The sequence below is a fragment of the Phyllostomus discolor genome, chromosome 2, assembly GCF_004126475.2.
Source record: "Phyllostomus discolor isolate MPI-MPIP mPhyDis1 chromosome 2, mPhyDis1.pri.v3, whole genome shotgun sequence".
In the NCBI taxonomy this organism is placed as follows: domain Eukaryota; kingdom Metazoa; phylum Chordata; class Mammalia; order Chiroptera; family Phyllostomidae; genus Phyllostomus; species Phyllostomus discolor.
Window position 1 is genome coordinate 106521982 of NC_040904.2, and position 71511 is coordinate 106593492.

The 71511-nt window shown below is 45.2% G+C and overlaps 2 protein-coding genes across 21 annotated transcripts in view; both read right to left on the reverse strand.

Annotated features, from left to right (window-relative positions):
* Window positions 1-18270: 18270 nt before the first annotated feature.
* Window positions 18271-40277, reverse strand: MELTF (melanotransferrin). Of its 2 annotated transcripts, none has more exons than XM_036018287.1 (16): window positions 39938-40277; window positions 38472-38626; window positions 37181-37280; window positions 34752-34934; window positions 32555-32711; window positions 31261-31328; window positions 28340-28527; window positions 27520-27700; window positions 26635-26786; window positions 24891-24987; window positions 23787-23981; window positions 22714-22870; window positions 22555-22622; window positions 20637-20824; window positions 19050-19248; window positions 18271-18569 (listed from the first exon to the last, which is right to left on the reverse strand). In XM_036018287.1, exons 1-16 carry the CDS (start codon window positions 39984-39986, stop codon window positions 18403-18405), a joined length of 2304 nt encoding a protein of 767 aa, XP_035874180.1. In that variant the 5' UTR covers window positions 39987-40277; the 3' UTR covers window positions 18271-18402. The 2 variants fall into 2 exon arrangements, with proteins under 2 accessions (XP_035874180.1, XP_035874181.1); XM_036018288.1 differs by lacking the exon at window positions 39938-40277 and adding an exon at window positions 39430-39487.
* A 9700-nt stretch (window positions 40278-49977) lies between these two features.
* DLG1 (discs large MAGUK scaffold protein 1) overlaps window positions 49978-71511 on the reverse strand; it is a 293473-nt gene continuing 271939 nt past the window's right edge. For 17 of the 19 annotated variants that reach the window (XM_028505115.2, XM_028505114.2, XM_028505113.2 and 14 more), the window contains 3 exons: window positions 65558-65667; window positions 53367-53458; window positions 50198-52263 (listed from right to left, as the gene is read on the reverse strand). In XM_028505115.2, the coding sequence (XP_028360916.1) occupies window positions 52157-52263; window positions 53367-53458; window positions 65558-65667 (309 nt within the window). In that variant the 3' untranslated portion in view covers window positions 50198-52156. Of the gene's footprint in view, window positions 52264-53366; window positions 53459-65557; window positions 65668-71511 lie in introns of all 19 variants that reach the window. The other 2 variants (XM_028505122.2, XM_028505117.2) reach the window with 1 other exon arrangement.

The following is a 71511-nucleotide window of genomic DNA, read 5'->3' on the forward strand; positions in this document are numbered from 1 at the left end:
TCCCAGGGTTGCTGTCTTTTACTGAAAGAAATAAGTTCAACCGTCCCCCAGGGCCTTTGTAGCTGGAGCCAGTAGCCCTTGTCAGCGTGCGTGTCCCTCCTCCCTGACCATCCCCACTCTCCGCTGGGGGACCAGAGACCCTCGGCCAGGAGGGCTGACGGCAGAGCAGATGTGCGGGCAGAAACCCCTCTCAGCTCTCAGGACCCCCTGCAAGGTGAGGAAGGGACTTCATGCCCAGACAGAGGTGCCTCTGAGCAGCCAGCAGGCTGACAACTTTGAGATTAGCTCAGTCCCCAGTCTTTCTCTGCCGTTGGCAGGGCCAGCACTTCTGTTATCAGTGACGAGGCCAAGCTCCCACAAACGCTGACCCAGACCTCCTCCAGAGTCAGGGTCCCACCTGACCAGGGCCCTGAGATGATTACGGAGATCTGGAGCACAGGAGATAAGGGCAATCACACCTGGACTTTGGTTGGGGTGTCCTGGAGGCTGTGGGCAGGGAGCCCAGCCAGTCATGTGGCGGGATGGCTTCTGAGTGTGGCCTGGGGTAGACATGCCGCCACCACGCTCTGCGGCTGGCTGTGCCTGTGCTCATGTCCTAGCAAGCCCTTTGCTTCTCATAGCCTCACTTACGTGTCCAGTAGAAAGGGGGTTATACTAGCAGCACCCCTGTGGGTGTGTTGAGAGGGAGAGAAGAGGTAATGACAGATATTAGTAATTGGTAGTACAAATTGCAACATCCTTGTAAAATGCCACTGCCCATTTACTTCCAGCTCATGATGGGTGATGCTAGTATTTCAGGAACCAGCAGCTGATGTCCTAGGATGTCTGGAGCTGAGAGGCAGGAAAGGGAGAGAGAGAGGGTGAGGGCATTAGGGCTGGGGCTTGAGCACACCCCAGTGACCCCCAAGTCTGGTGTGCAGAGCACCAGCACTGGGGAACAGGCTGCCTCTCCCTCCTGGATGCGCCAGAGCCATGGGACCAGACCAAACTCCCCTGAACCAGTCCGTGTGTGGGTCAGACCATCTGCACTTGCTCCTTTGCTCTTTGCAGAGGGAAGGTAAGTGGAGGGTCAGAGCACCTCTTGGGGCTGGGGGAGTGCTGCCCGGGTGGTCTGATCTTCTCTGGGTTGGCCTCTCACACAAACAGCACGTGTCTTGATAGTTTAGCATTGGTGGGGGTGGGGCCGAGACATTGTGAGGCCCTCTGTGCTCACCACTGACCAGCAGAACAAGAGCAAACTGTTATGGGTTGAATTGTGTCCCTGCCCCAAACTCATATGTTGAAGTCCTAACCCTCTGTACCTCCTCAGAACCTTGTTTGGACAGAGGGTTGTTGCAGATGTAATTTGTTAAGATGAGCTCATTAGGGTGGACCCTAATCCAATTAACTAGTGTCCTTATAAAAAAGGGGAATTTGGACGCAGAGACTCGTGCATACCTGGAGAATGCTGTATGAAGATGCAGGCCAGGGTGCAGGGTGATTTACAGGCCCAGGAACAAACTCTGCTGACATCTTGATCTTGGACTTCTAGTCTGTGAAGTCCCACTGGGAAACAATACATTTCTGTTATTTATACCACCCAGGCTGTGGTGCTTTGTTATGGCAGCTCTAGCAAACTGACACTCATACCCTGGGAAAGGGGTCAGCCTTGCTACCAGGAATAGACGTTGGCCAAACCCTATGCCAACAGTAACCTTTTAAAAAATCAGGTCCACTGTCTGAAAGCTGCCAGAAGGGACCAAGCCACTGAGCACTCCTGGAACTCTGCTGGGAGCAGTCCAGCTTCCAGAATGCAAAACTAACATCTTATCTCATTCATGCATGCATTCATTCAGCAAACAGTTTGTTGGGTCCCAGCAGTTTTTCAGATGAAGTTTGGCTCTGGTAATGCAGTGGGGCAGAGGGGGGCCCTAGTTTCTGCCTTTAGAGAGCTGTTGGGAAAGGTAGACCTTCCCCAAAAGAGACCCATAATCAAGTGGGACAAAGAGGAGCCTGGTGACAGCATGGCAAGGGGACCTCTGGTCTTTTCTTCTATGTCAGCCTTCTCCACGCAGCTGCCAGGCTTTGGGGCATGAGGACCTGGGTTCCTGGAACAGCCTGTCACAGGTGGGGAGGGTCTTACCCCACCCCCAGGGAGGAAACACATTACTTCTGAGGAATGTGGTGTAGCTGACTGTCAAAGGTCAACTTCTGTTGGGGCCAGTGACACTGCAGAACACAACCATTATGAGGTTCTGCAGTATGTACTACAAGCATTTTCATAAGCAGCACTCTAAAAGACCTGGTGGAGCAATACAGCCGTGATAACAAGGATGACCCTTGGTTACAGCTCCCAGGGTCCCAGCCAGGCGCTGCGGGAATTGTGAGGCCAAACCCAGGCTCCAAGCAGAGTTGGCTGTGAGCAGGGGTGAGGCGTGGGACTTCCCCCATCCGGGCCACACTCCCTGAGTGTGGGTTGGCTCTGAGGACTTCGAGCTGGGAGCCTGCAGGGCTGCACGGAACCCATACAGGCTCATCACCCTGCAGACCAGTAGGCAGCTTGCAGAAGCCAGGGTTCGCCACACTCTCTTCTTATTCCAAAAATCATTTTATTTTATTTCCCCTCTCCAAAACCTTAAAAAGGCTATCCACAAGCTACTGAGAAAGATTCTAATTTGTCAGTGTGGCCTTATCATGTAGCCACTCTGGGGTCAAACTGCCTGTGTTCAAACTGGCTGTGTTCAAATCCTGGCTTATTAGTTCAGTGGCCTTGGGCAAATTACTTATCATCTCCAAGCCTCAAGTTCTTAACCTTTAAAATGTGGCTATAGTACCAATACCTTCTTCTGAGGGTTGTTTTGAGAGGTAAATGATGTAATTTATAGACAGTGTCTTGTATAGTGCCCCCCAGACTAAGCACACACTTTAAGCATGATGATTGGCAGGAAGATGTGGGCTGGGGCTATTGGATTTGAATTTGGAGCCATCATTTACGGGTTGTGTAACCTCAGGCTTCCAGTGGCTTCCACTCTGTGTAGTAGATGCTGTGGTCTACTACCCAGTGCCCCCATCAGGACTGAGACTCTCATTCCCCCGTTGCTGGGAGTGTTGGTAGCTGATGGGTTCAAGCTGGGTCTCTTTCTGGGCCTCGCCCTCAGCTGCAGTGAGCCACCTTGCTCAAGAGAAGCCTGCCCCCAACCTGCATACACTAGAGGGTTGAGGCAGGGGTACAAAGACCAGGCCCTCAGGTCTCATGGCAGGATAACCCTGGGGAGACATCAGAGTTCTCTGTAGGATCATCTGGAGCCTCCCTGGCTACAGCATTGCTTTTCAACTCCTTTCTCTGCCCATTCTGACAGGGCACAGGTGGCAAACACAAGGCCATGGGCCGAATCCGGCCCTCTACCTTGTTTCTACCTGGCAGAAGCGCTGAGCTCTTCCTTAGCCGTTAAGTAGTTACATTTATACAGCCCTAAAATTACATTTGGCCTTTTGAAGGCAACCGTGAGGCTGATGTGACCCCCAGTGAAAATGAATTTGACACCCCCATGATAGGGGAACTCAAGAGGTAAAGATTTTAGCCTTAGTTATAGTTGATAGGCTTAAGTGATTAATGCTTGTGGAAAGATGTTATTCTAGGAACTGGAATGTATGAGTGACTACAGGAGGGCAAGCAATTCAACCTTGTGCCCCAAGGGTTCTGCAAACTATTGTGTTCAAGGGAGGGAACACAGATAAAGAATTGTTGTCAATAAGTAAAGAAGTACTAGGAAAATTGCCACTGGACTGCAACTCTTATCCCTTTAACACCTTTTCCCCCATATTCCTTAGCTACCCTTTCTTCTCCTTATAAAAAGGTCAGCTTGATATGTGATGTTAGGATAGTTTTTAGGGTACATAACCCACCATCTTCTCAGATCACCAGCCTCTCAATAAAATGCTCATAAAGATTCAATCCGTGTGTCTATTTATCAGTTTTGGCAGTGACAGGCAGCATGAATGCTGACTTTTCTGGTTTCAATTCCAGGAGTCCTTATCCTCCTGTAGGTATTGTTTCTGAGCACACTCACCAATAAACTTGCACAGAAATCTCCATCTCAGCATGTTTTTCAGGGAGTCCAACGTATGATAGTGGAACCAGGAAAAATCCAAGTAATAGACTCTAAACTGGAATCTTGGCACTAGCTCACCTGGGGACTAGCTGTCAATGAGGACCTCAGGCACATAGTTGTGGTGTAATTGTTACCATTTTCCCAGGGGTGAACTGGGTTGGGATTCTGGTGGAAGGGATTTCACTGGCGTGTGCTGGTCCCTACACATTGTGTTGTATACTCGCTGTGCTAGTTTGAGCCTAGAGCTAAGTCCCCATCAGTAGAAAGTCCTTGGTTTCCTGAAAGATGAGGGGGTGGGACCAACCAATTGGCCAAGCTGATTCCCTGAGGCTTCTTCCAGCTCTAGTTTCCTAGGTGATCCTAGGTGAACTAGTGATGGGGTCTGGGTGGGATGGGGGTGCTCTGGAGCCACGAGAGGTGGTGGGTGGAGGGGCCTGAAGGAGATTTTCTGTGTGCCCATCTTGCCTGAAGCAGATCTTTGATCCTGGGCTCAGGTGCCTGCATGCGGCCCTTCACTTCCTCCCCGCAGCCCTCCCCTGGGCGGCTGGTTCTGATGCCAGTATAACCATATGCCAGCTCAAACTGGTCCTATTCTGTGTACCAAGATCTGCAACCAAAGTTTAAACCTTGGACACACTACTCACAATTAACACTGGTGAACCCTTAACTGCTACCCCTTAAAACCCTGCCCAAAATCCTGGATCAGGAAGACGGTTTTGAGCATTGCGTTCTGTCTCCTTGCCAGACAATTGCAAATAAAGCTCCTTTTCTCAAAAGCTGGTGCCATAGTATTGGCTTCTGTGTGCAGTAGGCAGTGAACCTCTGTTCAGTAACAACTGGGCTCCTGTAGCTGACCCAGCTGAGCCTGGATTTTTGTCCACTTTCCTCAGGATAACCATGGCCTCACAGACTTCCCTTTCTTCCTCCCATGTCTTCTTGCACTCTGGCAGGATGTTGTGGGCTCAGGATCACAGGCAGTTGCAGAAGCTGGAGAGGACAGACCCCCTTGTGTTTGAGCTCCTGGATTGGCCTGGGTGGGTGGGGCCTCACTCCACCCCCTCAAGATGACTGTGTGGGCTCTTGGCTCACCTGTAGCTCACACCTCCCAAACAGCCTATGACACAGACACTCAGGGAAGAGATGGAACCTTTGAAGGGTTAAGTGGCTTCTTCAAGGTCCCACACCTCATGGTAAAGCCAAATGCACACCCAGGACTGAGTAGCCCCAAGCCTGGCTCCTTCCCCCAGCCCTGCTCCACCTCCTTGTGGGGGCCCACTCAGAATGTCCTGACAGGAGACAAGGGACGTGAGAAGTTGGGACTGTGATCAGAACAGTGGAAGGTTTTTTGTTTTTTAAGATTTTATTTATTTATTTTTAGAGAGGAGAAGGGAGGAAGAAGGAGAGGGAGAGAAACACCAATGTGTGGGCACCTTTCGAGCACCCCCTACTGGGAACCTGCCCCGCAACCCAGGCCTGTGCCCTGGCTGGGAATCAAACCAGTGACCCTTCGGTTCGCAGGCCAGCACTCAATCCACTGAGCCACACCAGCCAGGGCAAGGTTTTGTTTTTTGTTTGCTTGTTTACTTATTCATTTCAAAGTGAAAATGATTAATAATTTAGATTATTTAAAAATTCAAAATATGGAATTTAAAGAACAAAGTAAAAGTTACCTTAACTTCCAACTGGAGATAGTTACTGTTAACAGTTTGGTGAACAGATTTCCAGACAGCTCTGTGTGAGCGTGTGTGTGTGAGTGTGATTTTATGCTGATGGAATCATATACTGTCTCATAACCTGCTCTTTTTACTCAGCAATATGGCATGGAAATCTTTCCATACCAGTAAATACAGCTCTTAATGGCTGCGGACTAGCCGTTGTGTTTCATTGCAAATGATAGTGTGCACAACTTTTATTTATCAAACCCAACACTGCTGGGCATTTAGATTGTTTCCAGTATGTTACTATCATAAAAACTCTAGCGTGAACATTATTACGCCTCTGCCTTGCCCACGTGTCCACCTACCATCTTAGGGCATGGTTTAGCGGGCTGCTCTCAAAGAAAAAGCTCCACAGCCGTGGTCTTACTCTGCTCCCTCATTTCGGGCACAGATTCTTGTTTCCAGGGGCTCCTCCCTAAGGGGTCAGTGGCCTCCATCCCAGGTGCTCTCACAGCAGGTGGCAGAGATGCACACTCAGGGATGTGGCCTTTTTTCCTTGGGAAGTTCTGGGCAAGAGGCAGGAATAAACCCTTGTCCCCAAACTGTGACATCTCCAAGTCTGAAGACACAGCCCGTGCACATGAATCAGTCCTGGCAGGGCTTGTGGATGGCCTGCACTCTGTGAGGGCCTTGGATTTGCCTTCCAGGAGGCCAGTGGGCCAGCAGGGGCTAAAGCAGCTTGGGCCAAAGGCTGCCAGTGGGCCAGAGGGAATCCTTGCCAGGACATTAGCCTGGGTTTGGGGCTCCACTGACTCGTGCTTCCAGTCAGTTTTATTCAGGAAGCCAGGTCTGTAGTAGAGTCTGGGTATGTGGAAGGAGGCCAGGCTCACAGCTGGCCTGGGAGAAGCCAGAGTCAGATAACTATGGGGTGACAGACAATTCTCATGCACTTGGGTGGGCGGGGGGGGGCAGGTAGTTGAGGGGTTATTGGGATAGCCACCCCATTACCAGACTTTTGTCTATATGTTAGCCAGGTAAGGTCTATTTTTTAAAAAAACAAAGTGAGGGTAACTTTCATCATCATTTACAACTACCTCTCCTGCCCCAACACACACACACACACACACACACACACACACGTAGCTTTTTGCAAAGGGAAGAGACATAGGGGAGCTTGACTAATTTCACCATTTTCAAAGGCAAGGTTTCCTCTCCACCTCTATAGTGTGTCTGGAAGGAACAGGTTGGTTTGTTGGGGTACGCTGATTCCATCAAGGGCTAGGCTTGGGGTCTGGAGGAGGCCTTCCAAAGGGGACAGGAGGGGAAGGAGGGAGAGCACAGGAGTGTCCCAGAGTCTTGGTGGTGGTGTCAGAACAAGGATCCCAAGATCTGGTGGTTCTTACTAAATGCTATTCTTGACGAATGTTAAAGTGTAGCACAGTACTTTGCAGACACAGCTGTAAACAGGATGATTTGACAGGACTCCACCAGATAAGTGTAGCTAACTGTGAAGCAGAAATCAACGTGTAATTAACCAAATAGTGTGTATTAGCAAGCCTCCCTTCAGGGAGACAGGGCCTTGGATGTGAATGTGCTGTCTCCTTTACTTGTTGTAAGTAAATAAAAACTACCTAATGACAGCCACATCTTGTTCATGAATAGAAAACTCCAATCAGCAAACCCCTTCTGTTCTGTAACAGGAGGATCCTATCTACTGAGGCTCCCAGGTCGTTTCTGTGGAGTTGACCATTCTGAACTGATTCCCACCAGCCTGATCACAAATTTGGCTGCCGTGGTCACCCCTTAGTTCCTCCATCTAGATGCCTTTTGCAAAGTGACTTTGGAGCATTCTTCCTCTCGCTGAGGTAGTAGGGGTCCAACTGACCATCCCTCTGACTACAAGGGCTGTGGGTGGGGCATAGGGCCACAGGGCTTCCAGGGACAAGTGTGAACCCTTTGGGGATGTCAAAGGCTTATGACAACTGGACTGAATTATTGCTGACACCTCTAATTCTGCAGTTTAGGATTTCTCTTCGGCTGAACTTTGATAAGACACGGACTCCAGGATGTCACCTCTTCCCAACTTCCTGCCCACCACTGAAATCCCCCTTTGTGGCCAACCCTGGAACTTGCAGCTGGTTCTTGATTCTGGCCCTCCACAGAAGGAGACCTGTTGGTTCATCCCCACCCATGAAGGAACAGAGGCCATGACTTTCCTGGAGCCACACAGACTGTTATAAAGACAGGACAAGTCCCAAAGGCCCATCTCGTCCTCTTTGCACTGTTACCACTTACATCAGTTAGGAATGCATTCAGCTGAAATGACAGAAAGCTGGATTAGCCATCAGGGAATCAGATTAGGCCAGGCCAGGCCTGGGCACTGCCACTCAGCCCTGCTCACCATGTCCTTCTCCTTGAGCTGGCGCCTCACACAGGAAGACGCTGCTCTGTTTTCCAGCTATTGTGTCTGCATCCTGGGCAGGAGAACGAGGAAGTGCTATGCTAGCCCAGTTTGTCCTTTTAAAATGCCTTCCTGAAATCCAAACTCTCTACTTCCACTTATGTTTCATTGGCCAGAACTGGGTTGCCCAGTGACCCATAGTAAGTATTTTTAGCGGGGCTCATTGCCATCCTGAATGAAACTGAGGTCGGCTAGAAAAGACCAAGGTGAGGAGGATATTGGATGGTCTCAGGCAGAGTCTGCCATGAAGTTGACTGGACTGGGATTTTGGCTAAGAATGGCCTACTTGGTGAGTCGCCAGGCCCTTCTCTTCATCCCCCTATGTCCCAAGGGTTGGCCACAGGAGAGACCATGTAGTGGATTTTCTGCTGAGTTGGAGGTTTCTGAAGATATCAGAAGCTGGGAGGAGGAAGAGGGGAGTCTGACCGCAGGTCTTCCTCGTGCTAATCTTTGAGTCCTGCCCTCTAACTAAAAGCACTGCTCAGAGGTGCAGGCTGGGGTGCAGGGCCAGTGGGATGAGGGAGCCACTTGCTAGGCAAGGGAGTGGAGTCAGAATGTGGCTCCAAACCCTCAGCTACCTGCCAGGATGCCCGGGCTGGGTTCTTTGGTATCATCTCGCACATCCCGCCCCTCCCCATGGACAGCATGGCACCATGGTCACAGTCCCTTCCCTTCTTGAGCTGGACTGGGCCCAGCTTCCTCCACCAAGACCTTGTAACCACTTGCCTTTCCCGCCCAAGCCATCCACCTCGCTGGGGCAGGCACCTGCCATACTTTCATGGGGTGTGAGCTAACACTTTCTTTAAGTGCCCTTCCCAGTGAGGCAGTCTAATCAGTAGCACCAACATCACCTGAGAATTTGCCAGACATGCATGTTCTCAGGCCTAATATTGGCTCCTGAAGTCAGAGAGCCCAGTTCTGTTTTAACAAGCCCTCCACGTGATTCTGATTCACCCTCAAGTTTGAGAGCCACTGACTGTGGACTGACTTGAAGGCTGTGAGACAACTTCTGAGCTGTTTGGGCCAACCCAAAGGCAGCTGGGAAAAGCAGAAATTTAAAAGAGTCCACATGGCACTGGCTGGTGACTCAGTTGGATAGAGCGTTGTCCTGTGAACTGAAAGTTTCAATTCCTAGTCAGAACACAACTTCGGGTTGCAGGTCCCTGCTCAGAGCACATACCTAGGTTTGGGTTCTGTCCCTGCTCAGCGTGCATATAGAAGGCAACAGATGGATGCTTTTCTTTCCCATCAGTGTTTCTCTTCTTCTCCCTCTCTACCCCTTCCCCGCTCTCTGAAAATCAATGAGCATGTCTTCAGGTGAGAATGGGTGAATGAATGAATGGATAGATGGTCCACCTGGTCCCTCTGCATTTCAGCACAGACCAGACCAGGCAATAACCCTGTGAAGACTGGTATTTCTAAGTCTAAGAATAACTGTTTACAGCTAGAAACTACTGAGAAATCTTCCAAATTTTCATTTCATAAATTTGGGAACTGAGAGTGAGACAGGAGAAAAAGTATTTGCCCAAACTGGATAGCAAAAGTGGAACTAGAATTCAAGTTTCCTGACTCCTATGTGTGTGATCTAATTTTTTTCCAAATGGAAATATTTTTTTAAAAATGGTAGCACTTACATACATGACTCTTTACATGACTCTTTTATAAGAATGTAGTTCTAAGGAATCTATCCCCATGTAAAGAAAGCCCTAGGGGGGATTCTGAGGGTGGGGTGATGCCTTGTCTGTGATGTGCAATGTAGACCAAGAGGGCCTGCCTGTCCTTATTGGGGTGTCACTCACTTCTCACTGTCCCTTCTTCTACCACACCAGCACAGAGGCCTCTCCAAATGCCATAAAGTTCAGGGCAGTGAACCTTGAACTCACTTCCTGTGTCTTGAGAGCCCTGAGAACAGGATAGCACAAAGCAGGTCACCCACCCCAACTACTTGTGGGGCCCAGGACACAAGTACCAGTGGAGGTCCACCTACCATGTGGCTATATATTTAAAAGGTACAAATCAAGTTAACAAACAAGTAAGTGTTTTGTCTTCCTACTTTAACAAATGAAGCCTTATAAAGTCTTGGCAGACTGGGATACGAGATGTAAAAAGAACAGGCTCCCATCTCTTTTCTTCCCTTCCCTTCCCGTCCATGCTGCATCCCATATTTGAGGGGCTTGTGCATGTCACCTGGATGCCTCAGCCTGTTCATCAGGCTCCATCCATACCTCCTGCAAAGAGTCACCTTTGACCACTGTTAGGGGGCAAGCCCTGGAGGAGAGTCCTGTCCAAACCCTAGAAGCTGGCTCAGAAATGCTTAAGATAAGAATTTCAGGAGCTTCCAGTCAAGATGGTGGCAAAGGCAGACATGGCTTACCTCTTCGCACGACCACATGAAAATTACAACAAAAATATAGAAAAACTATCACTCAGAAATGTCAGAAAGCAAGTTGAATGGGAGTTTGACAACTATGGAATTAAAGAAACCACAGCCATCCAGACTGGTAGGAGGGGTGGAGATGCAGGATGGGCTGGTCTCTAACCCATGTGTGGTGGATAAAGATTCGGGAGGGATATCATGGGAGCAAGCAGGCCCAACCCCACACCAGGGCCTCCAGCCCAGGGTCCAAATGCTGGGAAGATAAGTCCTCACAACTTGTGGCTGCAAAAACCAGAGGGGATTGAGTCGGTGGAAGAAACTTCTGGAATCCCAAACAGTTCCTCCTAAAGAACTCACACATGGATTCACCTACTCAGACTCACTACCTTTGAGCCCCAGCACTGGGCTGGCAGCTTGAAGGGCACCAGTGGCATATTGCAAGAGGCTGAAGGGTCTGGCATTGGGACCAGCAGAGGCCATTGTCCCTTTTCTGAGCCCATGTCCCACAGAGCCACAGAGCTGGCATGCTGGTGCCATAGTTGAGACTCCATCAGCCTGGGTAACACTGTTTGACCTGTCTTGAAGAGCCACAGAGAATCCGCCCCACTCAACTTATGGGCCCACCCAAGGTGCTTTTCCATATGAATAACTAGTCTTGGCTTCTGCTTCACAGCTTCCTAAATCCTCTCAAACAAGTAACAGCTGGCCTCAGGGATCCCCAGGCTGGGCATTAGCAGCAGCCAGATTAGTTTCACAGTTTGGGAATCTCCAAGGCCAGCACAAGTAGCAGCCATATCAGATTGCTTTATAGCCCAGGCAGGGTGGCCCTGGGCAAAACACAGGTGGGGGCTGACCTTGTCCTGCACTACCCAGGAAACCCCAGAGCCTGTGCACCCAGTGGACAGCTACAGACCATATTGGAACATCACCACCAGGCCCCTACACAGCTGATCCTCCACTGAGGGAAGAAGTTAGTGGTCAGTGGTCACAGAGAGTCCTTATAGCTGACTGGCCTGGGAATATACCTCTCACCAATTTGCCAACAGCAATCAAGTCTCAACTACATGAGGAGAGTGTACTCAGCCCACAAGAAGGGTGTATCTCAAATGTCCAGCTTGGGTGAAAGGGGATGCTGTGCCTCCCAGGATACCTACTACATTAGGGCACATTACCAAGACAGGAAGTCATAGTGGCTCACCTATTACATAGAAATAAACATGGGGAAGCTGCCAAAATGAGGAGACAAAGAAACATGGCCCAAATGAAAGAACAGATTAAAACTCTAGAAAAAGAGCTAAACAACATGGAGATAAGCAATCTATCAGATTCACAGTTCAAAACACTGTTTATAAGAATGCTCAAGGAATTTAGTGAGGACCTCAGCAGCATAAAAAAGATCCAGTCAGAAACAAATGATTCACAAATTGAAATAAATAACAATTTACAGGGAAACAGCAGTAGAGTGAATGAAGGCCAGAATCAAATCAATGATTTGGAACATAAGGAAGCAAAAACAACCAATCAGAACAATAAGAAAAAAAAAGAACTCCAAAAAATGAGGATAGTGTAAGTAGCTTAAGGGACAACTTCAAGCCTTCCAATATTCACATTGTAGGGGTGCCAGAAGGAGAAGAGAAAAGTAATTGAAAGTCTGTTTGAAAAAATAATGAAAAGAAATTTCCCTAATGTGGTGAAGAAAACAGACATGCAAGTCCAGGAAGCACAGATAGTCCCAAACAAGAAGGATATGAGGAGGCCCACTTCAAGACACATCATAATTAAAATACCAAAGGTTAAAAATAAAGAGAAAATCTTAAAAACAGCAAGAGTAAAGCAGTTAGTTACCTACAGGGAAGTTTTCATAAGACCGTCAGCTGATTTCTCAAAAGAAACTTTGCAAACTAGAAGGCACTGGCAAGAAATATTCAAAATCATGAAAAGCAGGAACCTACAGCCAAGATTGCTTTACCCAGCAAAGATATCATTTAAAACCAGAAGTAAAGAGCTTTCCAAACAAGAAAACATTAAAGGAGTTAATCATCACTAGACATATATTATGATATAAAATGTCAAAGGGACTTAACTTATTTGACCTTGAAAAATAAGATCAAAACTATTAACAATAAAATGGCAATAACCACATATGTATCAACGACTGAACCAAAAAGAAACAAACTAAACAAACAAAAACAGATATTTGCCAGTGATACATTGGGGAAGGGTTTAATCTCCAAAATATATAAAGAACTTACATGACTCTACTCCAGAAAGACAAACAACCCAATTTAAAAATGGGCTAATGACCTGAATAGACACTCCTCCAAAGGAGGACATACAGGTGGCCCAGAGACATATGAAAAGGTGTTCAACATCACTAGCCATCAGAGAGATGCAAATTAAAACCACAATGAGATACCACTTCTCACTGGTCAGGTTGGCCATCATAACCAAGTCAATAAACAACAAGTACTGGCAAGGATGTGGAGGAAAGGGAACTCTAGCTCACTGTAGGTGGGAATGCAGAGTGGTGCAGCCAGTGTGGAAAAGAGTATGGAATTTCATGAAAAAATTAAAAAATGGAACTGCCTTTTGACCCAGCAGTCCCACAGCTGGGAATATATCCTAAGAATCCTGAAATACCCGTTCAAAAGAACCTATGCATGCCAGTGTTTATAGCAGTGCTATTTACAATAGCCAAGTGCTGGAAATATACTAAGTGCCCATCAGTAAATGAGTAGATTGAAAAACTGTGGTATATTTACACAATGGAATACTACACAGCAGAAAGAAAGAAAGAACTCCTACCTTTTGCAACAGCATGGATAGAAATGAAGAATATTATGTTAGGTGCAATTAGTCAGTTGATGAAAGACAAATACTGTATGATCTTACCTATAAGAGGAATCTAATGAACAAAATGAACTCATGAGCAGAATAGAACCAGAGGATTAGAAACATGGAACAGACTGACAGTGATCAGAGGGGAGGGGAGAGGGGATAATGGTGAGAGGAAGGGGAAGGGATTAGTCAAAGAACATGTATGAATGACCCATGGACATGGACAATGGTGCAAGGATTGACTGTGGAAACGGAGGAGGGCAAAGGGGGAAAAATGGGACAACTGTAATGTAATAAACAATAAAATTTAAAAACAAAAAAAATTTACAGGGAGCCAATGGAGTGGATGTAGGTGAGAATCAATGATTTGGAACATAAGGAAGAAAAAAACATGTAGTCAGAATAGCAAAAAGAAAAAAAATTAAAAAAAGCAAACATAGGCTAAGAAGGCTATGGGACAACTTCAAACATACCAACATTTGCATCATAGGGGTGCTGGAGGAAGAAGAGAAAGGGCAAGATATTGAAAACTTATTGGAAAAAAAAACGGAAGAAAACTTCCCTAATTTGGTGTAGGAAATAGAAGTCCAGGAAGCACAGAGAATCTCAAACAAGATGGACACAAAGAGACCCACTCCAAGACACATCATAATTAGAATGACAAATATTAAAGATAAAGAGAGAATCTTAAAAGTAGCAAGAGAAAAGCACATAATTCCCTACAAGGGAATTCCCATAAGACTGTTAGGTGATTTCTCAAAGAAGCTTTACAGGCTAGAAGGGACTGGTAAGAAGTATTCAAAGTGATGGGAAAAGCAGGGACCTACAACCTAGATTACTCTATCCAGCAAAGTTATCATTTAGGATGGAAGGGCAGGTAAAGTGCTTCCCAGACAAGGTAAAGCTGAAGAAGTTCATCATCTCCAAGCCATTATCATATGAAATGTTAAAAGGACTTATTTAAGAAAAAGAATATCACAATTATGAAAATTAAAATGGCAACAAGTCACAACTATCAACAATTCAATCTAAGAAACAGACTAAACAAACAAACAAACTGAACAGGAACAGAATCATAGATATGGAGATCACCTGGAGGGTTATCATTTGGGAGAGGGAAAGGGGAGAAGGGGGGAAAAGGTGTAGAGATTAAGGACTACAAATAGGTAGGTACAGAATAGACAGGCTGACGTGAAGTACAGTATAGGAAATGGAGAAGCCAAGTAACTTATATGTATCACCCATGGACATGAACTAAGGGGTGGATTGCTGGAGGGAATAGGAGTGCTGGTGGAGCAAAGGGGGAAAATTGGGACAACTGTAATAGCATAATCAATAAAATGTATTTAAAAAAAGAATTTCAGGAGCATGGTGTGTAAGGTGGGGAATGGGATCTGGCTAAACTCATCCCTTTACCCATGACTCCTCCTGCTGTGCGGGGCAGGTCAGAGGAGGGCTAATTCTTGAAACATGATCCCTGGACCAACAGCACAAGCACCACCTGGGAGCTGATCAGAGCTGCAGACTGTCAGCCATGCTCCAGGCCTACGCGCATTCTAACAAGGTCTGGGGGATTTGTGTGCACACTGAGGTCTGGAAAGCATTGCCCTAAAGCACAAAACCCAGGCCCAGGATCACTCTTGCCCAGGTCTGGGGGATGGTAACAGTGAGTGTCAATAAGTATTTGCTCAATGAATGCCAAATATCATCTGAAATATGCATGGTAACCATCAGTTGGGGTGGTTACAATGCTTTCATTTCCTTTTTCTCTGGGGCCTCAGTGGCCAAGTTTCCACAAGACACTGGCCTGAGCTGATTGGTCACATGGGAGGCACCAGACCCACAATGGGCCAATCAGTTGATCTCTCAGAAATTTGAAACGTCAGCCCAAAAACAAGCTCCCAGAGTAATAAATAGCAAGTCATAGAGACCACCTTTCTTGCACCTGTGATGTATCAAGCATGGCATTTTATGTGTAGTATAATCTGAGCCTCAACTGAGGACATGCTCACTGATTTTAGAGGAAGGGGAAGGGGAAGGGAGGGAGAGAAAAATCGATGTGAGAGAGATACATCGAATGGTGCCTCTCCCACATGACCCAACCAAGGACCAAACTCAGCCTAGGCATGTGCCCTGACCAGGGATCAGACCCGTGAGGTTGGTTTATGGAATGACGCTCCAACCAACTGAGTCACAACGGCCAGAGCATACTCTGCTTATTTTTTAGATGAGGCTATCCCAAAGCTTCAAGGCAGGGACAGGCTGCACCCGGAGAGCTGAGTGATCAGCTGAACTGAGCCATGTGGTGTGGTGCAGTGTAGAGATATTGTCACCAACTTCTGCCACCAGGTCTCCAGTCTGCCCAGCTTCACCACAATTGGGCCAAACCCCCAGGAAATGGCCTCTGTGCAGTGGGGAGCAAGACCCAGCTCTGTAGGAGGTCCGCAGCAAGGGAGGAAGGCTGCCCTGGGGACAGAGTGAAGGTCAGGAGATATGGGAGAGGGGAGCATAGAGAACCACCATTCCTCAGGCAAGAGTAGGTAGGGCGTGGCTGTCAAACTTCAGGACAGGCCAGAAAGCTCCCACTGTGAGGACTGTTGGAGATCTCACCCCCTTTCCTCCACTCCAGTGAGTCAGCGGCTAACTTGCCAAAGAAAAGTGTGGGCACCTTATTTTGGAGACACAGGGCAGGGGCAGTGGAAGAGTTTGCATCTTCCTCTGAGGAGTGGACACTCAAGAGGCTGAGGGGGTCAAGGCAGTGGGATGAGCCAGGATGACCGAGGCCCTGTGGGGGCCAGAGAACCAGTCCATATTGGAGAGGGGAGGCGGGGCCTCACTGACTGGAGGCCCTGACTGGTCGCTGACTTGTGCTCTCAGGGGACAGGGTTCTGAGTGGAAACTGCCATCTGAGTGACCTGGGGCAGGTCGGCCTCTGACCACCTATGAAGACAAAAGCAATCAGCAGCAGAAAGTTTCTGTCAGAATCCAAGCCTCAGCAGGTGCAGGGTTGTTTGGTTTTATTGAAATAAAAAACAAACCAACCAGCATGTTTCATAAGCACTAACAGTGGTGGCCACCCACCGTCACCTGACAATCAAATGCCACACAGCACTCACACAGGTCACACCTTGGGTCACACCTCGGGTGGCTCACAATGCAGGTGTCGCACCGGGCGGCACACTAACCCAGGGTAGCCACATTTAAATACACTTCTCACTGCACATATCTCTCTAAAACAAATCACACAATCATCAGGTCTGAGAAGAATCATTCGCTCCCCTCAGTGAGGGGGCACAAAGCTGGGGAGCAGAGGCTGCTCCTTCCGACCCCTCGCAGTGGGTGAGGGCAGCCCAGCGCAGTGGAGAGACCCGCCGGGAGGGTGTGACTACGGCCAGAATGTGGTCAGGGGCCTCCTCTGCTGCTGAGAGCTGGAAGGGATCTGTCCCAACGCCCACAGGTGGGGGTGCAGTGTCCCCGAGGCCCCTGCAGACTGAGATGTAAATAGCTCCAGGCCCACGCAGCACCTAGTTTGCTGACGAGGGTGGCTTGCTCCTGTTTCTTCTCTCTACTTTTTTCCAGGAGCAAAATTCAGAGTAAGATCTGGCAGTTCTGGAAACTTGTTCTGGTTCCTGAGACAACCATGGCAAAATGGAGTAGAGGACCCTCTACAAGCACTTCCCGCTGACCCTCACAGCAGGTGGGAAGAGGGACCCTTCCTCTGGAGGGACCTTCAGGTCCACTTGGCACAGGTCTGCGTGAGGAGATGCCCTGGGCACACTGTGAGGACACGGAGCTCCCCTCAGTCCCTGACCCGGGCCTATGGCTCCTCCTTCCATCCCCAGCTCTTTAGAGGTCCTCGTACTGCCCCCATGGTTTTGGCTCCCTCCCGCCCCAGAGCCTACAGCCTTGGGTGACCCTTGAGGCTGAGCCCTTCAGTCTGGAGGCACCTGCTGCTGCCAGATGTACAGGAGTGGCTGCGGAGTGGTGGGCGTCACACTGTGGGTGGGGGAAAGGGGTAGGTAACATGGAGCTTAAGAGGAGGAAATGCAGGAGTGGGGACTCCTACTGACTGGGCTTAACCCGGGACATAGCCTAGGGCAGCTGAATTCACTGAATGGCAGGGCCACAGCATGTCTAGTTCTGAGGCCTGTTCTCCCTACAACAGACAGGTGTTTAGGCAGAATTTTAGACTTCCTAACCCTGCGTCAAGCCCTACACCCCTTAAAAATTCTTATGAGCAAGCATTCCCTTTGTCTAAGGAGCCCTTGAATGTTCCATCCCAATGGTCCTGCCCCGCCTCCCTGTCCTCACCAGCCCAGCACAGTCAGGCATCCGGCGGGCTGGGCCACACCAAGCCACGGAAGACGAGAACGTGGGGCTGTGTGTGCCCAGCAGCTCGGCCTCTCTGGAGGGCCCGGCTGTAGCCTCATCTGGTGGATGCCTTGGTGGATAGACACAGTGTCCTCAGGAGGGAGGCTGGAACAGAGAGCCTTGAGGACAGACAGAGTGGGGGCTGATGGGAGCTGAAGTGGCCATTCTCTAGAGGGGAAGTGGGAAGCAGCAGGGGAGGGGCCCTCTGGGCGGCTCCAGCAGAGAGGGGCACGTGGGAAGTCCAGGCTCAGCCTGTTTCCTTGGTAACTGGCCTTTTCCAAACCCAAGCCTGATGAGGCCCCATGTGGTGGGAGCCTGCAGATCTGCAGGGAAGGAGTGCCAGCCTGTGGGTGGGCTGTGACTGGGAGGCTGGCCAACGCCCCCAGGTAGCAAAGCGACAAGTGGTGCCTGGGAGGCAGAGGCTGGATTCCAGCAAGACAGACCCGCTCACCTCCAGCTCCGGGCTGGGGGGCGTTTCTTTACCGGTCATCTTTGTTCCACTTTGAAGCAATCAGAGAAGCTTCAGTGTCGGGATCACAGCTCTGAGGAGCTCCATGGTGTCTCACATTTCCTCTCCCGTCACATGATTTTCTGCGTTAACTGGATTTACTGAGGAGAACAGCCGTATTTATAGACATTTCCGAGTAGGTTTCCATTCCAAGGCAGAGTGAGGCTTGCCCAGAGCTGTTTCACAGGGGGCGCTGGAGGAGGCTGGCCGAAAGGGCCAGCGGGAGCAGCAGCAGGAGTGGGGGGGGCCCAGGTGGGGGTGGCCGCTGCGGGATGAAACACAGGCATGAGGCTCTGAGGCTCCTGGGCTGCAGTGGATGGAGCACATTTCTGTAAACTCAGCTCGCCCAAGCTCCCTCTTTCTGTGCTATTACAAATGTTCTCTCCTCCGCTTTCTTTACATATTCATTCCTTTCAAAATTACACCACATGTATATTTATGTAGTTGCCTCATCCTTTCTGGAAGATTATTTTTAGCATTTATATTCATGATCCAGGTCTCTCTGGGTTACACAGCCAAGTGTTCCTGCTGTAACTATCTGCAGCCTCCTGTTCAGACCCTCCCGAGACACCACACCTCCATCATTTGAAAGACCCAGAGCACCCTTCCACTCACTCAAGGTTCTTTGGGGAAAGACTCAAAAGGATGCAGGGTGATGTGGCAGGATGCCTGCTCTTCCTCTGTGGGGGGTGAACCTGCCCATCCAGGGCTTTCACAGCTGCCCACCCAGTGGGCCGGGCCCTACCTGCACCGGAGCATTGCCGAGACAGCATCCCTTCCAGAGCCGCCACGTAGCCGTGGCCCAGCCAGTCGAGGTATGTGGTTTTCTCCCCGACAGGCTCCACCTGGATTGTGGCATCCTTGAAAAGCAGATCTTGACCATGATAGTCAGAGGAGTCGAACATTTTGAAACCATTCTTATTGTGGTCATCTCCAAACAGGCCCTGGAAGCACCACAGGCAGACCTGCCTTTTCTCTGGGCTCCCAAACGGTCACCCAGGTGCTGTCTGCTCTTCTTTGGTCTACGTACAGTGAACCAAAGGGCAGGGCATTGCAGGCACCAAGACTCTGACTTGAAATCATAAGCTCGATAACTCATCGACCTCTGTCATCAAATGGGATTTGGAATAAGATGTGATGAAGCTACCATAGTAGAAAGGAGCAAAATGGCTATTGATCTTTTGGGGGATGCTCAATGATCCTCTTGAGGATCTAATGAAAGCTGTCAGCTTTCTCCCCAGAAAAATGCGCATCTATACAGGGTACTTCCCAGGAGGCAGGCCAGCATATTTAGGGGGAAGGAGGGTGAGAGGGGAAGAGAGGGCGGGTTAGGACCGAGGGACCCTGCTGTCAGGCAGCCTGGGTTCAAGCTCTACATGTATTTTGAAAGTGCAGCCAACAGGATTTGCTGATGGACTGGGTGTAGAGCATGAGAAGGAAGACTAGAGTCCAAGGTGACTTCCGGGGAAATGGAAAGGCTAAAGTGGGGAAGACCGATGGAGAAGAATGTCCAAACTTGGACTTGTTCAGTGTGAGATGCCTGGTAGAATACCAGTTGAAATGTCAAATAGGCAGTTGTTAAAAGAGCCAAATCTGACCCTGGCTGGTGTGGCTCAGTGGATTGAGCACCGGCCTGCAAACCAAAGGGGTCTCTGGTTCGATTCCCAGTCAGGGCACATGCCTGGGTTGCAGGCCAGGTCCCTAGTAGGGGGCACGTGAGAAGCAAGCACATATTGATGTTTCCCTCTCTTTCTTCTTTCTCTTCTAAAAATAAATAAATAAAATCTTAAAAAAAAAGAAGCAAGTCTGAGACTGAACAGTTGATGGCAGCAGGACTGAAGATGTGCGTTTAGGAGCCATCGGTCAGCACATGGGTGCAAGTTAGTGGTGTGGGACTGGATGAGATCCACAGAGGTGTAGGTGCAGCAGAGAAGAGGGTTTAGGACTGAACCCTGGGTGATTACAGGCCTGGGGAAGGAGGAGGAACCAGCAAAGGAGACTGGGGGCAGTGGCCAGAGAGGTAGGCAGAGATCCAGGCAGGTTCTTGGTGGGGGCACTTGAGAGGCAACCACACATTGATGCTTCTCTCCCTCTCTTTCTCCCTCCCTTCCCTCTCTAGAAATAAATAAAGAAAACCTTAAAAATGTAGGAGACAGGGGAGAGTGGTTGGAGGGATGTTTTTGGCTAAGTGAAAAAGCACAGAATTCCCCCCTCTCCCCCAGGCCTCCTCAGCTCCTCCCGAGGTCCGCTGCGGGTAGTCCAAGGTGTCCCAGGGGCTTGGCTCACCTGTGTCAGCTACCCAGGTAATGATGTAACCCCTGCCCTGACTCACTTGGGCCTTGTCCAGCAGTCCATACACAGCAAAGGTGTTGGTGTCCGGCCGGACCATGACGGCACGGGACGGTATCTGTGCCAGGTTGCAGTCTTCGAACTGGAACACCTCGGCCCGGGCCCCGTTGGGACACAGCAGCTGATAGTCCTCCGACCTGAGCGCAGCGGCCCAAGGCTCCGAACTGTGGCCTGAGGGGGAGGAAGAGAGAAATCCTTGACTGTGGAGAGGAGGTGGCAATGTCTGGCCAGCTCCCCAGGATTCTCCATTGCCCAATTGCTCTGCTCTGATGCCGGGATGAGAGAGCCTGGCTAGGTCCAGAGTGTGGGCAGGAGTTACAGTTCTCAGGGGGCAGGGAGTCCTACTCTGTGACAGGCTTTGTCAAGCATTGCTCTATCCTCATGACAGCAACACAAGGCAAGTATGATCGACTCCCACTTTATGAGTGAAGAAATGGAGGCTCTCATCCACTCCTGGGCAAAGAACCCCATCTGTGCATTACAGGTTTCAGGCCTGAGAGTGGAGCGGGCTAATGAAGGTGGTGGTTCACCTCCTCCCCTGCCAGCTGAAGTTTTCAAACCAGATGGCGTACAACGTTACATGTGAATCCATGAGAGGCCATTCCAAAGGACCCGGAGATTTAAATCAGCACCCCAGCGATTCTGAAGTAGGTGGTTGGTCCAAGGGCTTCCTTGGAAACACCGCCCTTGCGAATTAGTTACATTATTTTTATGTCTTCATGTATCCACCCTCTTCGCACTTCCAGAAGGAACTTCAGGTTGGTGCATGAGTAGATGAAAATATAGGGAACTGAGCAACCCTGGAAGGTGGGTGTTTCACTGCAGGTGGTTCTGAGACACCTCCCTGACGGAAGACAGCAGGGGCTGGGACCACACAGGGCTCACAGGCTCCAGCAGGAGCACGCAGCTCCCTCCCGCCGGGGGATGATCCCAGGGGCTCTAGGTCTCCCTGCAGGGGAGAGGGGTTGTGGCCATGGGGCCTGGGGCACTTCCTAGCTCAAAGGGTCTGCAGCTTCGGTGGCCTTCATAGGCAGGGTGGGGTCTGAGATTTGAAATACTAACAGACGCTCTTCCCTGCAGGTCTGCTTTTCCTTCTCCAACTTCCATCTCCCGTGTGGGCCTTTTCCTGGGCGGAGACGTGTTAGGACGGAGTGGAAAAGGCTGTGCCTCAAGCGTTAGGGGGTTCAAAGCCTGGGTGTAGGCAGGGTGTACAGAACGGGCAAATGATGAGTGTTGGAGGCAAGCAGCCTGCAGTCCTCAGAATGAATGAAATAAATTCTCTGACGGAGGGAGAGCAGGAAGCGGAGGAAGTGACGCATGCCAAGGGGCCCTGCCCCCTGACAGGACCCCAGGGATGGGCTTAGGGAGTTCTGGATCACAGAGTTCCTAGCTCGTTTTCCCAGAGGGAGTTCAGGAAGGTGCCATTGGAGAAAAAACCGCAACACAAATGGGATTGTGCCTTGCCTCTCGTGGCCGAGGGGCTGCGGAAGGATCTCTGCACGTGGCGATGACCTGCTCCAGGCTGAAGACCAGATGCTGATGTGAACTGATGGCCGTGTGGAGAGGGCCCTGCGGCGCCTCCCACACACCTAGGTACCACTATGTATCCCCATATCTACTGAGCATGAGTTTCTACCACTTCGGTGGAGCGTGGATTTGGACTCCAGACCAGTGAAGACTGTCGTGTGTCCTGGCTGTGTGGCCAGAGGTCTGCTCTTACCATGAGGCTCGCGGGGCCCCAGGATCCCCAAGGGTTAGAGGCTTCTAGACTCAGTCTTTCCGGTTGCTTCTTGGCTCCCAAACCCAGCTCCCAAACTGGGGCCTGGACTGGGTCGGGGGTGGGGAACGGCCCCTCCACCCTGGGATCAGGCCTTGCTCTGGCCCCTGTCCTCCTCACGTACCATTTGTGTTGTCAAAGACGGTTGTGTGCTCGACAAAGGCGACATCCCCTGCATTCTCAACCAGGCACCTGCCACACAAGAGGCCAAAGCAGGTGTCAGCTGGAGTGTCCCGGCCTCCATGCCAGCCCCCTGGCTTACCTGCCAGGCCCACCAGAGTACCTGAAGGCGCCGCTGTAGCCAAAGTACCTCTCCTGGCTGTTGCCCACACACTTGTTGCGGCCCTGCTCGTCCCCCACGCAGAGCGCGCACAACGAAGACGGGTAGTGCTTGGGGTTGTTCACCGGCACGCAGCTGGTGCTGAAGAAGTCGCTCACCGCTGGCGTGCAGGGGAAGAGCTGTGTTAAGAAGCTGGTGCAGAAAGGGCAGCCAGGCAGAAGATGGGAGGGCTGCTTCCCCACAGGTCTGCCCACCCTGCCCAGCCTTCTGTCTCAAGACCACCCATGCGCTCCACTGGCCACCCAGCTCAGAGCCGCAAGTCTCTTCCTGTGTGAATCAGGGGGATGAGAACACAGAGGTTGTCTAGATACAGGAACCCCGTGGATAACCTCTGATAAGTGGTCACTGAGTCTTCCCTGGAACTCCTTCAGAGACGGGGAGCTCATTACCTCATAAGCTATTTTGTTCCAGTCAAAGACCCTGTCCAGCTGTCTGGGAGTGGAGGCAGCCAATCCCGGTACCTCTGTGTGCTTGTGTAGGTGGTGCTAGCCGGGACCGAGGTATGTGTGCAGTCAGCCTAAGGCTCTTGCCAGCTTCCTCCTGCCTTCTTTTCACCACATATGCGCACCACTTAACATATGGGGAGGGCCCCATGGACAGCATGTGGTGGGCGCTTGGTCAGAGTGTCTGCAGCACTAATACAGACGGACAGCTGCTTCCCGATAGGGGGCCCCCAGATGCCCAAGGCTGCTGGGGGATGGGGCGGCCCCATGGCCAGAGGTGATGCAGCTGGTTTCAAACCCGAGCACATCCACTCCTCGTGCCCATTGGAGCCAGTCCCACTGTGGGTGAGTAAGTAGGTAGGGCACCGTGGCAGCTTCCACAGAACCACCAGATACCCCTGTCATCGGGGTGGCCAAGAATATTTCCCATCCTTCTTAAGAGCAAGGGCCACGTCAAAGGGGAAGAGGAGTCGCTGGGGCTGCCTTCTGTGAGGTCGTGCTGGGAGAGGGTCCCTGACCCCAGCCAACCCCAAAGAAGATGTTATGCGTCTATGTTCCCAGGGAGGGTGGCACCTGTGAGGACGTCGCAGTCCTTGGGCTGGATGAAGCCCCTCTGCACGAGGGTGCCCACGGGGATGTCCCAGCCGGCGGGGCTGCCAAAGGCTGAGTGGCAGGAGCGCTTGCCCCGCAGCTCGTTCAGGGTGAAGGCGTAGGAGCTGTTCCGCCTCACCACGGCCACCACGAAGTATGAGTTGCTCCCGTCCTCCGCTGGGGAAGGGGACACCAGTGAGGCCCCATCTCAGTGCCAGGGGCACCTTTCCAGGGTCCCTTCCTCCCTTACCGCCTTCCTCCCGCTGCTCTGCACCCTGGAGGGCTGGCCCTGCCCCTGCCTGTCCTGCCAGGTGTCCAGGCCCTGGCTGCATGGGCTCAGGAGCGCCCAGGCCTGAGGGCTGTGGCTGTGCAGGGAGCAGAGCCGGCAGGGGGACCCACCACTGAGAAGCAGCTTCTGGCTCTGTTTTTGGAGTTCTTTCTCCCACCCCCTCCCCCGCCAGCAGCTCTCACTGGGAGGGATTTCTTTCTTTCCTTGCATCCAGGTGCTATTTGTCTCACCTCCTGGGAGAAAGGTGGAGGCACAGCTGAGGCACAGACACATTTTTTTCCACAACCAGGTGGAAGGAACCTGAGGTCACCCCTTAAGAGGACAGAGCACCAAGGCTTCAGGCCAGGTCCCTGGAAGATGTGCGCGAGCTGACAGGAAGGTGGGCCACCTCCTGTGAGCCTTCATGGTCAAGTGGCACAAGGCTGAGGAGGCCGGTCATCCAGGGTCAGCCTGCGTTTGTCTGGCCTGGGTTGCAAGCTAAGAATGGTCTTTATATTTTTAAACTGTCGTTTAAAAAAATAGGTAGCAAAGTCTGTATGTGGCCTGTAAGACCTGAAGTGCTTACTCTGGGGCCATTTACAGGTTCGCTGACTCTGGCCAGAGTTCCAATAACTGACCGGGAACACTGAGGCCTGGGGCAGGAGGGGCTTGCTTGTGACAGACAGCAGCCAGCCCAGGGGCAGAGGCACGGTGGGAGAGCTGCAGCTTCTGAAAATGGCCAAAGGGGCAGGTTTATATGTATGTAAAAACACCAACCACCTCAAAACCAAAGCCAGCAGCCTGTCCCCTGCACTCACGAGCATACTGCTCCCCAGCTGCTGGAACCAGGCCGTATGTCTTCCCTGCTGTGTAGATGTCCTCGCCCCTCAGGGTCACGGCGTCAATTTGCCCAGCCTGTAGGGGACAGAGAGAGTGGCCAGGCTGGGGTGAGCTCCAGGGTGGCTCTGGGTGTTGGGAGCGGATGCAGGTATCAGGGTCAGGCCTCTTGGGGTCAACTTTGGCCTCTGGCTCCCATCTCCTGGTGACCCCGTCCTGCCCCACCAGCCCTTTCCTCCCATTGTGAACATGTGCGGGCAAGAGGGGTGCCTGGAGGGCCAGAAGCCTGAAACCAGCCCTCACCAGCACTCCTGTCCACGGGTGTCTGTTTCATGCTTTCAGCAAATGTTTTCTGAGGGTGTCCTGTTGCCAGGAGAGGGTCGCCTGGTTGTGAGGGTCTCCTGAGCAGAACCTCGCACGGTCTCTGCCTTCCTGCTCATGTGGGCTCTCCCCGTGGAAGGCCAGCCTTCAGAGGCCTAGGGCACTGAGCTGTATCCCTGGCACCTGGCCGAGGGCCGGCGCATAGCATGGGTGCAAGACATTTGCCAAATGTGCGTGCCAATGGATGAATGGGCTGGGCCTTAAAAGAAAGCAGCCTGAGGGCCTGAGAAGGAGGCTCCAGGGATGAGGGGTAAGGCCCTGCCTCAGGAGGCAGGGTGGACACTCCTGAGAGGTTTTGGTCTGCCCTGCACTGAGAGACCACCCTGAAAAATGCTTCTCACCTCAGGTCCCACCTACTTGCTCTTAAAAAACAGGAGGGGAGGAGTCCAGGAACCCAGAAGCTGCAGGGACACCTGTCACCATGGTAAGACCTCATCCCTGACTTCAGGACCTCGGGCTGCCACCGAACCCTGGCCTCTGTCTCCAGTCAGAGAAGTAACACAGAGCTGGATGGGCCTATGACCAGGACCAGTGCCTTTAACTGCAGGTGGCAGTCATGTTAGTGATGCCAAATCAACGTAATGGACCATGACAAGTGTTAAAAAAAATGAGAAAAAAGACTACCCTTGGCTAGATTGCTCAGTTGCTTAGAGCATTGTCCTGATACACCAAGGCTGGGGGTTTGATTCCCAGTCAGGGCACATACGAGAATCAACCGATGAACACACGAATAAGTGGAACAACAAATCACTGTGTCTCTCTCTCCCTAAAATTGGAAAAAAAAACAAACCCCAAAGACTAGTATATAATAGAACAGAAACTACCAGCATACATTTTACTTAGTGGGGGGAAGTACTGTTATGCCTCATATCTCCAGCTATAGAAAGAATTTTTTAAACATATACATCTGAAAGAAAAGTTTTGCAGACTAGACAGTGATTGATGTGAAATGTGTCTCTGGCTGCAGGTTGCCATCAGAATATGGGACAAACGACGACCCAAGCCCGCCCCTGTTGTGCACAAGGGGAAACTGAGGCGCAGAAAGGGGAGGGCTTTCCCAGGACCCCAGAGCAGGCCAGGGCCGAGCTGGGCCAGTCTCATACTCCTGGCCACCGGCTCAGGGTAAACAGCCCCCCTCTGCCCTGTTCCCTGGGGTGGGGTGACTGGTCCCTGTGGGTCCTTCCTCCTCCCCTTTCCCTGTGGAGTTGTCACAGGAGACCTTCCCCTCCCAGGCTGTTCTGTGTCCCTAGACCAGGTGGGTCAGGGGAAGGAGGGGAAGGACCATCCAGGCACTGCCACCAATTTCCACAGGGCCCGTTCTGCCCCTCAGGTCACGGCCCCCACCTGGATGCGTTCCATGCAGTGCTGGGGGGACTCAGCTGACACACACTGGATCTCCGGCCTGAGCCCCTGCCGGCTGAAGGCCACAGCCATGTCCCCACACTTCTGGATCTCAGGAGTGGACAGCACACACCAGTGCAGGTAGTGCGGCAGCCCTGTGTGAGCGTGAGCGCATGGTCACCGCATACTCGCCTGCCTCAGGGGCCGCCCGAGCACGACCTGTGCGGTTGGGGCCCCGGGGGCTGGTACCTCAGCAGGCAGAACTTGGAATCAGACCCAAGGGAAATTCTGGCTCTTTCTCTCGTTAGCAATAAGGGATAATTTATTTAGCGATCTGATCCTGTGTCCTCATTCAAAAATGGGATAACCCTTCCTCTTTCTTGGGGCTGTGAGGAGGCAAGAGGGAGGCCATGGCTGCCGTGGGTCTAGCTCAGTGGCGCACCATTTCCCTGTTGTGGGGGAAGGAGACATGGGGTGGGGGCTGGAGGCAGGAAGCCCATCTGCAGACTGCTGCAGTAGTCCAGGAGAGAGGCACGCCTGAGCCAGGGCCGTGGCCGTGGGCGGGGAGGAGGAGTAAGGCATTGTGGAGGGAGGGTGACAGGACTCGGTGACTTCCGTGTGGAAGGGTGAGGAGACCCTTCCCAAGACAGACCGTAAAGGCCTAGATCCCACCCCCTGAGAGAGGAGGGGCTTCAGGGAACAGCAGGCCTCCCAGTTTTAGAGATGCCTTCTCCTCAAACCCTTGGAGGCAGGGCAGTGAGAGCAATAGGTTCCCCTCCTGAAGTGGTGACCCCCTACCCCCCACCGCCCCTACGTCTCTCCAGAAAACCCTGCCATTCCCGCAGCCAGGCTGGGCTGGAGCCGGTGGGAGGAGACAGGCAGACTTACCGCTGGAGTCACAGAGGAAACCCTTCATGGCACGCAGGTACTCAGGGCCCAACCATGACTCGTAGGTCTGTGTGGCGATGGGCACCAGCTCAGACGTGGCATCTTTGAATAGCAGATTCTTCTGGCCATAGGCCTCAGAGCTGAACATCTGGAAACTACTGTTCTCATGGCTGAACAGACGCTGTGTGTCAATGGGTAAGGGCGGGGGACCGGTGAGGTGCTGCAGGGCTGGATCCCTCCCTGCCATTTCAGCCACCACTTCCTTCTTCCTGTGCCCTCGGGGCAGATGCCCACATGTGGCCCAGGTGACACACCACCTCCTGCCTTCCTCTGTGCTCGGGGGCATCCTGCCTTGTCACACTCAGCTGACTGGACACAGGACCTGTGGCCTGGGTGTGGGGTGGTCCTGAGACCAAGCAATGGGGCGGAGCAGTGGTGGCACGAATGCGGCCGGACTGAAGCCGGTGTGCCCGCAGTCAGTAACTTGCTGCTCTTGTAAGCGGTGGCTTCAGCAAGACATTACTCACCGTGTTTCACTAACGGTGTACTTGGGCGTTGACTGGTTTCGTCATTTTGTTTATTTGCTCACATGAGCCAGCCAGCACAGCTGGTCCCTCCTCACACTGGCCTGGCTTGAGGTTTGACACCCCAGAGGCCAGGGTCCCTAGTCGGGGTGGGTCCCAGGGGAGGGTCCCGGGTCCTGCCCCTCCTGGTCCTGCCGGCCCAGCTTCGGCATGGCTCTGGCCTGAGCGCCCGCCCTCGTGAAAAATACAAAGGTCCAGCGTCATGCGAGAAGCTGTGTGGGGTGCCTTGAACTCACCTGGCCTTCGTTGAGCAGCCGGAAAATGAGGCCTCCGTCTGCATCAGCGCGGACCACCACAGCGTGAGCAGGCACCTTGGCCAAGTGACACCGTCTCCACTCAGTGACGTCAGCCTGGCTGCCATCGAGGCACAGCAGTCTGAAGTCCTGCGACAGCAGCGCCTGGCCCCAGGAGGGCAGGGTCTTTCCTGGGGAATTGGGAAGCCTCTTGTGAGCCAAGTCTGTCTGGTGGAGCCGGGGTGTTTTAGGGGGGCAGGAGGGAGAGCTCATGAGAGGGAGCCTGGGGAGGAGTTAGAGTGTCATGGGCCACAGACCCACTGTGAAAAGAAAGCTCTTCCGGAATTTCACTGGGAGGGGAGAGCCAGCACTCAGAATGAAGAGGAGTTTGGCAGCGGTACAAGACCAGGTGTTATGATAGACTGTGTCTATTTTCTTAAACTTTGTATCTCTCACCAATTTCTACTAATCAAATGGATTTGAGGAAATAATACAACACATATAAACAAAACTGTTTATTAAAGATAAGAAGAGTAAGAGAAGGAGAGAAGCTTAAGCTGAGAGAGAGAGGAATGTACGAGGAGCTCATTGCTGCCCACAGGCAGGGAATTTAGCTCTGACCAGAGGGTGGGGAGGGGGGGTCAGGACGCCACAGTGGAAACAAACCCTGACAGAACCCACCGGAACTGTGTCCTAGAGAGAAAGGGGAACTCTGCAAAGCTTCACCCACACACTAATGTAATATTAATCCACCTATTCATATTTTGGTATATTTCCTCCAAGCCCTTTTTTCTGTTCTAGTCATGTTAAATATGGTTAAATTTTCTATCCATTTTAAATAAAGTTAAGCACATACTGGATAGGCAATCTGGCATCCTACTTTTTTCATTTCAAATTAATCTTCCACATTATTGGAAACTTTCCATAAAATTCATTTATAATAGAAAACAAGATTTCCATGAAAAAGTGGATATTGACAACAAATAGGAAAATTAAGAAGACTAATTAAAACATGAGGAAATAGGAGGGAAAAGATAATTTGCAGGATTATGAAAACTCTATGTTCATTGCAGCATTATTCACAGTAGCTGTGACTTGGAAACAACTGAAGTGTCCTTTAATAGGGAATTGGATAGAGATGTGATGCATGTGTACAATGGAATACTACTCAGCCATAGAAAAGATGGGACACTGCCATTTGCGACAACATGGGTGGCCCTGAGAATATCGTGCTAAGTGAGATAAGCCAGATGAAAAAGGACAAGAACCATATGATTTCACTCATATGTGGGATATAGAACAGAAAGCAACAGACAAACAAACAAATCTGACAGACACAGATAATAGAAGGTGATTACCAGAGGGGGGTGGGTGTGGGGGAGAATGAAGAGGGTAAAGGTCAAATATATGGTGACAGAAGGAGCCTAGACTTTGGGTGGTGAGCACATAACACAATTTACTGATGACATTTAGAATTGTACCTTTGAAAATTACATAAACTTATTAACTAACGTCACCAAAATAAATTTAATAAAAAGATAGGCATGATAGAATTGCTTTGTCTACCTCGCAAAGTTGTAGCGAAACTCTAAAGAAATCATAAAAAATTACTTCCTTAGATTTCCTTTGAATACCATCAACATTTTAAAAGAACTGATTTTTACCACATACGCCCCCGTTCTTCCTCAAACTTCCAAATTCTCCTTTTCATGACTCATGCTGGGGCCCAAGGCCCTGCTGCCTGTTTCCTCAGGAAGGTCCTGCACTGGAGACAGTCCCGTGCACTTCCTCCTTTTCCAGGTCACTTTGTTTTTCTGTCTCAAATCTGGCTCATACTGTTTGTCTTCATGAATGTCAGACTACATGGTTTAAATGGCAAAGATTAACAAAAAAGATAACAATTTTTAAAAAATGGACAACGATGAGACATGCTGGAACAGGCAAAACTAGAGAGGTGGGGCAGGGGCGAAGGGTCTGGCACAATTGCTGTCTTGATTGTGGTGGTAGTTATCCAACGACTAGTTTTTGGCAACACTCATAGAACTGTACTTCAAAAAGGATGAATTTCTGCTGCATGTAAATTATCCCTCAATTAAAAAAATAAGTGATCCTTAGGCTAATCAAAATTAGGGGTCATTCTATAAAATAACTGGCCTGACTCTTCAAAAAACAAACAAAATTTTTTTAAAAAATTGAAAAACTGTTCAAAGTTAAAGAAAACTGAAAAGACCTAATAACTGGATACCATGTGTGATCTTACATGAGGTTCTGGCCTGAAAAAAATTGCTACAAAGGACAGAATTGGGACAACTAATGTATCTAACATATGGACTGTAGATGACAGTATTGTGTCAGTGTCACATTTCCTGAGTGCGATAATGGTACTGAGTGTAAGTCCACACCCCCGGGTCTTAGGAGACACGCACCAAATTATTGAAGGGGTGTGACGTAGGCAAATGCACTCTCCAATGGCTCAGAAAGAACACACATGTAGAGAAAGAACAGTAAGTCGCTGTGGCAAATGCCAAAAGTCAGTATCCTGGAAAGAATAAAGGGGAGTTCTTTGAATTACTTTTCCAACTTTCCCAAAGCTTAGTTATTTCAAAATTTTAAAAAAATTAAATGACAATGATATACTGGGTCAACACATAACACCTGGTCCAGAGACGAAGGGGTGGCTTCTTCAGGTAAGAGAAAAATGCCAGGAAGGGATGGCAGATGAGCATTAGTGCAGAGATTTGCAAACTTTTTTGGAAAAGCGGAACCCAATCTTCACATGGAAACAGAACCCAATGCCATACACAAATCAGGGCAGGTCAGAGCTGCCCCACGGCCCCCCTGCCCACAGAGCGGTGTGAACTCCCCCGCTGAGACCCACCTGAGCCCTGGAAGCTTTCCCTGCTCCCGGGGCCAGGCCCACTCACCGTCAGTGTTCTCCAGCACAGTGCTGTGCTTCACAAAGGCCACGTCCCCTGCCCCTTCTGCCAGGCACCTGCAGGGGAGAATCCTGTGAGGCTGGGTGGGGCTGAGGACCCTGAGCCCCAGAGCCCTTGCCCATCCTCCACGTCTGGAGGACCAGCCTGGACTGAGGGGTGGTCATGGTGGGCGTGGGTTTCACAGTCACGCCGTCTCGTGTGCCAGCTCTCCTGTGGCTTTGCCACGTTGTGGGGCCTTCCTGGCCTCGTGACCTGTGAAGTGGGGATGAGAAAGTGGCTCCCGTGGGGAGAGATCCTTTGCCACCTGTGTGGATCCTGTGCAGCGGGACCTGGACGGCACAGGAGCTCCTGTGGTAGCTGCTCTCAGCGGCAGCTGCAGCCATAACACTCAGGGGGTTTGAAGATGACTCTGTCCCAAGGCAGGGGACTGGAGCAGACCTTCTCATGCCATAACAAAAGCACTGAGAGGAAGGGCCGAGGACTTGCAGTGTCCTCTATGTGGCACTGCCCAGTGACGGGGGCAGGTCAGGGGCTATGGGCAAAGGTGCTGCCTGGGTTTCCACAGCCACAAATGATCAGGGACTGGACAGGGGGACGACACCGGGAGAGGTGGGGTACGCAACAGTCTCTGGCTTAGAGGACAGAGACCTGTTTTTCTCTTTGTGCTAAAAACTGCATTTTACCCAGATCCCAGACTGGGGCGTGGGCGCGAGCAGACTTCCCTGCTTCCAGAGGAAACATTGAGGCAGGGGCGGTGAGAAGGGCTCAGCAGGCTTCCATTCCTGTCTGGGGCCGGGGCGGTGGTGGGGGTGGGTGTTGGGGCGGGGGTGGGGACCCAGGCCTCACTTAGGGACGCATGGGCCTGCACCACAGCAGCGAAAGACTGTCTTTTGTATCCACAGCGGGCTCCTCTAAAGTGCCAGTCTGAACCAAAGGGTCCCCGACACCTTCCCCCACCCCCACCGCCCCAGTCACCAGAATGGGGACACGGGAGTGGCAAAAGACTGTTTTGTCATTTTCTTCTCTCTGAGCCCTCACCTCTCTAAATATACCAAACATGTTGACTTATGAGCAAATCCCGTCTGGCACACTGCGGTTTGATGTTTTTAAGTCAACCAGAGCACACAAACTGTATAAAGGCCACTTTGACGAGAAGCTGCAGACGCGGCCACTCCCCCAGGGCCGTCTCTGCTGCTGAGGTGTTTTTCCCCAGCTCCTGGGCCCCAGGGCCTGACCTCTGACTCAGCCCACGGAGCGCCAGCCCCGCCCAGGCCCCTCTCACCGGAAGGCTCCGCTGTAGTCGTAGTATCTCTCCAGGGGGCTCTTGTCACATACCCCCTCCCCAGCGGCGTTGCCCCGGCAGAGGCGACACAGGGACTTGGAGTAACTGGTCTCTCCTGCGCCGGGGACACAGCTGCCCCCAAAATACTCGCTGACAGCTGTGGGAAGGAGGAAGAGGGGGGTGAGCCAGCTGTACTGCAGGGTCAGACCCCTTGCCCTGTCCTCTAGGGACGGCTCAGGCCACTCAGGCGAGAGCGGGAGCGGAGGGCCAGGCTCCCCAGGGATGGGGCTGGACCCGTCAGGCTTCGGTTGGAGCAAACCCGGGAACCTGGTTCCAATCTGTGATTCCCAAACTGAGGCTACAAAAGTGTGAGCCCTGGGGAGTGACGGTTATTATTTAAAAATGGCTCAGGGAACTAAACCATTCTCCCCAAAAGGCCAAATAGCACAACTACATGCTGTTCTCATTGAGGGTTTCATCTCAAAATCAGTATGGGTAAGCAATCAATGAAAGCAGGGAAAGAAATAAATGATTGCTTATTGAGTATGATTAATTTGAGAGACAGTGTGTCTCAAAACAGGGAGGGGAGGAAAATGGAGCAGGAGGAGGTGTCATGAGTGAAGAGGTCGGCTCTGCATGGTTTCCAGGCCCCGTTTCCACCCTCTTGACAAATATTTATCCTGTGCTGAGGACCTCCCAGTGCCATGCGGGGTGAGCAGGGTGCCAGTTGCCTCGTGCTCATCACCTAGCTAGACCGAGCTCCTTCAGGGTGGTGTCCTTTCTTGGTCTTGCTTTGCATCCTCCCAGGGGAGAAGACATTTAATAAATGTGTCAAGTGACTGATAAACCACACACACCTGGCCACCATCTGCGAGGACATGGATTCCAGGCATTCTGGGGTCGTGCTGGTTTACATGGTTGGGCCTGTGTGGGGGCAGTGCATACATGTGTGGGCATGTGTGCCATGTGTGTTTGCACATGTGTGTGCATGCATGTGTATGCACGACTGTGAGGTGCCTGCCGAGAGGTATGGAAGTTAAACTCATAATAACCACAGCTCCCTGAGGTGAGCACATGTCCTGCGTCATGCATTGTGTGAAGCATTGTGCCAAGACAGTGGGTGAATTATCTTGGTCCTCCTGACCTCACAGCACTGTAGTTAATTTCCATTTTACAAGATGAGGAAACTGAAGTTCAAGGAGGCAATCTGTCTAGGGCAGATCATCTATCTGACAGCCACATCAGTGCTTTAAAAGACTGTTGTGTCTTCTGCAAAATCCTCCCCCTCCCCTGTACCCACTCCCAGAAGCACTGGTCAGCTGTGGAGCAAACCGGGAGTCAGCACTCTTGTGGACAAGGGATTGGAGGACACCCCAAACTCTACTTGGGGAGTGGTGTGATCCCAGGACAGCAGTTTCAGGATGTAGTGGTCATGTGTCAGGGGCCACCTCATTGCTGTAGTGTCCACTGTGGAGAGACTGACACAACTGGGTGGCCAGTAGGTGACCAAGAAAAGAAGCACAAAGCATGAGAAGCAGGGCGTCAGCCCAGGCTGCCAGAATGAGGGCTCTGGGCTCTCAGCTGAGACCCTCAGGTCTTCACCTGACTCCCCTCATGTGTTTCATTCTCAGCCACCCCATTTGGACCACTCTGAACTCCCTTCCCGAGGAGAAATTTCTATCTCCACGAAAGCCCTGTTCTCACTTCAAACGAGTCAGTCAGGGAGCAGCGAGTCTCCGATTAGCTATGTATAAGCTTTCTGGGTACAAGTCTGCAGCTTGCTTGGGTCCTAAAGAAACAGAGTCTCTGAATCTGTAAAGTTGAGGACACATTTCTGTAAATAGCAGCTGGCGCCACCAGTTGTCCCAATTGGGGGACATTGTCACAATGTCCCAACATGGGCTGGGCCCTGTGTTTCAGGGTGAGGAGAGCGTGAGAGTCAACTGCCCTGAAAGAATCTTCAAGCAGAAATTAAAATGGTGGCAACCAGCACTAAAGACAGGTGGGCGTGATACCACTATTAAGTGTCTGGGAGGCCCCTGGCAGAGCTGGGACTGTGCCATTCCTTAAAGAAGGTGCAAGAAGAAGGTGAGCCTGGAGGAAGGCTGCCCTGTGAGGGAAAGGGAAGGGATGAGGCAAGGAGAGGGGAACCCCAGAGATGTTGTAGGAGAAGCGTCTGCCCTCCAGAAGCCCTCACCTTGCAGCACGTCGCAGCCCATCACTGAGAGCCTGCCGCTCTCCACCAGGTAGCCCACGGGCACATTCCAGCCCACGGTCCTGTTGATGCCCGTGTGGCAGGACTTCATGCCTTTCAGGGTGTTGATGGTCAGGTTAGAGCTCCTCTTGACCACAGCTACAGCATAATAGGAGGTACCAACATCTAGAAGGAGGAGAGGAGTGAGGATGGTGAGGGAGGAGCCACGAGAAAGGCTGGGACCCTGACTAGGAAGGCTGTGGGAGAAGGGTGTGTGTGCACGCACACACGAACGAACCTGTGTGTGAATGCACGTGTGTGTGGATGTACAGGTGTGTGTGTGCGTGTGGTATTCTAGTTCCTGAGGGAGCAATTGAATGCGAGCCACATGTCTCATCACAGATCCCGCCCTCCTCCAGCTTCATTTGGTAGATATTGAGAAATTATTTAATTAGTTAATTTTTGCCTTTCCTTCCCAAGTTAACTGGCGCTTAGTTGATTGACATCTGTGAATGTCAGGGGGGCTTTTTGGCTGGACCAATAGCAGAAGTGGCCTGCAATTTTTGTTTTCCAAAAGTTCTCCCTTTGGAGAAGTTAGAAAGGTTGAGGGAATGGTATTGCGGTAATGGGAAGGGCAGTGGTTGGGCGGACCAGGGAAAGCAGGGTGGTGGCTTCCCTCAGATTAGCAAAAGGGACTTACTAGTGCTGAGGGGAAAGGAGAAGACAGGTAGGTAGGTGATAGATGGATAGAACATTGTGGTCTCACATCACTCAAGACCCTGACTGGGGTGCATGTGGGTGCGCAGGCATCTACAGCCTTGCAAAAGATTCCCCTGGGCCAAATGTGGCCGAGAAGGGGCCATTCAGACAAGACAGAAATGACTCATCTATGGGGACTCATGTCCAGAAGGCACCCTCTCACTAACACTGGAGTGTGAGTGCGCATGCACGACTGCCCCGTGGCGGCGGGTGCCCAGGATCAGATTGAAGTTGGGTTCTAGAAAACAAAACCAGTGTTATTTTTTGTACACCTGAGTCTGGCCCTTGGCAACCTAAGTGGTCTCGTCTGGTCCCATCCTCTGATTTGCCCACTGTGCCTTTCTTTTTAGTTCCTTGAAGACACTAAGCTCTTTCTTACCTAGGACTCTTGTCTGGGCTCCACTTGATGTCACCTCCCCATATGAGCCCTCCTGTCTGCTCTGTTTTAATGGTCCCCCATGCCTTATTTTCTCCCTCATGGCCTTTACTTTTTCATGCACTCACCACATCTATAACTACAATTTTTTGGTGTTTATTTGTTTATTTTCTGACACCTGCTCTTTGAGGGGCAGAAACTGGCTTTCTGTTGCTTACTACTCTATTGGTCATGACTGGCATGTAGTAGGTGCTTAGTAAATGTGTTGCATTAATTAAAGAGGAAGATCTATATTTGGGGCCCAAGAGGCAGGATTGTTTCTGGCTGCTGAGTGAAAAGCCTGGCTGGTTTACAGGGCTGGACTGTGTCTTATGTCATCTGACAGTCACTAATTCAACAAGTAACCAAGAGAGACCCTGTGCTGGGTACCAAAGATGAGGACCAGGGCCTCCTCAGGGGACTCACTCTGGCAAGAACAAAGAACAGAAGACACAAGGGGACAGAACCTTCGCAGAGTGAGTCGATGCTCTGGGAAGCAGGAAAGAGAGGACCATTGCAGGGTTGGGGAGGCCCAGGGGAGCTTCTTGGAGGTGACAACTGAGCTGGATTGTGACAGAGGCTGGCACTGGACAAGTGGGAGAGGTACAAAGGGCAGGCTGAGCCTGAGGCATGTCGGGTGTGAGGCAAAAGGACAGGGGCAAAGGGCTCACATTTCCAACCCATAGCACACGTCAGGTGTTCACACATCGGCAGGGATCACGATCCCCATTTTATAGTCAAGGAAATAAAGGTTGTCCAAGGTCACAGGGATTCACAGGAAGGGACAGAGTTGGGACTTGTATTTGGTGTGTTGGCTCTGCAGCTCCTGGTCACCCCCTCTTGCCCGGCCCTAATACCACTGTTGCTGCTTCTGGCAGATGGCCCCTCCAGTGCCAGGTGGTCAGGCATTTCTGATGTTTCCCCAAGGCACTCATGCCCAACACTACACCAGGCATGGGGCAGCCCCTCAGTAAGAGTTTGTGGGTGAAAATTAGGGGTCTGCTGGGATCCCCACGAGGAAGAACAGGTACGGGTCAGCCTTCAGTGTCTCCTGCACCCTCGCTCTTGGGGAAAGGGGCGTGTCAAGAGAGATTTAGGGGGGCCTTTGAATGTTTGTGTGACCAGGACTCTAGGACTGCTCTGGGGAGACGGCTACTGACCAGCTCCAGGGCTTCATGGTTGGGTGAGGCCCAGCAAGGACACAATGCTGAGTGACCTCCCCTCTCCTCCCACCCCTCCTCCCACTCGGCCTTCTGACCTTGATCATACACTTCACCCACCACGGGCTTCAGGCCGTGCTCCTTCCCTGCCTCATAAATGGCTCCTCCATCCAAAGTGATGGCGTCAGCTTCCCCGGCCTGCTGGGAACAAGTGATTCAGCCCCACTGCGCCACTTCCCACCCCTCCTAGCCAACTCAGGGAGAAGCTCAGGGACACCCACCTAGGGCTCCTTGAAAAACTTCGGAGGTCCACACTGGCCCTCTTAATTGGGCCTAGGAGCCCTGTCCAGGCCCAGCCTTGCAGGCCCCTCCCTCACCAGAGCTTAGGGGTCTCCCCCTTTACCAGGCCCAAGGATTCAACTTGCTTTTCTAATTAGTTATTTGAAAAATATTATTAATTTTATAGGACTTATAGTAGATGTACACATTTTAAAAAATCAGATAGCACAAAATGGTATGTAGTGAAAAGTGAGTCTTCCTCACTCTTGTTTCCCAGCCCCCGGCCACCCTGTTTCTCGGGTTTTCTCTCTAAGATGCAGACTGAATCCCATAAATGCATGCCCTCCTCAAATTTTTCCTTTAAAACACAAATGGCAGTATACTATTAATGTGCCGTGGGGTCCATAAATAGAATTACAGTCCAGTATAGTCGGCCTCCACCTTCACAGTGGAGCCTGACCCAGGCCTTGGCCCACACGGGACCAGGACTGGATTAGGCCTTGGGACGTTTCAAAGGCTGAGCTGCAGTGAAAGCCCAGGTCCCTCTGTGCCTGCCCCTGAGGCTTCCCGTCACACCTTGTCCTGCTACTGAAGTCCTGCCTCTGAGTATTGGCAGTGCCAGGTGAGCAGCTCTCCTGCCACTCGGAACTGCTTTCCCACTCCTGACTCACCCACCCAAGACGGCTGGCCCCTGTTCCTTCCCCTCCAGAAACGACACAGGCCCCGTTCTGGAAAACTCCGTGGCACAGAGAGTAACCACCATGGACCACTGAGGAGTATGCTGTCCCGGCACCTCTTGGTGGGGCGGGCAGTTCCCTAGTATCCCAGGGACCTTGTGGAAGAAACACTCTGCCTCTCGGATACCTTTCCCCGCTGGCGCCCATCTGAGCAGGCGCCCACTCTGGGGCCTCCCAGTGCCTGGCCTGGGCCTGTGCAGGAAACGAGCTGGCCCTTGTTGCCTGGGAAACTCAGGAGATCCTATCACCCAACCCTGGGTGGGGGGCGCATTGGTGCCTTTCCCAGTGAATGAGGCTGTTGTGTGCTCCCTTCTGAGTCAGAGCCCTCTCGCCTGGCTGGTGTAGGTGCCAGAGCGGAAGGGAGAGGACTCACCGTGATGAGCTGGACACAGTGGTCAGCTGAGGTGCCCTGGACACACAGGAGGGAGGGCTGGATCCCGGCTCTCTGGAAGGCCTTGCTCATGTCGCTGCATTTCTGCTGCTCCGGGTCTGAGGTGGTGCACCACTGCACCTCCATCCCGCTGAGGGCTGGGGAAAGGGGACAGTGACGCCCAGCTCCCCAAGGGCATCCCCAGCCCCCAATGAGGAGGATGGCTCCAGCAGCTCTTGGTGACTCAGTCCTCAGCCGCAGCACAGCCTTGCCACTGGGAAGCACCTCACTAGTTCCCACCCCTCTTGGCACCTCTGCGTTCTCCAAGAGAATGCTGGGCTGGGTTCCTCACTAAGCAGTGTCCCTGGGCCCTCGTGAACTGAGACAGGAGCCAGGGGAGTGGTATAGCTGCCCTTGAGGAGCCTTGCACTCTCGTGGAGCATCTGTGATTATGCCCCTTGCACAGCCACCCTCAGGGGGCACAGTGCCAGGACCGACAGAGGGAGGCTGAGTCAGCTTCAAGTTACTGCTCCTCTAGCAGGTGACTTCAAGGCAACTTATTTAACCTCTCTGAGGCTGTTTCGTCGTGTTCAGGGAAAGCGAATGAGAAAACCCACGGTCTGTGTTGTAAATAAACCTACGTTGAGTCAGGACACAGTCCCCAGCGGACCTCCGCGTAGGCCCTTCTTTCTGGTAGGGACCCATGTAAGAGTCCCAAAGAGCTCCCAGCCTCCTCCCGCACTCACCCTGCCCAGCCAGGACTGCCAGGGAGTCCGTCCCCTAGGGACCAGGTCACTCTCCTGGCATCCCCACTCCAAGGGTCAAGACTGCGAGGTCCACTGCCTGCCTTCTCCGGCAGCACCCGGAATGAGGGCCGGCCCTCCCTGTAGCGCTCCAGGACTGCACCCTGGCAGGCCGGGCAACCGCCAAGCTCAGGCCCTCGACCCCTGTGAACAGCTACCTGAGGTCCGGCGTCAGTCTCATAGTCCAGACCCTGACTACCTTGGGATGCGGCGGTGAGGGAGCGCGGGGACCCCGCCCGTGCTCCCTTCTCCATCCCTGCGCCCTGCGGGGCGCTCGGGAGAGGTCTCTTGGGAGGCGTCTCGCCCCTCCTCTCATCCCCTGGACTCCTCCCATCTCCCTTCACGAAGTGACTCCGGAGAAGTAGAGCCGCTCTGGCCCCTAAACCCTCCTCTGGCATCCGTGCTCATCAGGGCGTTCAGCCTCCGACGTCCCCGACATTCCCAGGCTCTCCCCTCCACGCCTTCGCCCGAGCCTCTCCTTGGCGCTTTTTCGAGGCCCAGCTCATGGCCACTTCCTCCACTGAGCTCTCCAGACATCCCAGTGTGTCCGGGTCAGTGCTAGATCCCTCTATCGTCCTCATCCGCTAGACCCATGGCAGGACACAGTTCCCAGCTCCAGGACCCCGCCCCAGGTCCTGCTCCCACTGCCGAGCGGAGGGGCCTCACCCGTGCGCAGGACTAGGAGGAGCCACAGAGCCACACTCAGGCCCGGCATGGCGCTGTCTAGAGAGGGTTGAGTGCGTGCAGGTTGGGTCTAGGTCTGCGTCAGAGTGGGTCAGCAGCAGCTGGAGCTTTCTCCCTCCTTCCTTCCTGCACTGGCTCGCAGCTACTTTAAGCGTGTCTGGGGCGTGTCTTGAAGTGTCCACGCCCCGAGGGCGCACCAGCCCACCCAGACTGGATACCTGGGATGACCAGACTGGCATTGGCCTTTTCTCTGGCGCCCCTTGCTGGAGCCTCGGCTTGCGTGGGGGCCGAGTTTCACGGCTGGGCTGTCTGGATCCCGGGTGCTCCTAGCCCTGGGCAGCACCCTCAGCTGTCCAAGGCTCTGGTATCTGCTCTGTGGGGCCTGGTTCCCTCAAATCACAGGCTGCTCCACGGCTGTCTCTCCTCAACAGTCGCCTGGTCTGCGGTAGCATCTTTACTTTCTCTTGTCCTAGAAAGACCCCAAGTATGTTCCACTGAAGAGGGAAATAGCTCAGATTTGGGAGGAAGAAGAGGTCAGAACTGAAGAGTATGAGTTGGATGGAAGTGTGAAGTCCATTGAATTTATTCACCAGCCTCTCTTCAAGCACACATTGAACTGAAGAGCCCCTGGGAACACAGAGATGGACCCTGGTAGATGCTGCCATAGCCGGGAAGCACCTGGCAGTAGGGGTATTTCCCATTCTAGGCCATTGCCTCTTCTTGGACCTAAACAGAGGAAGTGACTTGCCCCAGGCCACACATTTAGTCAGTGACAGAGCTGGAACTAGAACCCGGGTCCCAGCAGAGCCAGGCTCCTTCCATCACGCTTTGGAAGGTGGGAAGAAGACTAAAGGGGCGGGGGGAGGAGGAAATAGAAGAGAACAAAGCAGGAGGTGAGAAGAGGAAGCGAATGAAGAAGGTGAGGGAGAAAAGATGGGAGGTGGTCTATTTTTCTAGGCCAGTGGTTTTCAGAGTGGTCCCCAGAGTAGCAGCAGCAGTACCACCCTGAACTTGTTAGATACGCAAATTCTCAGACCCACCTCTGGCCCACTGAACCAAAAACTCTGGGGGACAGGGCCAAAAATGCATGTTTTGATTCTGGTGCACAGCAGAGTTTGAGAACCACTGTTGGTAGACCAGACTGCAGTTCTCCATGTGTGCTGGGGTTGTGGAGAATGGACCGCAGAAATCCTTCCTCAGTCATCCACCTTCATTTACGTCCTTTTTTAATCACCTCCTCGCGAGGACACAGGACGGAGATCCTCCCTGTCTTGGGTAGAGGACACGTGTGATAAGAACTCTGAGTGAGAGAGAAGGACTCCTGGGTCTGAGTTTGTCAGCCCTTGAGCCTGCTCTGCTCCCTGGGGAAGGGAGCCCTGGCTCCTCTAACTGGGCCATGAAGCTGCTGCTTCTCACACATGGAGATGATTCTGGGGCCTGGGCTCCAGGAGACCTGAGCTCTCCTTTTATCACTCACTCTGTGACCTCGGCCAAGTTCCTTCTCTCTGGGCTTCACATGTAAAAGGTAGATCATGACGATGCTGTGCCATTCTTCTTCCCCTAACAGCTGCCTGCTCTGGAGAATCTGAGGGACATTTGCGGTGCAAGCTGTTTTTCCATACCCAGCTGGGTTCACCGAGGGCAGGAGGCACCCCTTTCTAACTTAGCAGGTGGCCCTGGCAGGGGGGCTTTGGCTTGTCCTAAGAGGTTAGAATTAATAAAGTGTCCTTAGCGAGCCTCACCCTCCTGACTATGGGGATGAAAGGCTCATTTTGCACACCCCATGAGCAACCAGAAGGTATTGGCAGGATTTGTATTCATTTAGGTTGTTCCTTTAGCAAAACTCCAGGTGACACTCTGCTAGGGTGTGAGACAGCTACAACCTAAGAGCTTGGTGAGCCCTTTCACAGTGAGGTCCTTTCCCTCAACTGTGACTCATCTGCTGATCAGGCTTCCACATCAGGCCCATTTGCCTGGCTCTAACGTGCACATAGCTTCAAATTGACATCTGCATGTAATGGGGAACTCTGCCTCAGTTTGAGCCGGGATCCTGCCATTTCTCAGATGTAGACATACCTGGGTGATCAGAGGAATGCGTGGGGTGCAGTGAGTGTATAATCAGCCAGTAGTTTAACCAAGGAACAGCCTTATAGAGAACTAGAAGCACTGAGGTTAACTGGGTCCCTATTCTGGACTCATTGAAGTGTGAGAGAGTATAAAAAAATATAATAACTGGTTTCACTAACACTCCTGTAAGGTGTTGGGGCCTAAGCAACACTGCTTTGGCGCCCCCTGACCCTGTTCCAGGATATGAGATACAAAGAGCTCTTCTGCACTCTGTGGAAGACATAGCTCTGGCATTCCAAGGATTCAGGGTGCCCATCAGCATGGAGCTTGCTAGTCTGGAAGCTGGAATACACTAGAGGCAGCCTCTGGGGACTCAGAAAGAAGAGGGGCCTTTGATATGGAGCAGAGAACCTGTACTGGTGTGACGAGGGGGCTAACGAGCCAGCAAAATGAGGATGGACAATTCTTTTACCCAGAATCTTACAAAAATTAATATATTTTTTCATTTCAACAAACCATACTTTATATTTTTCTAATTTTAGGGCTTTAATATCTTTGACGAAGAACATGTCCGAACAATTTTTGTTCTGGGGATGTTTGCATGGGCTGGTATGCATAGAGAAAATGAGGAAGGGTGAATATTCGCAGCAGTAAATGTGTTACCAAAGGACATCACACTCTTACAGTAAGTCTTCACTTAGTGTCGTGGGTAAGCTCTTGGGAACTGCAACTCTAAGGGAAACAAGATATAATGAAACCGATTTTACCATATGCTGATTGATAAACGAGAGTTACGTTCCTTTGGCATTTTGCTGCTCACAAAAACATTTCTAAACCTCTAAATAAAAACCCAAACACTTCTGATATTAAGCTCTGAAATAAATGTGAACTATGCAGACATTTAAGAGAGATTAATAAGAACAAGTAAGACAACTGTTTTCCAACTTGCTTATTTCAGTTCAGGGTCTCTGGTGGGCAGAGCCTATGCTAATACGCAACCCTGGATGGGCTGCTCGTGCAGGGCACACTCACACACACTCACACTCACTCAGACGGAGGCAGTGGAGACACCCCAGTTCCCATCATGTGCACATTTGGGGATGTGGGAGGAAACCAGAGTCATCTGGAGAAAACCCTCACAGACACAGGGGGTCGTGCAGACTCTGTACAAACAGTGGCACCAGCAGGGAACACATGGTCTTATCAATGTTATAATGAAATGATGTTATTTGAGGACCTGCTGCACTTCTGACATCATTTACGGCACATTTGCTGACTGGTTAACACATCGGAATTTGTATATTGAGATCAATGGTAGAATGATTGTTTTGTGAATAAAAGCTTTTGCCTCTTTACAAGTATTTTCCCTAGGAAGCTGGACTCAGAGGAGGCCTATTCACTGGGCTACGCATTCCATGTGTAAGCATTTCAAAGGCAGATCCTGTGCTCGTTCTCTCTCTATTCATTGCAGTGTCTTGAAGTTGGTGAATAGTTCCTAATTGTGAATAAGTTTCAGGACATCACGAACTATCATTAAAGTGCCTCATGCTACTGAGGAAGAATGATTGAGAAGAGCCACAGAATTTGAGGAATAGGAAGTCCCCAGGCAGCTTTCAATGGTTTCTGTCACATTTCAAGGGCTGAGGTGTGGCCAGGAGGCTAACTCCATGGCAGGGCATGGGGGTGCGTCTGGGGGTGTTGTCTACCACCATTCCCGGTGTCTGGCATCATGCCTGGAATACAGTAGGCACACAATAAATGACTGACTAGAAAAGTGGACAGTGTCTCAAGCAAGATACTCGACTAAGGAAGGATAAGGAAAACATTGTTTTCATGGGATTCGGGGTCAAGGGAAAGTTTTTCTAGGATAGGGGTTATTTGATCATACAGTCAGAGCATAAGCAGCCCATGGATGAAGGAAACTAAAGATACAGGAAAGAGGGTAACTGAGGAAGATGTGAGGGGTAAGATCAGGTGGACTTGCATTGAGTTCTTGAAAGGAAAACAAAATGTATCTTCCTCGGAGTTGGGAACAGAGGGGCAGGAAAGACTCCAACTGAGCCAACCCTGCATTCAAGCCTAAGTCCCTTATGTTGGAACTCAGTTATTATTTTAATTATCAAACCACAGATTTTTAGTCTCTAAAAAATTTCCTTGCAGTCCAGACTTTAAATTGTAAAGGCTCCAATATTAGCTCTGGAGATAAATCTCCATCTATTTCATTGAATATAAAGTTTAATCTGAGTAGAAACCAGTACAAAAGAGGTCAAGAGTAAAGATGTAAAATCAAGAATACTGTATTTGGCTCTGTCACTAAGACTTTCAGAGAAATTATTCATACCCTAGCTATTTCCAAGGAGGGTTTTGGATGACTTATAATGAAAACATAGGCATGAGGAAGATAAAATTGATACAAAAGATAAAAGTCACAAAGCACTTTCAGGAAGGAGGCTTATGCCAGGAACCAGAAAGGACTATAATTAAACAACAAAAAAAATTAGCTCATTTGAGATTGAGAGTCAGACTTTTTTATCCACTCCCATTCCTTCCTCCATCCCCCACCTGTACTAATTTACAAGTGAAGTGACTGCCAACACTTACACAAGGCTGTTTTTAGCCCATTAAGAGCCATAGCAGTAAAGACTTCTAGGCTATGCAGCGGTCTGAAGGCTCTGGAGAAGTACAGGAGTTGGGCACTCTGATCATCCGTAATGTGTACTTCACTGGGGCAGAGGAATACAAAGAGGAGGCCATCTAATTTGAGACAAACTATATGCCTCAAGAGGTAAAAGGCAGCAGAGGAAGCACATGTTCAGTGTTAAGTGGACACCCAGTATGTACTGCAGGAATTCAGGCAACAAGGGCTATGGCTGGGAAGGCTTCTGCAGGAGGTCGGATTTAGGGTAAGCCTTGAAGAAAGGGAGGGCTTTGATACGGGGACTTGGGTGGGGAGGACACAATAATTAGCAAGGTAGGAATCTACATGACCAACAGCCACAAGACCAGACTGCAGAGGGTGTGTGAAGAAGAGGTGTGGCTGGGGAGGGAGGTGGCAGTAGATAATTTATTGACCACCTATGTACTCTGTTCCAGGAACTATAAAGGTAAGTGAATTATTTTGGAGTTTAGGGTTCATGAAGGTCATTGAGGAGAGAAGCACAACCCAAACTGCATTTTAGGAAAAGTCATCTGGTGGATGGCTGATCAGCAGGGGAGCAAAATAGAGGCTGAGAGATGATTAAAGGGGTCACTGGAATAAGTCAGGTCTGGGAATGAAGGTGGATTAGGGACCTGGATTAGAAAGATGCCCATGGAAATGGTAGCCCCCTCCAAAAAAAAAATGGAGGAGGGATCAATAGTATTTGGTGACTGGATACTTGGGGATGAGAAATGTTAAGAAGCACTAAGGTTAAAACTTGGGTGATGGAGAGAATATCCTATTAAGTACAACTGTTATTAACCACAAGAAGAAAAATAGTTAAATGGTTAGTAAAGCTTTTTCCTAGTAAGCGTAAGTGAGGAATGTCAGATCAACTAGATCTGACTCAAGCACTGAACTTGCAGAGAAAGAAAGGAATCTGTCATCAAGTGATATATCTTTTCTAATCTTAAGTACCACTAGGGAGGTAGATATTTTTGATCAAGTAACTCACAAGATTTAGAAAACCTTTTTGCAGAGATTCATAGTGTGGAACATGTGGGGCTTAAGTTGTCTTTAGCTCTCCCATCTGTGAGGTAAATGAATCTAATTTTAGACATTATAAAGAAAGATTACATCACTCGCTCTAATCTTTTCTTCCATCAGAATGTTCACTGTATCTTGTTTCACATGCTGATTATTTGTACAGACTGCTATGCAGTTAAAAAACCATTTTACTGCTGTAAAAACTGTCCAAATGAAATCGGTCATTAACACTTGATTAGCAAAAATAGGCATGAATATATGCTCAATTTGAGTAGTTTATTCCTACCTAGGCTAAAGACTAGTGATTCCTAAGGTGTAGTTAGAGCCATTTTAAAGGAGTGACCTAATATTTTTTAAAAACACACATAAAAATCAAGTCATATTGTGATAAGAATGAAAAAGACCAGCAAGGTCAGGTGTGCTATCAGTATGCCAGAAGGTCGAGTGTCCAGTCAGTCACTCAGAGCCAGCTCTGGTTCAAGGATTCCCTAAGTACGTTGTACTAGAATTACATTTCTGTTAATCACATAATATTGGTAACATTTAAGATGAAGAGTTTACCACGTAAAGAATACTGGCAGATGAAAACAATCTTTATTGCCTTGAGAGAGAGAGAGGGAGGAAAGGAGAGGGAGGGAAGGGGGTGAGGAGAGAGAAACATCACTGATGGGTTGTCTCTCATACTTGCCCAGACCCAGGAATGTGCCCTGACCAAGAACTGAACTCAGACCTTTTGGTGTACAGAACTATGCTCCAACCCAGTGAGCACCCTAGCCAGGGTGGTAGTTAGTAAGTAAAAAAAATCCTTTAGTGCTCAACAAGGTAGATTTTCTTAAAAGATTAAGGCTGTCTTGGTGGGCTGTTTCCTAAACTGTAAGGTTATTAGACAATCTCACCTTTAACACATGGCTGTTTCCATTTGTTGCTCGGACTTCTCACTACTGTCCTAAGTACACTACCCATTTCCCTTAGGACACAAGTACTGAGAATCTGGTGCCAGTCATTGGTACATTCAGCTATTGGATCACCTGCTATTCCTGGGAATTTTAAATTCTAAATCCTAATTGCTTATTCTTGCAGTCTCCAACTTTAGGAACAAATTTGTCTGAAAAACAGGCTCTTGAGTTCTACTGTTCTGCATTTGGTTTGTTTTAGGATGATAGGCTCCAGTGCAACTGCCCAAATGCATGGGTGCTCCCAGTAGTATGAGAGGTGGAGTGGTGGAGGGCCTGGCATGGGTGTCAGGTCAAAAACCCATTTCTGGTTCTGTTCTTGTTCCTGCAGCCCTCAAGTTGCAAAAATGTACAAAGATACAGCAGGATAAATGAGAAACAATCCCAAAGTCCAATTAGTGAGTGGGAGTATATCCACTAGTGAATAATTGATATATGCAGCAACATGGATGACTCTTGGATGCATTTTGCTAAGTGAAAGAAGCTATATCCAGAATGCTACAATGACATTTTGGGAAAGGCAAAACTACAGGCATTGAGGAAAAAAATCAATGGTTGTCAGAAGTTGGGGGTGGGAGAAGGTATTGACTGCAGGGGGGCAAATATGAGAAAAATTTTGGGATAATGGAACTGTTTTATATTCTGGATTGTGGGGGTAGTTACATGACTCTATGCATGTCAAAACTCATAGACCTGTACAACATAAAAAGAATTTTATAGTACATAAATTGAAAAATAAAAATTATATGATAGGATAGTGGTTTCACTTGGAATTGTAGCAGAGACTTGGAGAAACCCAAGGGGTGGGGTTGGCATGCCCAAGGTGCTGGTCATAATTTTTTGAGCTTCATGCTGGTTGCTACCTGGATGTTTGTTCATTGAGGTATATGTACTCTTGTGATACTAATACATTTTATATATGTATGCTTCAATAAAAAGATAGAATTCCAGCCTTCACTGTCCTCTGGTCTCCTTTCCCTAATTTTTCCCATGTGTTTTACTACTATTATGGGTGATAGAAACTACTAGAAAAGTCATAGCATTAAGCTCTTCCTGGTCAGGTTTGCTATTTGTTCCTAAATGTCTTGAACAATACCACATTACCTGACCACCAATTCTGTTCACCATGCTGTTTAGCAGACCAGGATCTGTTCTGCCAGCTCTCAGGTACCTATCTGGGGGTGGAATGGAAAAAGAGCTGGTAGTGAAAAGTAAACAAGAAAGTAGGCAATGAGTAAATAGTGACTCTTCTAGTCTTAGTCAAATGGAATGAAAGAAAGTATATCTTCTAGGTGATTTAAATAATCTTTCTCAGGCCTGTTTCTAGACTCTCAATAACAAATATTCTGGAGAACTGCTATGGATTGCTGGGTCTAGCACTGTGCAGAGATGTGAGAATAGTTTATAAAATCATGATGTCTTCCAATTCCATGCTGAGTTAGGGTAGGTCAAAGTCATAGTATCTCTGACAAAGAGTAAGGATCCTTAGAAGAAGACGAGTAAACAAGGTTATAGAAAGTGAAATGTAAATAACGTCTTCACTGGAAGTCTGTCAAAGATTTCTCTAGGGCTTACAAAGACCATATTCTTCTGTCTTCTACTACCAATGATAAACACTACAGACCAAGAGGAATAATAGGGAGTATTGAGTCAAGTATCAGATCCTGTGGTTGGTGTTTTGTGCACACTAATTTAACACTTAGAACAATCCTACAAGGGAGTCATTTGAATTCCATTTAAAATAAACTAAAATGAAAGCTCAGATTAATTTGTACAAGGGGACTTGAAACAATTCCAGGCTTCTGATTCCAAATGAAAAGGGAATGAACTTTCAGTGTGTAATAAGTGCAGCTAAGATTTGTAATCTTATTCTCAAATTATGTCCATATTACAGATATGTAAAAAGAAAGAGGAATGATGCAACTAGCCTGAGGTTAGTTACATAACCAGTAAGCAGCAGAGCTGGCATTCAAATTAAGCTCTGATTCCACAGCCCACATTCTTCACATTATAGTACTCTACTGCCAAAGAAATGAGAGCTATGTTATGCAATTCTGCAGGGAGATAAATGGAATCTCAACACTGGATTAAACCACAAGATAAACTCATGTCCAAAAAGTAATATTCATGTTTTTCTTTCATCTTTCAAATTCAAACACCTCAATAAAATCTTCTAAATTTACTGACATTTGCTTTCTTTTAATCAGTAAATTCAAAACTTGAGGGACACATAACCCATTAAAATCAGCTCACAGCATGGAATGCAAAGAAGCGGGTATGGTAGGAAAACCACTGTTCCAGGAGCCAGGAGATAAAGATGCTAATTCTCGCTCTGTTCTTGATTTGCAGTGTAACTTTGGTTAAGACATTGGGATCTCTGGGCTTCTGTTTCACCACATGTAAATTAAAAAGTACTCAAGGCAGAGAATCTTGGAAGGTAACTGTTTAATACTTTAGAAAACAAATTTTCCTCATGTGTGAAGTCCTCAAGTTGCCATATTTGGAGTTTAAATACTATGTAGTGGTTTAGCAGGTATTTGTTTTTATTTAATATTTTTATTGATTTCAGAGAGAGGAAGGGGGAGAGAAACAGTAACATGAGAGAAACACTGACTGGTCATGTCCCACAAACCCCCTGACCTGGGACCAAACCCACAACATAGGCATGTGCCTGGAGTGCGAATCGAATAGGTGACCTTTTGGTTTACAGGACGATATTCCAACCAACTGAGCCACACTGGCCAGAGCAGCAATTAGTGCTTTTATTAATAATTCTATGCAATCTATAAAGCTGCACAAAAATTCATACAGTTGACCCTTAAACATGAGGGCTAGCTGGCAGAGGCTGACCCTTCATGTAGTTGGAAACCCACATATAAATTTTTTAAATCCTCACGTGAAGACATGCTTATTGATTTTGAGAGAGAAGGCAAGAGAGAGAGAGAGAGAAACATCAATTGGTTCCTTCTTGTATGTACCCTGAGAGGGAAATGAACCCACAACCTAGGCATGTGCCCTAACTGGGATTCAAACCCATGACTTTTTGGTTTACGGGATGACGTGCCAACCAACTGAGCCACACTGAGCAGGGCTGCGTGTAACTTTTGATTCCCCTAAAACTTAACTACAGTTGTCCCTCAGTATCAAGGAACCACCTACAGATACCAAAATCCATGGATGCTCAAGCCCCTTATATAAAATGGCATAGAACAATGCACACAGTCAGCCCTTCATATTTGGATTCCCAATCCATGGTTGGCTGAATCTACAGATGGGAAACCTTGGGATAGGAAAGGTCAACTGTATATTTATTGAAAAAAAAATCCACATATATAGTGGACCTCTACAGTTGAAACCCATGCTGTTGAAAGGTCAACTGTATTTTCTTACCCCCCCAAGAAATCACCTAGCAAGGTAATCCATAAAGCAATATGATATACTCTGACACATAAATGGCATCATTTTATAACCTCTTTTTTAATAACATATGACCAGTAAATACTTCCAAATGGCTTATGTGGAGGTTTTGCTGTAAGGTAATTTCTGGGGCTTATGAATTATTTTACAATGATTTTCTTCTTGCATATTAAGTTTGGTACCAATCTACTGTATTTAATTTAAGAGCTATAGAATACAGTTCAGTGTGTTAACATACTTAATCCCAAAGCCTACAGGAGAAATTTCAACTCACTTGCCTAATAGCTCTTGAATACAGTTTAAAAATTATGTGATACATCAAACTTTTACAAGAAGATGTTAGCTTGTAAAATAATTTTTTCTTTCAGAATTCAAGACACATTTAACATGAATTTTACAATAAAGTTTATTAGTTGTTCTCCTCTTTCTCATGAATGGAATGGATAATAATGATAATTCTTTACAAACTAGTACTCATTTAAGAAATTGTAATATGGAGGTTTCAAAAACATATTTAATAAACAATGCCAAAAAAGCAATGGGCAGCTAAACAATATTATTAGTATAAAAGACCAGAGAAATTGATTTCTGAAATATCTTTCACTAAAATTTCTTGAAATTGCTCACCATGAAGATTTGCACAACTCTAGTACAGAGCAGCCACGAGAGACAAAAGTTGTGCATTCTGAGAGGGAAAACACACACAGGAAGCTTTTGACTCTTTGCCTATTAATGAAAGGAGAACTGGAAGGAGAGGCAGAGGACCAAATTCAAACCCAATAACAAGAACAACAGGAACAAAAACCAACCAACCAGGAACCATTTGAAAACTTTTATAGAAAAGAGGAGAACACACGCCCATACTTGTAATCTAATTTCCCAAGAGGTTTCTTTCCATAACCACTTTCCGTAACTGTTTTCTGTTCACATGATTAAGGAAAATAAAGTCTAATCAGTTAATATTTAATTTAAAAAACAAACAAAAAGAGTAGGTGGCAAAAGAAATATATTTTAAATATATATGTTTGTGTGCGCAACTATGTAAAAATAATTCCCATAGTTACAGAGTTTAAAGAAAGTTTCATATATATATATTTATATATATTTTTTATTATAACAAAATAAGCAGTTATTGTGGGTAAATATTCATTAAAATATGACTCCTAAGATTATGTTTAAAGTTTTGGATTATGAGTTGGACTCCTTTTACACTGTCATAATGATTATTATATCAATGTAATGTCTGTTTTTTCTGTGTTTATATCTTTGAAATTTTCTCAACCTTATGCGTAAAGGGTGAGCTCCCCTAGCATCTATCTAACCATGGCCTCAATTCAGAAATGTGATGCTCATTATGTGTGGATAATTTTTGTGAGACGCTACAAACAGTGTTGTAGAAGTAGCTTAAAACCATTTAAACACTGTTATCTCTAGCAGGTGTTTTGGAAAAAAAAAATCCTCAAACAATAAAAGACATTAACAACTCTTATGAAAAATGAATATCCCTTTTAAAATTATGAATGTTAACCCAGACATTAATTTCGAAATTAAAAAACTGTCTTTCCTTATTTCTTCTCTATAATGAAGTATTTGTTGTGATAACAGAATCAATTGAGAAAAAAATCTGAGAGCTAATATATATTGACCAAACCATGCTATTAAAGTTAAGCGTGCATTGTTGCTCCAAATTTACTAAATCATTGATTAAAACCACTTTTCTTTCATTGATATTGAAATCTGAAAAAAATGTATATAAAGCTTTTCTGAAAATCTTTTAAAGTTACTTCCCCTTAAACATTAAGGAATTTTACCACAATTTCCTCATCTTCCCAAATCCTTAATAGCTGGTCAGGCCATTCCATCTTCAGTTCTGAAAAATGGCCACAAACCAACAGTGACATAAAATAATACAGATGCTACAACTTGAAGGAGACACTAGATGTCAAAAATAAGTGCAACTGAGACCATGATGAGTGGGATATGATTCAAAATGGAAGGAGTACTGAAGACAGGCTCCAAAGGGCAAAGAAATGTCAAAGAAAATTACATTGTGGAAAAGAGAAACAGAAACATCAGTCCTCATAACTTTTCTTTTGCTGGAACCCAGATGTAAGGACCAGACTGTTCTTCTATGATCTGCTTCACTTGGTTATAAATGTCTTCCAGAGTATCACCCTGTACAATAGCTGTAATGAAATCAGAAATCTCCATTAATTGCCTATCTTTTCCATTATAATTATTGATGAAGGTAAAAGCTAAATCTTTGAAATAGTTATTCACCCAGGAAGGGATACCATTTATGTACTTTTCCCCTAGTAAAAACTGCTAATTTAATTAATTTTCCTATTTGTAAAATATAAAAAATTTATTTTAAATAGTTATTCATTCAGGAAGAAATACCATTTATGTACTTTTCATTTAGTAAAAACCACTAATTTCATTAATTTTCCTGTTTGTAAAATATAAAAAAATTATTTAAAAAACTGATCAAAAAGTGAGACTTGGTAATTTTTATTTTGTATATTTGGGAAATACACACTGAAGTATTTAGAGCCAAAAGAGCATTTGTCTGCAACCTACTTTTAAATGTTTCAGAAAAAAATATAAATATTATAAAATGTTAATATTTTGGGAATTAGGGTTAAGTGTATGTAAGAATTACTGATACTAGTCTTATGATTTTTCCTTAAGTCTGCAATTACATATATATATATATGTATATGTATATATATATATATATATATATATATATATATATATAAAATTTAAATCTACATATAAAGCCCATAGGCTGCAATACCATGGCACTTAATGCTACTTTCTGTTAACACCAAATATAAGCTTACCATAATTTCAAACAAACAAATCCCAGTAACAACAAAAACCTGCTTAAAGATATCTAAGGAAAAATTAAAAAGACAAAATGAATGAGAGATTACTTGGGAACTGATACCCAACTCTTTTCTTTTTAAACAAATAATACCTTAAAATGGATCAAGATTTTTAAAGAATGAAAGTCAGTTTCACAGAAGAAATAAAATCTGAATCTTTTTTTCTCCAGTAATATATGAGTTATTTTCCTGTGCATGCTGTCCTAATAACTGAAGAAACACCAAATTTCAGGATTCCTCATCACTACTACCTAGGTTAGATGTATTATTCTGAAAATGATAGTATTAATTACTACGGGTAGATGTGGGCATAGTTCAAAATCCATTTCAATGGATCACTTCATGTGGCTGTAAAGCAAAATTCTATCACAAAGGACACTGCTATATATGATGCCAACCTGTGAAATGCTCAGTAAATTCTTGTTCCAGTTTCACGGCTCTCTCAAACGTTTTTCTGGCTTGTTCTTCTGTTAGACGCTTATTCATTTCCCTATGCAAATAAATTTAGAAATTGGTAATTATTGTATTTTAATACTTTTTGAAGAAAGATGACAAAAGACAGAAAACAAAATCATGAAAAGTCCTACTGAGACTATAAATGTCATTAAAAACTAGATTCAGTCACTGAAAATGTAGCAATGTACTTGGAATGATAGAGAAGAGTTTCAACACATCTTTGTATTGGCGGGCGGGAGGGAGAGGGAGAGGGAGAGAGAGAGAGAGAAAGAAAACCCCTAAGATTTGACAGTTTTGACTTTGATACAAACTTCATATCAAAGTATGACTTACAGACCTACTTACCAATTCATAGATCATAGTAATGTTTTTAAATAAGAATTCCTATCTTTCAAATACTACTGAAATATATGAATGAAATCGTATGTCTGGAACTTGTTTCAAAATTATCTGGAGTGGAGGTGTAAGGAGGTGGGGGACAGTGAAACAAGACTGATCAATGTTTATAATTATTGTTGCAGCTGGATGATGGGTCATGGGAGTTTGTTCTCAACTTAAGAGGGAAAGCTTTCAATATTTCACCATTAAATATGGTGTTTGCTTTCATATTTTGTTGACCTTCATGATACCAAGAAAACTGTTTTTCAGTTTTTTAAATGCTTTTGTCATGAATAGATGTTAATTTTATTGAATGCTATTTCTGTATTTATTAAAACAATCATATGCTTTTATTCCTAAAATCTCTTAATGTGGTATACTGCAGTGATTTAAAAATTTAAAAATTGTGGTAAAATACACAACATAAAAGCTATCATTTTTACATGTACAGTTCAATGGCATTAGTACCTTCCTTCATGCTTTTGTGTAGCCACGAACACCCTCCGTCCCTATGATTCTTTTTGTCTTGTAAAACCAAAACACAACACCTATTAAAAACAACTCTATTCTCACCTACCCCCACCCCACCCCTGGCAACAACCATTGTATTTTCTGTCTTTATGATTTTGACTACTCTTAAGTACCTCATTTAAGTAGAATCACATGGAATTTGTCTTTTTGAGATGGGCTTATTTTACTTAGCATACCTGCAAGGTTGATCTACCTTGTACTATATTGTAGAATTTCCTTCCTTTGTATGGTTATACCACATTTGTTTATTCATTCACTCCTTGACAACCATGTAAGTTTCTTTCATGTTTTAGCTACTGTGAATGTTACTATGAACATGGGTGTACAAAGTTCAAGACACTTTCAATTTTTGCATGTATATACCCAGGAATAAAATTGTTGGATCCTATGGAAATTCTATTTTTAATTTTTTAAGAAACTGCCTTACTATTTTCCATGGTAGATGTACCATTTTACATTGCTACCAACAGTGAACAGGATTTCTAATTTTTCCACATCCTTGTCACCCCTGTTTTGTTACTATTTTTTAAAAGATTTATCTTTTTAAAATTTTTTTAAATTAATTAATTTATTTTTTAGAGAGGAAAGGGGGAGAGAGAGAAACATCAATGTGCAGTTTGCTGGGGGCCATGGCCTGCAACCCAGGCATGTGCCCTGACTGGGAATTGAACCTGTGATGCTTTGGTTTGCAGCCCTCGCTCAATCCACTGAGCTAAGCCAGCCAGGGCTTGTTACTATTTTTTTGATGGTAGCCATCCTAGTGTGGGTAAAGTGGTATCTCACTGTAGTTTTGATTTGCATTTCCCTAATGAAGAGTGATGTTAAGAATCCTTTCATGTGTTATTTCATTTGTGTATCTTCAGAAAAATGTTTATTCAAGCACTTTATTTTTGAATTAGGTTGTTTTCCTGTTGAGTTTTAAGAGTTCTGTATATATTCTGGATATTAACCCTTTATCAGATAATTTGCAATTTTCCCCCCATTCTGTGGGTTGTGTTTTTATACTGTGTATTGTACCATGTGATACAGAAAACATTTAAATTATTAAGTGTAATCTTTTTTTATTCTTTTGATACCCATGCCTTTGAAGTCATAACCAAGAAATCACAGACAAATACAATGTTGTAAAACTTTTGTCCTGTTTCTTATTTTCTTACATTTAGGTCCTCAATACACTTTGAGTTAGTTTTTGTATATAGTGTTAGGCAAGGTTTGTCCAACTTTCTTTTGCATGTGGATATCCAGTTTTCCCAGCACTATTTGTTGAAAAGACTATTCTTTCCTCCTCTGAATGGTGCTGAATCTTTGTCAAAAATCAACTGATTAGCCCTGGTTGGTGTGGCTCAGTGAAGTGAACACTGTCCTGCAAACCAACGGGTTGCTGGTTTGATTCCCAGTCAGGACACATGCCTGTGTTGTGGTTCAGGACCCAGTAGGGGGTGCATGAGAGGCAACTGCACATTAATGTTTCTCTCCATCTTTCTCCCTCCCTGTCTCTCTAAAAATAATAAAAAATCTCACGTAATTACATATGTGAGAGCTTACTTCTGAGCTATTACATTCTGTGTGTCTATGTTTATGTCAATACTGTACTGTAATGATTACTATGGCTTTGTAGTAAAACTTTGGTATTAGTAACTTTGAGTCACTTTTCTGTTCTTTTTTAATGACTGTTTTGGCTATTTGAGTGTATCTTGAGTCTACATGCATTTTACTATGGGTTCTTCTATTTCCACAAAAAGGGTCATTGTGATTTTGATAGGAATTACAGTGCACCTGTAGATTATTTTGGGAAGTTTCGACATTTTAACAATAACTAAACCTTCTGGCCTTGGCTGGTGTAGCTAAGTTGGATGGAGCATTGTTCTGTAACTGAAAGGTTGCAGGTTTGATTCCTGGTCAGGCAGGGCACATACTAGGTTGTGGGTTTGATCCCCAGTCTGGGTCCATATAGGAGGCAACCAATTGATGTTTCTCTTACACTGATGTTTCTCTCTCCTTTCCCCTCTCCCCCTCTCTAAAAAGCAATGAAAAAAATGTACTTCAGTGAGGATAAAAAGCAATAATTAAACCTGAACACGTACATGGAATATGTTTCCATTCATTTATCTTTTTAAATTTCTCCATTGTTTTGTAGTTTTCATTGTACAAGTCTTTTACTTCAGTTAATCTGCAAACATTTAATTCTTTTTGATGTAATTGTAAACATAACTGCTTTTGTAATTTCATTTTTGGATTGTTCATTGCGTATAGAAATGCAACTGATTTTTTTGTGTTGACTTTCATGCTGCTATTTTGTTCAATTAATGGTTCTAATACATTTTATGTGGTCTCTTCAGGTTTTTGTATAGGTAAGATCATATCTGCAGAGGTAATTTTACTTCTTCCTTTTCAATCTGGATGGCTTCCCCCCCAACCCCCGGGGACAGTTTTTATCTTTGATCTGGCCAGAACCTCCAGTACTATGTTAAATAGAAACAGTGAAAGCAGGCATCCTTGCCTTGTTCCTGGTCTTAAAAGTTTTCACTTTTACCACTGATTGATTATGTTTGCTGTGGGTTTTTCATATATGGCTTTTATATTGAGGTAGTTTCCTTTTCTTGCTCTTTTGTTGTTTTTATCATGAAAGGGTGCTGAATGTTGCCGAATGCTATACCTGCATTAGTTGAAATGATTGTGTGGATTTTCCCTTTCATTTTGGTGATATGGTTTATTACATTGATTTTCATGTTCAATCATTCTGGCATTATAGGAATAAATCTTACTTGGTCATGGTATATAATCCTCTTAATATACTGCTGAATTCGGGTTGCTAGCATCATGTCACTCATTTTTTTCACCAAAGTTCCTAAGTTACTTTGGTATGTAGTTTCTTTTCTTTTTTTTTTTAAAGATTTTATGTATTTATTTTTAGAGAGGGAAGGGAGGGAGAGAGAGAGAGAGAGAGAGAGAGAGAGAGAGAGAGAGAGAGAGAGAGAGAGAGAGAGAGAGAGAGGGAGAGAGAGAGAGAGAGAGAGAGGGAGAGAAACATCAATGTGCGGTTGCTGGGGGTCATGGCCTGCAACCCAGGAATGTACCCTGCCTGGGAATCGAACCTGGGACACTTTGGTTCCCAGCCCATGCTCAATCCACTGAGCTACGCCAGCCAGGGCCTGTATGTAGTTTCTTGATGGTCTATCAGGGTAATACTGCCTTCATAGAATGAGTTAGAAAGTGTTCCTTCATCTTCAATTTTTTAGAAAAGAATGGGAAGGACTGGCATCAGATTTTTTAAAAAATGTTTGGTAAAATTCACCAGAAGCCCTCTAGTTCAGGACTTTTCTTTGTTGGGAGTTTTAAATTACTGATTCAGTCTCTTTATTAGTTATCTATCAACTCAGATTTTCTATTTCTTTGTGATTTAATCTTGGTAGATTTTGTGTTTCTAGAAATTTATCCATCTAGGTTATACATACAGTTTTTGGTAAAATTGTTCATAGTACTCTTGTAATGATTTTATTTCCATAGTTATTACTAATACTGTTCCTACTTTTATTTCATATTTTAGTAGTTTGAGTCCTTTCTTTTTTTCCTTATTTCATCTTGTTAAAGAGTTGTCATTTTTTGTTGGTCTTTTCAAATAGCCAACTTTTGGTTTCACTGATTTTTCTCTGTTGTTTTCTATTTTTTCCTTTACACCTTTTAGTTATATTTAATTAATTATGCTATTACAGTTGTTCTAGTTATTCCCTTTGCTCCCCACCCCCATAAATGCAGCACCCCCAACTCCCTTAGGTAATCCTCCCACCATTGTTTATGCCCACAGGTAGGTTTCTTTGGCTGCTCCATTCCCTATAGTGTACTTTACACCCCTATGGCTATTCTGTAACTACATATTTGTACTTCTTGATCCCCTCACCACCTCTTTTTATTTTTTAGAGAGAGGGGAAAGGAGATGGAAAGAAGAGAGAAAACAGCAATGTGTGGATGCCTCTTGCTTGCCCCATACTGGGGACCTGGTCCACAACCCAGGCATGTGCCCTGACTGGGAATTGAACTGGCAACGAGTTTGAAGACCAGCACTCAGTCCACTGAGCCACACCAGTCAGGGCTCCCTCACCTCTTCACTCATTCCCCTATAACCCTCTTGCATCTGGCAGCCATCACAGCACTCTCCATAGCCATGATTCTGCCTCTATTTTTCTTGTTTGCTTAGTTTGTTTTTTATATTCAATTGTTGGTAGGTATGTATTTATTGCCATTTTATTATTCATAGTCTAGATTTTTTCTCTCTCAAATGAGACCTTTCAATATTTCATATAATAATGGTTTGGTGATGATGAACATCTTTAGTTTATTCTTGCCTGCAAAGCTCTTTAGTTCCCCTTCAATTCTAAATGATAGGTTTGCTGGGTAGAGCAATCTTGGCTGTAGGTCCCTGCTTTTCATGACTTTGAATATGCTTTGCAAATCCCTTGTAGTCTGCAGTTTCTTTTGAGAAATCAGCTGACAGTCTTATGGGAATTCCTCTGTAGGTAACGATTGGCTTTTTTTTTTTTTGCTTTTAAGATTTTCTCTTTTAACTTTCTACATTTTAATTATGATGTGTCTTGGAGCTAGCCTCTTTGCTTCCATTTTGTTTGGGACTCTGTGCTTCCTGGACTTGTATGTCTATTTCCTTCAGCAAATTAGGTAAGTTTTCTTTCATTATTTTTCAAAATAGATTTCCAATTTCTTGCTATATTTCTTTTCTCCTTCTGGCATCCCTATTATTCCAATGTTGGACCTCTTGAAGTTTTCCTGGAGACTGCTTACACTATGCTCTTTTTTAGGATTCTTTTTTTTTTTCTTGTTCTCATTGTTTCCTTAGTTTGAAAATCATTGATTCTTGGCTTCATCCACTCTACAGTTGTTACCCTGTAAATTTCTCCTTAATTAGTGTATCTTTCATTTCTGATTGGATCTTTTCTACACTGTTGAGGTCCTCACTAAGTTCCTTGAGCATCCTTATAACCAGGTTTTGAACTCTGCATGTGATAGATTGCTTATCTCCTTTTTTTCCTGGAGTTTTGATGTGCTCTTTTATTTGGGCCATGTTTGTCTCCTAGTTTTGGCAGCCTCCCTGTGTTTTTATGTACTAGGTGGAGTTACTATGAATCCCTGTTTTGGTAGCATGGCCTGTAGGGTCCAGTGGTAGAGCCTCCCCTATTGCTCAAGCTGGGTACTTGAGGTGGGCCCTTCATGTGGGCTGAGTACATCCTCCTCTTGTATTGAGCCTTGGTTGCTATTGACAGATCTAGGAGATGGATTTACCCTGGCCTGTTAGCTGCAAGGATGGGCTGTGACCATTGACTACCAACCTCTGCCTTCCATGGAGGATCAGATGTGCAGGGGCAGGGTGGTGGTGGTTTGACATGGTGTGTGGCTGTTCACTGAGTGTGCTGGCCCTGGGGTTTCCCAGACAGTGCAGGTAGAGGTCAGCCCCCACCTCTGTTTTGCTTAGGGCCACCCTGCCTGGGCTAAAAAGCAGTCTGAGATGGTTGCTACTTATGCTGTGCTTGGAGATTTCCAGGTGAAGCCAAGCTGGGAATCTAGGCTGATTGCTGCTAGTGCTGTGCTCGCAGTCACTTAGCACTGAGTTTACAGGGGCTCCAGGCTCACTTAGACTGGCTGTTGCTTGTTTTAGAAGATTTAGGAAGTTGTGAAACATGAGCCAGTACCAGCCATTCATACAGAAAAGCAGCTTGAGGCCCGTACACTGGGTGGGATGGAGTCTCTGGGGATCTCCAGGGCAAGGCAAACAGTGTTAGGTTGATGGAGTCTCAGATATGGCACCAGCCTGCTGGCTCTATGGGGTAAGGTTCAGAAAAGGGACCATGTCCTTTGCCTGCCTTTCTTTCTCCCAGCTCTTGTCTTGATGCCAGACACTTCAGTTTCTTCCTGCATGCCACTGGTGCCCTTCAGGCTGTTACCCCAATGCTAGAGTTCAGAGGGAGTGAGTCTGAGTAAGTCCATGTATGGTTTTTTAAAGAGGAACTGCATGAGACCCCTGCAGTTTCTTTTACCAACTCTATCCCTGCTTATTTTTGCAGCCACAAGTTACGGGGACTTATCTCCCTGGCACTGGGACCCTGCGCTTGAAGGTCATGTGTTGCCCTGTGACTTCTCTCTTCAGAGATACCCCTCCCAAAATTTTATCCACCACATGTGGATATGGGACCAGCTTGTTCTGCATCTCCACCCCTCCTACCATTCTGGATGGATGTGGTTTCTTTAATTCTGTAGTTGTCAGACATCTATTCAATCGATTTCTGATGGTTCTGAGGGGTGTCTGTTCTGTACTTTAGTTGTAATTTTGATGTGGTTGTGCGAGGAGGCAAATTATGTTTACCCATATTGCCATCTTGACTGGAGGTTCTCTATTCTCTATTTTGTTGATCTCTGCCCTAAGTTTTATTTTCTTCCTTCTGCTAGCTTTGGGTTTAGTTTGTTCTTTTTCTAGTACTTAAGTTATAGTTAGGTTGTTGATTTGGCGTCTCTTTCTTTTTAATGAAAGCATTTACAAGTATATATTGCCCCTCATAGCACTGTTTTTTCTGTGTCCCATAAATTTTGATGTTACATTTTTCATTCATTTCTAAATAATTTCTATTTTCTTTGTGATTTCTTACTTGGTAAGAGTGTGTTAATTTACACAATTTTGTGAATTTTCCAGCCTTACATTTGCTATTGATTTCTAAATTCAACCTATTGTGATCAGGGAAGATACTTTGATGATATTCACATTTTAAAACACAGTGAGGCAATTTTACCTATGGGGTAACCTGAAAAACATTCCCATGTGCAAATGAGAATGTATAAAGGGTGGGGCAAAAGTAGGTTTACAGTTCTGAGTATATGAAACAGTTTATTCTTATATTATTATGAATTAGTTACTGTATCATTTTCCATACAAACTGTAAATCTACTTTTGGCCCACTCTGTACTTCTGTTGTTGGGTAGAGTGTTCAGTATATGTCTGTTAGGTCTGGCTGATTTATTGTGTGGTTTAAGTCTTTTATTTCTTAACTTATATTCTGTTTAGTTGTTTGATCCATTATTGTGACTGGGGTACTGAAGTCTCCAACTATTATTGTAAAACTTTCTTCCTTTAATTGTCAAAATTTTGCTTCATATGTTAAATAATGTCATTAGTTACATAAATGTTTATTAATTATTGTATCTTCTTGCCACACTGAATCTTTTACTAATACATACTGTTCTTGTTGCATGTAACCTTTTTTGATTTAAAATCTATATTGTCTGATATTAGTATAACTACTCCTGCTCTCTTTTGGTTACTATTTGCATGGAATTAGAAATGGAGCCTGAAGATGAGACAGAATTGCTGCAATCTCATGATAAAACTTGAATGGATGAAGAGTTGTTTCTTATGAATGAGCAAAGAAAGTTTCTTGAGATGGAATCTATTGCTGGTGAAGAGGCTGTGAAGATTGTTGAAATGCCAACAAAGGGTTTAAAATATACATAAACTTAGTTGATAAGGCAGTAGTTTACTTCAACTTTGAAAGATCTGCTGTGGGTAAAATGCTACTAAACAGCATTGTATATATATGTATTTTTAAAGATTTAAAAAATTTATTTACCTCTTAGAGAGAGGGGAAGGGAGGGAGAAAGAGAGGGAGAGAAAGATCAATGTGTGAGACATAGATCAATTGATTACCTCTCTCACACCCCCAACTGGGGAACCTGGCCTGCAAAACCTAGGCATGTTCCCTGACTGGGAATTGAACCTGTGATCCTTTGTTTTGCAGGCCGACACTCAATCCACTGAGCCACACCAGCCAGGGCAAAACAGCATTGTGTATTATAAGATAAACTGTTCATGAAAGAGTGAGTCAACTGATATGGGAGACTTCACTATTGTCTTATTTTAAGAAATTTCCACAGCCCTCCCAGCTTTCAACAACCAGCACTGTGATCAGTCAGCAACCATTACATCAAGGCAAGACCCTTCATGGTTAAAAAGATTATGACTTGCTGATGGCTTAGATGATGGTTAGCAATTTTTAGCAATAAAGAACTTTTCAAAAAGATTTTATTTTTATTGAGAGGGGAATAGAGGGAGAAAGACAAGAAGAGGAATGTTGATAAGTTGTTTCTTGCCCACCTCCAGCTGGGGACCTGGCCTGCAACCCAGGCATGTGTTCTGGCTGGGAATCAAACTGGTTACCCTTTGTTTTGCGGAACGATGTCCAATCCACCAAGTCTCATCAGTCAGGGAAGCAATAGAGTTATTTCTTAATTAAGGTATGTACAACATAGTTTTAGACATAATGTTACTGCACACTTAACTGACTATAGTATAGTGTAAACACAACTTTTTAATGTACTGGGAAACCAAAAAACTTGTGTGATTCACTTTATTGCTATATTTGCTTTATTTAAGTGGTCTGGAACCAAACCTATAATATCTCTGAGGTATGCCTGTACTTTCATGTGTACTTGGAGATTATTCCTTCTCATTACTGTAGAGCAGCGATTTTCAACCTGTCCTGTGTACCGCAAGAATTTTTAAAACATGCAATACCTGACTATGCAGGAGCACTGACCTCTTTCCCCTCAGATTGTCAAATAAAAAAATGACAAAAGCCATACAACAATAGCCATCCAGTGTGAATGAATCAAAATTATACCTATTTTTGTCCGACTGGTAAAAAATTTAATTTTTGGTCTGCTGAATTTTAGTAATGTGTGCCATGAGATGAAAAAGGTTGAAATCACTGCTGAAGAATATTTCACTGTGTGAAATGTCATAATTTATGTATTTGATAATGGGCATTTGGATAGTTTCAAGGTTTTGGTTACTTTTAATAGTACTTGTATCGATAATCAAGTATGTCTTTGGTAAACATCTGTAAACATTTCTATTGAGTATACACCTAGGTCTACCAGGTCTTAAGTTATGTGTATGTCAAGCTTTAGGAGATACTATAAAAAGTTTACCAATGTGGAAGTACCAATTTACACTCCTATTAGTATTAGGAGTTTCAGTTGTTCCACATCCTTGCCAACATTTGATGTTTTCTTTTTAACTATTTTGGTGTGTGGGTGGTAGTTTTTGACGCTGTGGTTTTAACTTGAATATGGTTAGCTGATCACCATCTCATGTTTACTATTTGGATATCCTCTTTTGTTAAGTATTCAAGTCTTGCTCATTTTTCTACTGGTTTGCCTGTGCCAACTTTTTAAATGTCTTCTGGATGTGCAGTGACATTCTCATTTTGATTCCTAATATATTATTTGTCTTTTTAATTTTCTTTCCTTGACCTTTCTTATTAACATTTTATAGTACTTTCAAAGAGAACATTTTTATTTTGTTGATCCTATCCACCATAATTTTGTTTTCTCTTTTTTAAATTTCTACCTTCTTTAACTGACTGATCTTCTTCTAATTTCTCAAGATCTTAGATTTTCAACATTTCTATCTTAATATTTGACATTCAACATTCTTTCCTAATATTTAAGGCTGTGGATTTTCCATCACCAAGGCGGCTAGATCCTCCAAATTTATTTACTTGACAATTTCAGTACCATTTGGTTCAAAACATTTATTAATTTAGGCTGATTTCTTCTTTGACCCATTCAAAGTATAATGGCTAATTTCTAAATATATTGAGATTTTCTACTGATCTTTTCATTATTGATTTCTATTTTAATTTCATTGTGGTCAGAGAATATTTGTTTTCAATCATTTGAATTCTGCAGGTTAGCACAGGATTCGTTTTGGCACCTGTTTTATGTGCACTTCAAATACATGTGAATTTTGCACATGTTGAGTATAGTGTTCTATACGTGTCAGGTAAAGTTTCAAATTTGTGTTGTTCTATATCCTTAATGATTTTTTGTTTTTCTTATTTTTGTTACTTCCTGACTAATGTGTTAATTTTCCTACTATGATTGTGGAATTACTTTTTTCCTGTACAGTTTTAAGTTTGTGTTTATACATTTTTAAACTGTGCTATTAAATGTAAACAAATGTCTAAATATATCTTTCTGATAACAGTGAAACTTATTTTTATGAAATCTCTTTTATATCTCTATTAATACCTCTTGCCTTAACTTACACTTTGATAGTAATATAAATCAGCTTACTTCTGCCTGATTTTTGCATAGTATATCTTTTTTCTATTCTTTTTCTTGTGCCTTTATTTAAGGTGTGTCTTATGAAAGAAATGTATGCTTCATAATGCAATATCCCAAAATATGTTACCTTGGCATACTGAGTATTTTAAGATAAACAAATTTGAAAAATGGCAGGTGGAAGAAGAACTTTGACCTTACAAAGAAGCAGGTCATAAGAGAGGGATACATCCCTATACCTGGAGAAAAGGAGCATCTTATCTCCAAAGATGGAGGGAGACTGAGAGCATTTGAATGAACAGGACTAAGTTTCCCCTAGTTTACTACTCTTAGCTCACATCTTATGCCCTATCACATTTTCCCATGACTTCTGCTCTTCATCAAACCTAGCATAAAAATGCTCAGATTTAACTATTTCTTTGGGTCTTCAAATCTTTATGAAGGCTTCCATGCCATGAAAAATTTAAATTAAATAAATCGGTATGCTTTTTTCTTTGTTAATCTATTTTTTATTACAGAGACTCAGCTTAGAACCTGGATGAGTAGAAGGAAATTATTCTTTCTTCTTCTAAAGAAGGAACATATAATTGTATTTTTTATCCATTCTGATAATTTTTGTTTTTAAATTAGACTATTTAGTCTATCCTTTAATTGATGAAGTATTTGGGTTCATTTATGAGTATACCAGATTACTATCTATATTCTTATTGTCCCATCTGTTTTCTCTTAGTTTTTTAAAAATTCTGTTTCTTAACCTCTAATAGTTAAGTAGTTATACTTAAGTATTTATCATTTTATTCTCTTAATGGTTACTCAGAGCTGTACTGCTCCATTCAGTAGGTACTAGCCAAATGTTACTAAACTTAAAATTATAATACTTGCTATCTTATTCTTAAGTATATTAATGTTGGTGATGGTAACAGTTAATATCACAGAGTGCTTATTTAATTCTTACAACAACCCTAAGAGGTTGGTATACTATTAATTTCTCCATTTCACAGATAAAGGAACTGAGATGCAGGGAGGTTAAGTAAATTACCTAATTTAATAATTGACAAGAGACTGAATCTCTACTTAGAGCCTGTTTCTTATTTACACTTACATGATATTTTCCATGGATTTGGGTTTAATAAAAATGGAGACTGGGTAAAGTTGTGCAATCTGTAATCTCTTTATGGCATTTCCAGACACATCGAGGATACAGTGTTTGCCCTAAAATGGAGGGAAGAAAAAAAAAAAAACAAGTGAAGCAAATATTTTCAATTATATCAAATGTACATTTTCTACAGGTAAAAAAATCTGAATAATGATATGTTTCGATCCTGTTCACTTTAAGCAAACTTGTCATTTCTGTTAGCAAATTTCAGAGGGAAAACGAAATAAAGGCAATGAATAGTGACTATGTATAATTAATTTTCCATTCTCAAATATTACATTTAAAAAGGAATGTAAATACAGTTCCCTTACTCTTAGGTTTTATACACCAATACTCTCTCAAAATGGCAGCTGGTATGGGATTCCTATCTTTTATTCTGGTGATGAAGGGCTTTAAAAAATATCCTAAGCTACCATCTTACCATTACTACCCTCTCATAAAATAATATATTATCAATAAGAAGGTAAAAAGCCTAGACTAAATAACTTTTTACCCTGGCTGGTGTGGCTCAGTGGATCGAGTGCTGGCCTGTGAAGCGAAGGGTTGCAGGTTCAATAACCAGTCAGGGAACATGCCTGGGTTGCAGCCAGGTTCCCTAGTGCGGGGTACATGAGAGGCAACCATACATTTATGTTTCTCTCCCTCTTTCTCCCTTTCTTACCCTCTCTCTGAAAATAAATAAATAAAATCTTTAAAAAAAGAAATTTGAAAAGAATATATTTAGAAAACCTCACTACCAATACTCTATCCTATTTCTAATTTTATTGGAAACTGGCAAAAACTTTATCACAAATTGACAATTAGAAAACCCAGTTCTGGATTTAAGATACTTTTGTGACATGCTTAAACACACTAACAAAGGCTCTTTACATTTTGAATGATGACGAACATTTCCATGTTATAAATAAGGTAGTACTTATAACTTATCAAACATTTTTTTGATAATATTTTAAATCAGGTACTCCCCCATAATGCATTTTGTAATCTAAGGGCTTGAGTCCACTTCAGTGAATGGTAACTTCACTTTAGAAGAATATTTAAAAGAAAAAATTTAATATTATAAGTATCTCAATTACATAGAAAAATACAGAAAGTAACAGACACACATGTACCCACATTTACTTTTATCAGATATTAATATTCTACCTGACTGCTTAGAAATTAAAAAAAGTTTTACACTAAAACATTAACACTCTATCATCCCTCTCTATATGCATGCAAAGTTTGAGAGTAAACTGCAGACATACACCTTTACTGTCCATTTCCTAAAAACAGTTACATCTCTTAAATAACCACAGTATAATTTCAGTTTCCCATCTAATGTCTTTTACTGCAAAAGAAAAAAACATTTCTTGGTCCAGGATCACACATCACATATAATTGTAAATGTCTTTAGTCTCTGTCAATCTGTCAAGTTTTTTAGTTTTTGTCTTTCATGATTTTGATAGTTTTAGAGAATTATAGAACATTTTTTCATAGAATATGCTTCTACTTGGGCTTGGCAAACATGCCATGTTTCCCATCAAATGGCAGGTCACACATTTTTGGCAGAAATACCACAGAAGTGTTGTAACCTTCTCAATCCAGCATACCAGGAGGTATATGGTATCTATTTATCCCATTACTGGGGAAATTAATTTTGATCACTTGTTTAAGGTTTTGTCTGTCAGGTTTCTCCACTGTTCAGATTACTATTTTCCCCTTTGTAACTGGTAGGTATTTGGCAGGGATTGGGGGGAGGATAGTTTCAAAGTATGTAACTATCCGGTTTCTCATCAGATATTAATTCATTCACTCATTAATCTAGCACACACACCAATGAGTCTGGCCTGAAACATTACCATGGTAGTTATTAAGAGAGATTTCATCATTTCTACCTTTGTTAGTAGATATTCTAATGTAAGGCAAAGCTCTCCCTCTACCCATTTATTTATACCATTATGGACTTTTAGATTCTTACTTTATTCTCTGTTATAATTAGTTAAAATCACCATTTATTTTAATATTCAAATTATCCACATGTGGCCTCTGGGGGACCTGACAGATTGGGATCTGTGTCTTTCTGACATATTTTCATTATTTTTAAAGCACTTCCTTATTTTTCCAGCAGAGAAAATGTTCTAGACTCATCTTGTACTTTCCTGATAAGGAGTTACAGATTTTTTTTTTTGAGGGAGAATGATATTTAGGAGCCAAAATCTAGGCACTAGATATTCTTGTTTACTAAGGAGTCATCATTTTTAGGGAACAGTGCAAGGAAACATAGATATGTATATACACACACATCTCTATTTCTACAACTATCCATATTACAATACATAGGTTTATATTCATATCTCTAAATCCAATTCAATTATTAGAGTTCATACTACCCTCTCCCTTTTCCATATTTCTAAAATCACTTCTCTAATAATAAGAAGCCTGCCTCTCATTATTGTCAATATATTAATTTGCTCAACTCTAGAATACACATTAGTTTTACAACTGTTAGCTTATACAACTCTGAAAAACAAAAGTACTAATTGTTTGTTTACAGATCTTTTTGTATTTAGCCATGGTTCAGGATTATTGGGATTAATACTCTCCTCCCTTTCCTTCCCCTCTTCAATGCAGTTCATTTGAAATCTAGTTTATTCAGTTCCTATTTGTATATTGTTTTGCATTTCTACAATCTTCTCATTTTTAGTTTTTTAAAAATATATAAAATGTTAACATAGTTCTAAAAGTCAAAATTATACTAAATGTGTACTTGGAGAAATGTCACATTTCCATCCCTTCTACCTCATTCCCAATTTCCCATCCTTTCCACCCCTCCCTCTGTAGGTAATCAATCTCATTAGTTTCTGATTATTTCTATATCTTATTTTCACATGAATTGTAAGTTACAATTTTGTACCTTTTTTTCTATTATACTTTTGTATCTTTTGTGCCTTTTTTCTATCTATTTTTATCTCTATTTCCTAAATTTAATTTTAAAGTTCTTTCCTAAATTTAGAATATCAGCCTTCTGCTTGGAAACTTTGTCAGATTTTATCTTCAATCCTCACCCGAGGATGTTTATTAATTTTAGAGAAAGGAAGAGAGGGAGAGACATATCATTGTGAGAAACATCTATTGGTTGCCTCCCGTATGCGCCTCAACGAAGAATTGACCTCACAACCTAGGTATCTGCCCTCAGAATTGAACCTGCAACCTTTTCATGTACAGGATGATGTTCCACCAAATGAGCTACCCAACTAGGACTCTGCCAATTATTTTCTGACTTTGGTAATAGTGTTCTCCAATAGTTTTTGGAAAAGTTTTTCTGGCCAAAATCTTTTTTAGGTTTAATGGGGTCAAATTTATCAGTCTCTTAGTGCATCTGAAATTTTTTTTAAAGATTTTATTTATTTATTTTTTAGAGAGGGAAGGGAGGGAGATAGAGAGAGAGAGAAACATCAATGTGCAGTTGCTGGGGGTTATGGCCTGCAACCCACGGATGTGCCCTGACTGGGAATCGAACCTGCGACACTTTGGTTTGCAGCCTGAGCTCAATCCACTGAGCTACACCAGCCGGGGCATCTGAATTTTTTAATTCATGGTTCAAAACTTGTGCTATGACCAGGTGATATTTTCTTTCAATTGTATTAGAGCCATTTTTTGTGTGTGTATGGTGTATTGTTTTAATCAACCAATTAATCATTTTTTTTCCAGTTGTCCCAGCACTATTTATTGAAAAGTCTTTTATTAAAAGCTTCAGTGACTTGAGATTGCCCCTTTATTATATATTGTATTTTCATAAGCATTAGATCTTTTCTGGATTCTCTCTTCTATTCTATTGGTCTGCTTGTCCATTCATATGCCAGTACCATACTGTTTTAATTAACGTTTTGTGGTATGCTTTAACATCTGGTAGGAACTGAACCCTCTGTAGCTTTTTTGTATTGCTCTTGCTTCTCATATAACTACAATGTGACCTGTCAAGCCCCATAAAAAAGCTGGTAGGTATTTTTATTGGGGTTGTGTTCATATACATATACAAATTAGCTTAGAGAGAAATGACAGCTTTACAATATTGTCTTAGTTAAGGACACGGGATATCCTTTCTGTTGTTCAAGTCTAATATTCTGTCTTTCAGTAGTGTCTTATAGATTTCCTCATGTGAGTGTGCATCTCTCATTAAATATACCATTTTATACTCTACTTCTTATATTTTAAATGAGGTTTTTTACTGTCATTATCTTCTGTTTTTTTCATGTAAATGAAAGCTATTAATTTCTGCATATCAATTTTTCTTATTGCTACTTTGTTTTTCATTTTATATTTTAATTTTATAAATTTATAATTTATTTTAGAAAACAAATTTTATAATTATTGTATGGTTTCCTAGTTATACCATATTATCTAAAATATAGTTTTACCTCTTTTACAATTCTTATGTTTCCAATTGATTTCTCTTGTCTAAAGCACTAATATCTTGTATACAATGAATATATCAAGTAATAGTGGAGATAATGCCACATAGTCAGTAGCCTAGTTCCTCATCATAATGGAATTGCTTTTTGTTTCCCTCATTAAGGATTTAAAACTAAGAATATCTATGTATCCATCCATCCACCTCAATTTTTTGTAAAAAATAGCACCCATATCTAAAATTTGAGGGTATTTTTCCCCCCAGAAAAGGTATTAAATCCTACCACAACTTTTTTGGTATCTACAGATACATGATCTGTGTCTTAGGATACATTAATGTGGTAGGATTACATTAATGGATTTCCTAATATTGAGCCGACTTTAAAATCCTTTAATTCCATTTGGTTATGGTACATTATTTTTGCAATTTGGTTTTGAATTCTGTTTGCTAAAACATTTAACGTTTTTGTATTAAAATTTGTAAGTAATATCTACGATTTTCCAGTGCTCATCATGTTTAGATATCAGTATTATACTAGCTTCATAAAAAGAATGTTCTTGAACAGTTTATAGAGCTTTAGGACAATATGGAACAATTTACAGAGCTTTAGGACAATATGACCTCTGCAGATTTGGTAGAATTCCCCCTCTGAAGCCATCTGGATATGGTGCCTTTTTAGGCGTAGTTCCTTGATAACTTGCAGTATTCCTCTAAAATTTTCTAATAGTTCAGTTTTGGATTCTTTAAGAAAATTATCTATTTCAAAAAAAAGTTTCTTTTCAACAAAGTTTTAAAATTTATTTATATAAAGAAACTCAAAAGTAGTCTTTTATGATTTCATAATATGTCAATGGTTATATCCCTTCTCATTTCCTGTTTCTATTACTTGTAATTTTACCTTAAAAAAATCAGGTTAGCTAGTGGTTTGTCTATTGTGTTAATATTTTTTAGATCTTCTGTTTTCGATTCTCTACTTTATTAATTTTTTAAAAAACTTATTTTTATTATAAAAATATACAGTGCATCATAAAAATTTAAGTAGTTCAGAAAGAACATGAAATTAAATGTGTAAGTTCACGTTTCCCCCAGAATACCAGGAGGACTGTCAGTTTTTTTTTTTTTTTTAAAGTTTGATTAAGGCATCACTGACCTACAACAAACTGCATGTATTTAAAGTACAGGCATACCTCATATTATTGTGTTATGTTTTATTATGCTTTGCAGATAATGTGTTTTCATTAACATTGAGGCAACAGCCTCCACCAGCAGAAAGATTACAACTTACTGAAGGCTCAGATGATGACTAACATGTTTTAGCAATAAGAAATTTTTAAATTAAGGTACATTTTTAAACATAATACTATTGCACACTCAATAGACAGTATGATATAAACAATTTTTATATGCACTGGAAACCAAAAATTTCATGTGACTTGCTTTACTTAAGTATTTATCATTGTGAAATGAAACCAAACCTATAATATCCCTGAGGTATGCCTGTATACAA

Coding starts and splice junctions, on each gene's coding strand:
- MELTF (XM_036018287.1), bottom strand. CDS start 39,986: ATGCCGGGCCTGAGTGTGGCTCTGTGGCTCCTCCTAGTCCTGCGCACG. Junction 38,627..39,937: donor CCTCCTAGTCCTGCGCACGG/GTGAGGCCCCTC, acceptor CCCTTTCCCCAG/CCCTCAGCGGGATGGAGGTG. Junction 34,935..37,180: donor GGGTGAAGTGTATGATCAAG/GTCAGAAGGCCG, acceptor TCCTCCTTCTAG/ATGTTGGTACCTCCTATTAT.